General features: G+C 41.5%; 2 long non-coding RNA genes across 2 annotated transcripts; both read right to left on the bottom strand.

Moving 5' to 3' along the window:
* Positions 1 to 47,095: 47,095 nt before the first annotated feature.
* LOC131013946 (uncharacterized) lies at positions 47,096 to 50,077 on the bottom strand. The gene is made up of 3 exons (XR_009097916.1): positions 49,871 to 50,077; positions 47,856 to 47,919; positions 47,096 to 47,339 (listed from the first exon to the last, which is right to left on the bottom strand). It is a non-coding gene; the product is annotated as an uncharacterized LOC131013946 (long non-coding RNA).
* An 8,096-nt stretch (positions 50,078 to 58,173) lies between these two features.
* On the bottom strand, positions 58,174 to 61,156 carry LOC131013945 (uncharacterized). Its single transcript, XR_009097915.1, has 3 exons — positions 60,950 to 61,156; positions 58,934 to 58,997; positions 58,174 to 58,417 (listed from the first exon to the last, which is right to left on the bottom strand). It is a non-coding gene; the product is annotated as an uncharacterized LOC131013945 (long non-coding RNA).
* Positions 61,157 to 72,089: the final 10,933 nt, after the last annotated feature.

Genomic DNA, 72,089 nt, shown 5'->3' with positions numbered 1-72,089 from the left:
GAATTCTCGGTTCCGAGGGAAATCAAACGTCAGAGCAGAGGGATGACTTCTCGGCTGAGTAGAGCAAGACTCAAGACAGACGGTGCAATTATGAACAACTCGAAAATCATCATCTTCCTCATTCTCAAAAATCATCAAAAATTCTCAAACATCAAAAATACATATCATGCATCATCAACTCACTCACGAACTCTTCAACTCTAAAATCATCAAAGTCACGTAAATCACTTCATACGTTCATGCTCAACATCAGAACATCATTCAAGGCATAAACTTACAAATTTCCCCCAAAATCATTCATCAACTCGTTTTGTAAAAACTCTTCCTCCAGACTCAGTTTTGCAAAAACTCATGCTCAAGACTCGGTTTTGCAAAATACACGTTAATCACTTCAAAACATCACATAACACACAGAAATCCACATAATACCCATTTCATCTCGGTTTTAAGAAAGAAACATTTTTCAGAGGGGACGAACCCAAGTTTTTCGAAAACGAAGAAAAGGAGCAGGGGAAGTTTCTCATACTTCAAACATCTTAATACTCACATAAATCACCACATACTTCTCACAACAAGTCTAGACTCCAAAAAGCAGAACACTTACTCAAAGAGTTTCAAGGAAAAGGCGTCTTTTCCCGATTCTTCCGGTTAGAACTCAACAAATCTTCTTGAAACAAGCCTGGAAAGTGTTTAAGGCTAGATTTATCGGAGTATTCTGTCTCAGTTGTGATTGGTGAAGCTTCGAACTTAGTCTCCCATGGAGGAGAGAAGAAATGGCGTAAGGGAGAGAGAGAAGAAGGTGAAGAGCCAAAAATGATGAGAAATGACTGAAAGAGAGAGAGGCTCTTCGGTTTTAGCAAGATTCTTATTCCATCGGATAAGTAGCATTAAATGCTCAAATAGTGAATTGTCTCCCCCTTAGCAGCAAGTCTCATCCGCCAATTATCCACATGTGGGAAAAAAGATTAAAATATTGTTTGAGTGTGTAGGAATGTGCGACGGCAATAAAAATCATAAGTCATGGTTTCGAAAATCATACTGACTCAAATAACATAAGTGCGCACATAACATATAAATCATATAACATCAAACAATGGACTCATAAAATTGTCACGTTAAAACGGACCATCACTCGTCATTACTCAAATCATCATTCTAGCTTAATCCTCTTTATAGTGATTTTCGATCACTACTACAACTCTATCTCTCGTCTTTCATCTCATCTCTAACATCGTTCTCAATCTTATTCATTTTACCATCCATCGATAACTTCCTCTCTTCCTCGACTCTATGTTAAACTCATTATTCCTATTTTCTTAATAGGACAATCAATCTCTTATAACTCGGTCTCTGGAAATTCTATTCCCGATAGTCGGAAATAAAATAAATTCTCAACTCAAATCAGTCAACATCTATAGCTCGACTCGTTTCTCAAATCTCATCACTCTAACTCCATCATTGGTTTGTCCACTTATAACTCTATAATCTCGCCTCTCGACATCTCAGTACTCTTAGTAGTGTTAAAACACTATCTTCTAACATAAGGAAAGGTACGGGGTGTTACACGTCTGGAGGAGGATCGATCAACTTTGGGCTGGCAGAGCAAATGATGGCCTTGCTCAGCTATGCTAACATGCGGCAGGCATTGGGAACTCCCATGATGTTCGTCATCCCTACTGCGGCTACCCCAGTGGGAGCAGCCAACCTGCAGGGCACTGAGGCCCCACCTCCCGCTGCTCAGGAGGCAAATATACTGGCAATCAACAAACAGGCCGTGATGCCTGGAGAAGGACAAGGGGACGCTGTTGACAGAGAGTTAGCTATACCAGAGGGGAGCCGTGTTAGGCTTAATAGTGTTGTCAGGAGAGAGCGGGTTGACGAGTCTGACAGTCAATCCGTCTCCCTGGTGTTTGAGGAGGAGAGACCGAAGGAGAAAGCACGGCTGAAAAAGCAAGTATCACAATTGAAACATCAGCTTGAAAATCTGGAGGAATCGCTGAGGGAGAAATCCCGGAGGGAAGACAAGGAACAGAGATCTGAACGGTCCTACAGAGTAGAGAAGTCTCATTGCCTGGAAAAATCACGGTACACCGAAAGAGGAGAAGAAAGGGAGCTGGAGTTTTCATCTGGCAGGCCAGAGCATCGGGCTCACAAACGTCATGATCGAGACATGCCAAGGGACAGAAGAGAGCAGGGAAGATGATCACTATTTTTTTATAGCAACAAAAATACCGCAACTAACTCGGTGTAATCGTAGTATAAACAGCAATCGGATATCGTATCCACAGGGACTGTAAAACGAAATCACTCTATCTATTTCCTACACAAACTCTCACAGTATGCAAGTAAACAATTATAAAGGTGGATATTGAACTAAACTAACTAAATAAAACTAAAGAGCATAAAAACTATGATAATTAACTCAAATATAAGAAAAGCTCTGACCCTAGGGATGTATTTTCACTAATCAACTATATGCATTCAACCTATTGATTCAATTACCAATTTTAATCCAACCCTGATGAAAGATCACTATGTTAATCACAAGCGTCTCTAACGACCACCTATGAATGTAGATTAATTAATCCCTTTTCGCATTCAAGACTCCAAGGAATAAATTAACTCCCAATAGCACATAAAGAATAGCTTCCTATAGCTTCACCTATCGCATTCAAGACTCAAGGCTAACACTATATCATGCATTCCTGAATCAGCTGAACAATTATCGCATTCAAGACTCAAACTGAACAGCTAGACATGTAAATCATTGATCAGATAATTCACAAGATAAATAAGCACCAGGAATCATGAATCATAAGTTGGAGGGCAAATTGATATCAATAAATCAAAAACACATAATTAATTAGCTATGTACAAACCCTAGGTTCAGATTAAAAGACTAGCCAGACATCACAAAATTAAACATGAACATAATTAAATAGAAAGCAATTATAAAAACTAAATTGTATAAAACCGAATTAAAACGAGAGTAGCGGCTTGAATCTTCAATCTTGATCCAAGCCTTGAAAACTGGAAAGCTAAAAAGTTCTAAAGCTATAAAACTGAGAAAATAAAGTTGGGAACTGAACAACTAAAGCTGGGAACTGAAAAGGGAACTGGGAACCCAAAATAGGTCAAAAGAAGACCTATTTATAGTGTCAGGGTAAAATACAGTGTTTGAGCTCGAAAATAACTTGGAAAAACGTAAAAACGCGGAAGGAAACGGAAACACGCCTAAAAACGGCGACCCGTTCGGCGATCGCCGTCTGGGTCGCCGAAAAATGGCCATTTTGCTCTAAGATTCGGCGATCGCCGAATTTTCCACCGGAGGCCAAAATTGAAACAGGGAATTCGGCGACCTGGCCGGCGGTCGCCGTCTGGGTCGCCGAATTTTTGACTGCTGCGCGCGACGTTTTTGTTTCAACCATAACTTTCTCGTCTGAACTCCGATTTATGATCCGTTTGCGCTCACGAACTCGTATCGAGACGATCTACAACTTCTATTTCAGAACATTGTTCCAAATTCGAACTCAATAAATCTGAAAATTCCTTCAAAGTTCGAGTAAGAATCATGTTTCACAAGATAAAGCAAATTAAGCACAAAACAACTATCCAACACTCAATTCCCTATAAAAATGACATCATATGAACATTAAAAACCATGGAAATATGAGTGTTATCAGAAGATATAAGGAAGACAAGAGGGCTAAGACTTCAAGGTTTCATCCTATCAACAACCGCAGTCCTTTCTCTTACGATATCTTGGCAGACACCTTACCTAGAAGCTACAAGCCCATCTCACTGGATTATGATGGCACTACCGATCCGGAGGTGCACCTCAATCGGTTTGAAGGGTTGGTTACGCTGCACATGTACACTGACGGCATCAAGTGCCGAATTTTCTCAACTACTTTGACTGGACCAGCTCAGTTGTGGTTTGGAACGCTTTCGCCGAATTCTATTTACTCTTTTGAAGATTTACAGACTCGCTTCCTACGACAGTTTGCGAGTTCGCGGAGGGTAGGAAAGTCAGCCCTTTCACTGATGGATATCAAACAGGATCAAGGTGAGACGTTGAGGGAGTATACAGCAAGATTTAACCTCGCTGCTCTGGAAGTGCCAGAGGCAGAATCACAAATAAAAAATTGCGCCTATGTCAGAGGACTCAGGCCGGGGATCTTCTTTGATGAATTGCAAATCCGACCAGCAAGGGATTTTGATGACATTATGGCAAGGTTGCCAGGTTACCTGCAGTTGGAGGATGCCAAGATGGCGAGAAAGGTGGAAAATGATAAGCATAGGGTCAAGAAAGCTGAGGAAGCACCTGAGAGACGGAGACACCAAGATAGGGCCCCATTCAGAGGGTTGCCTCCAAGGGTATTGCCACCCCAGGGAGGAATGCCATCTCAACAACGCACTGTAAATGAGGTTACGCGGTTTACTGAGTACACGCCCTTGAATAAGCCGCAAGATGAAATTTTCCATTTGATAAAAGACCAACCGTTCTCTCGGGCACCGGGAACCTACCGGAATGGGCCGCCACAGGAAGGGTCCAATAACAAGTTATGTGAATACCACAATGCCTTCGGTCACCTTACAAAATATTGCGGACATCTCAAGCACCAACTGGAGTTGTTGGTGCGCCAGGGATATCTCGACCAGTTCATTGACAGAGGAAATGAGGGCCAGAGGCGGACTGATCAGAGGGATCAGCGAGATCAGAGGGATCAGCGAGATCAGAGGGATCAAAGAAATAACCGGGATCAGCGACAAGAGCAGGGGAACAACAGAGATCGCAGGCCTGATGACAACCGGGATAATCGCAGAGAAGGGGCAGAGAGGCAAGCCCCTCCTCCACCATATAGAAGAGAAGTGCACATGATTTGCGGAGAGAACGGGACGCCCACATCAAATCGGGCTAAAAAGCAAGTCATCAGAGTAGTAAAAACAGGGTATTATCCTAAAAGGGTCATGGAAATTACGGGTGCGGCAGAGGAGCCGGCGATTACTTTTGGAGCAGAGGATATACGTACATTAATGTACCCGCATGATGATGCGCTGGTCATCACGGCGGACATAGTGGGCTGCATGGTACACCGTGTCTTCGTCGATTCAGGGAGCGCCGTGAATATTTTATACAAGGAATGCCTCCAAAACATGGGAATAGAAGTGCACATTGAGCCCACAAACGCTCCTTTGTTTGGGTTCGGGGGAGAGATGGTCATGCCGTTAGGTTATGTGGAGCTGCTGTTGATCCTCGGCAGTACAGCCAATAGCAGCAGAGCAAGGATGGTACGATTTTTAGTTGTGGACATGCCCAAACCTGCGTACAATGTCATACTCGGACGACCTGCCTTGACGGCATTCAGGGCCGTGATCTCTATGTTCCATTTGAAAATGAAATTCCCAGTCGAGGGGGGAAGAGTAGGAGAAGTTTGTGGGGACCAAACAGCGTCGAAAGCATGTCACGTCCAAATGCTTGCACACTCATCGGGCCAGAAGAGGGAAAGAGGGACAGAGGGATCCGATACACGAAAGAGGGGAAAGGTGGGCGAGGTGCATGCCTTAGCAGAGGAACGCCAAGAGTTGGCGGATTTATTAAAAGACAGAGACAGCACAGAAAAAACCGCGCTGGTGTCCACCAGTGATGTTTGCAACATGATAGAATTGTTTCCAGGGAGAGAGGGTTTCCAGACAAAGATTGGGTCTGCCATGAGTGATCAGGTCAGAGAGGAACTCATTGGTTGTCTTCGAAGAAATGCAGACGTGTTTGCATTCAGTACCACCGACTTAAAGGGGATTGACAGAAAATTGGCAGAGCATTGCCTCAACATGGACCCTAAGGTGAAGCCGGTAAAGCAGAGAACAAGAAATTTTGGGGCAGAGAAGGACGCGGCAATAAGAGAACAGGTCTACGGATTGTTGGAAGCAGGGCACATTGTGGAAGTGCAATACCCGGAGTGGATTTCAAACGCAGTGATGGTACCCAAGAAAACAAATACCTGGAGGATGTGTGTGGATTTCAGAGATCTAAACGCTGCCTGCCCAAAGGACCATTATCCTCTGCCGAGGATCGATCAGCTGGTGGATACCACTTCAGGGTGTGCTTTATTGTCCATGATGGATGCATACCAGGGATATCATCAGGTCAGAATGAATAAGGGAGACATTACCAAAACAGCATTTGCCGTCTGTTGCGGAGTGTATGGATGGAGAAGTATGCCTTTTGGCTTAAAAAATGCGGGAGCTACATATCAGCGGATGATGGAGAAAATTTTCAAAGAACAATTGGCAAAGAACATTTCGGTATACGTGGATGATATGCTTGTGCGGAGTGTCAGGGCAGAGGATCATGTTTCTGATCTGGAAGAAATGTTCACGGTGGTCAGAGATCATCGGCTTATGCTGAACCCAGCGAAATGCACCTTTGGAGTCACAACAGGGAAGTTTTTGGGATATAAGGTCACGCCCGCAGGGATTGAGGTTAATGCCGAAAAGGTCAAAGCTATTATGGACATGACACCGCCCAGAGGAATCAAAGAAGTGCAGACTCTGAATGGGCGCATCACTGCTCTGAGCAGATTTATATCACGCTCGGCAGAGCGTAGCATGCTGTTTTTCAAAGTATTAAGGAAGGGAACTAAGTTTCTGTGGACAGAGGAATGCAGAGCGGCGTTTGAGGATCTTAAAGTCTATCTAGCCAAGTTGCCGACTCTGACCAAGCCGGTGCCGGGGGAAACATTGTATCTGTATATAGCGGTGGGAGAAGATGCGATCAGCTCTGTGCTTATCAGAGAAGAGGGAAGTCATCAGAAGCCTATCTATTTCGTTAGCAGAATCATACAAGGGCCTGAGCAAAATTACACAGAGATTGAGAAGGCTGCTCTGGCAGTCATGGTCATGGCCAGAAAGTTGAGGCCCTATTTCCTTTCACACCGAGTGATAGTACGCACGTCTCTTCCCTTCAAACAAGTTTTGGGGCGCCCGGATTTGTCGGGAAGAATGGTTAAATGGGCTGTGGAATTAGGGGAGTATGATGTAGAGTATGAACCGAGAACAGCGATCAAAGCGCAAGCATTGGCAGATTTCATACAAGAAACAACTCGTCGTCCTATACCAGAGTTTTGGGTGGCCTTTATGGACGGATCCGTGACGAAAGAGGGATGTGGGATCGGGGTTTATATCACTTCACCGGGTTATGGGACATACCAGTTCGCCATCAAATTCACTTGTCGGTTGTCCAACAATGAAGCGGAATATGAGGCCGTGGTCAGAGGGGCTCACATCTTGTCAGAGCTCAAAGCCGAGTGTGTCATCATAAAGACAGATTCCCAGTTGGTTGCCCAACAGTTTTCAGGGACTTACAGTATCAAGGATCAGAGGATGAGGGCATACCATTCCAAAATCAGTGAAATGAAAGAAAAGTTCATGGAATTCAGGATCGAGCAAATTGCCAGAGAGGAAAATACGAAAGCGGACTTATTGGCGCGCATGGCTAGTGCGGTGGAGCAAACTTGGAATGATGAAATTATTTTACTCTGCGATACCAGAGAGATGGAGACTTCGCAGGTTTTCTCGGTAGAGATCAGGGACGATTGGCGGGCTCCGATTATACACTTTCTGAAGACAGGGGAACGGCTAAGCAGAGAATCCAATCAGAGGGCTCGCTATGAGAATTACTGCTTAATCAACGATCAACTCTTCAAACGATCTTTTACTCAGCCCTTACTAAAATGCTTATCTCCAGAGGAGGCTAATTTTGCTCTGACAGAAATTCATGCAGGTTGCTGTGGTGGGCATACGGGATTTCGGGATCTCGTACGAAAAATTATTCGGGCTGGGTTCTACTGGCCTCACATCAACAAGGAAGCCAGAGAGTTTGTCCGCAAGTGCGAAGCTTGCCAGAGACATGATGGGCGAATCAATATACCAGGGGAGCCTATGGGTGTCATGTACGCGGCATGTCCGTTCGACAAATGGGGCATTGATATAGTCGGGAAGTTACCTACAGCACCAGGAGGGAAGTGCTTTCTTATCGTGGCAGTAGATTATTTTTCTAAATGGGTTGAGGCTGAGGCTGTGGGCAAGATAGATGAAGTGACAGTGGAACGTTTCATTTGGAGGAACATCTGTTGCAGATTCGGTGTACCGAGAATCATTGTGTCTGACAATGGGACTCAGTTTACAGGGCAGAGGATAGCAGATTTCTGTGATCGAATGGACATCACTCAGCGCTTCGTCTCAGTGGCTCATCCACAAGCAAATGGCCAAGTAGAGTTAGCAAACAGAACAATCTATGAACCAGAGTCGAGGGAAATGGGTGGAGGAGTTGGACACCGTTCTCTGGGCCTACCGAACTAGCCCAAAGACGGCCATAGGCGAGGCACCTTTCACGCTGGTCTATGGATCCAATGCAGTGATACCAGCGGAGGCCAGACTGGAATCATACCGTATCATCACTTATGATACAGAGCATAACGCTGACCTTCGAAGAACTAAGCTCGACCTTGTGGAAGCACAGCGGGAAGAAGCGCAAATCAGAGCAGCAAAATATAAAAGTGTCATCAAAGCAGGGTACGACAAAAGGGTCAGAGCAAGGAAGCTGGCCAAGGGTGATCTAGTATTGAAAAGAGCAGACGCATTAAAGGCAGTGGGCAAGTTTGAAGCAAATTGGAAAGGACCATTCATCATTACAGAGGTCTTGGGTGGCGGAGCGTACACATTGTCGAATTCAGACGGCAGAGCTCTCCCCAGGCCATGGAATATAAACACACTCAAAAAGTTCTATGTATAACTGCTACTTAGCAGGAGTAATCACTTGTAGACCGGATACTCTTTTTCCCCACAGGGGTTTTAACGAGGTCCGGGGCCATGATATCAATAAAACAGATATGTGGTTCTAGGGAATTCCCTGGTGTTGTGTTCGTTTATTTCAATTATGGCTTTCTTACATTACATATGCTATTTAACATGTTCATGCAGAGCATTGCACATGTCACCAGAAGGGGGGAGTAGGGTGTATACCCGTAATCCCCAATTTTCAAATTCAAAATACAAACTGCTTCTTAGCAGGATAAGGGAGAAACAAATACAAAAACTGCTTCTTAGCAGGTCAAAGGGAAAGCAAAACATCAGGAGCTGGCGACTTCGCCCCCATGTGCCAACACTTCAAGCTTTTCTCCTCCGTTGGGAGATATTCACGCCAGATCTACCTCAGATCCACTCCGGATCTACCCCACACCTGCAGAATACCAAGAAAAGCAACAAGTCAAAATGCCAGAGGGAAAGAATACGGAGGAAAAGACCAATCAACGTCCAGATCTCGGGAAACCGGTAATAATGCTCTCAAATACGGGAAGTCCCCTCCTCACAATCACAAAGCTAGAGACCTACACTGGAAGCACAGAGGGAAAGGCAAAGCCTTCAAGGATATGAATGTTCTGAGGGGAACTTCCCTTACTTGAGTGCTTTACAACCAAGATGGGAAAAGATACGGGAAATGAGAGACAATGGGTGGCAGATCTAGGGTCTGAGAGGAAGTCGGAAAAGGGCAACGAGGGAGCTTCCTTTAAGAATCTTGGAGATAAAACCCTCAGGCGGGGGGGAGTCCTGTTTTTTCAGTCACCAACGGGCGCCGGCGTACTTTCGCAAAAGGACTCACTCCCCCGACTGAGGGCGTTACAACCAAGACAAGAAGGCATTTTGAGCCAAAAAGACGGGAGATCTAGGGTTTGAGAGGAAAACAGTTTGGGGCGGCGGAAAGGAAGTAAGGGATTCTGAGCTAGGTCATGAAGGATGGAGGGGTATATATAGAGACGGTATTGGGCCTAAGAAATGGGCCAAGGGATAATGGGCCCAAGCGAGTTTATGGGCCGGAGATGGAATAAGAAGTAATTGGGCCAACATGTTCATAACAGAGTATTGCACATGTCACCAGAGGGGGGAGTAGAGTGTATACCCGTAGGTCCTAATTTTTAAATTCTAAAAATTCTTCTCAATGAAAGCAGAGGAATCACGCTCCAGCAGAGCAGAGGAATCACGTTCCAGCAGAGCAGAGGAATCACGCTCCAGCAGCGCAGAGGGAGGATTACTACTTAATCGTAAGCCGCGAAAGTTGGTCGTGCCATCCGGGCCTTCCATGCTCCGCACAGAGGTTGCACATAATCGTAAGCCACGAAAGTTGGTTGCACCCCCCTGGGTCCTCCATGCTCCGTGCAGAGGTTGCACTTAACCGTAAGCCACGAAAGTTGGTCGCACCCCCCGGGTTTTCCATGCTCCGTGCAGGGGGTTACTACTTAATCGTAAGCCGCGAAAGTTGGTTGTGCCATCCGGGCCTTCCATGCTCCGCGCAGAGGTTGCACATAATCGTAAGCCACGAAAGTTGGTTGCACCCCCCTGGGTCCTCCATGCTCCGTGCAGAGGTTGCACTTAACCGTAAGCCACGGAAGTTGGTCGCACCCCCCGGGTTTTCCAGGCTCCGTGCAGGGGGTTACTATTTAATCGTAAGTCGCGAAAGTTGGTTGTGCCATCCGGGCCTTCCATGCTCCGCGCAGAGGTTGCACATAATCGTAAGCCACGAAAGTTGGTTGCACCCCCCCTGGGTCCTCCATGCTCCGTGCAGAGGTTGCACTTAACCGTAAGCCCCGGAAGTTGATCGCACCCCCCGGGTTTTCCAGGCTCCGTGCAGGGGGTTACTATTTAATCGTAAGCCGCGAAAGTTGGTTGTGCCATCCGGGCCTTCCATGCTCCGCGCAGAGGGTTACTATTTAATCGTAAGCCGCGAAAGTTGGTTGTGCCATCCGGGCCTTCCATGCTCCGCGCAGAGGGTTACTATTTAATCGTAAGCCGCGAAAGTTGGTTGTGCCATCCGGGCCTTCCATGCTCCGCGCAGAGGGTTACTATTTAATCGTAAGCCGCGAAAGTTGGTTGTGTCATCCGGGCCTTCCATGCTCCGCGCAGAGGGTTACTATTTAATCGTAAGCCGCGAAAGTTGGTTGTGCCATCCGGGCCTTCCATGCTCCGCGCAGAGGGTTACTATTTAATCGTAAGCCGCGAAAGTTGGTTGTGCTATCCGGGCCTTCCATGCTCCGCGCAGAGGGTTACTATCTAATCGTAAGCCGCGAAAGTTTTTTGTACCCCCCGGGTCCTCCATGCTCCGCGCAGAGGGTTACTATTTAATCGTAAGCCGCGAAAGTTGGTTGCACCCCCCGGGTCTCCCATGCTCTGCGCAGAGTGCTCAAACTTGGATGGGAAGCAGCAAAAGAGTGCTTGGATGGGAAACAGCAAAGGAGCGCTTAAGTGAAAAGTAATCACGAAATCTCTGGCAGAGAAATCAACCAAATCCTTGTAAGAGGAGGCGGCGAAATCTCTGGCAGAGAAATCAACCAAATCCTCGTAAGAGGAGGCGGCGAAATCTTTGGCAGAGAAGTCAACCAAATCCTCGTAGGAGGAGGCGGCGAAATCTCTGGCAGAGGAATCAACCAAATCCTCGTAAGAGGAGGCGACGAAATCTTTGGCAGAGAAGTCAACCAAATCCTCGCCAGAGGAGTCATCAAGATCCTCGCCAGAGGAGTCATCAGAATCCTCGCCAGAGGAGTCATCAGAACCCTCGCTAGAAGAGTCATCAAAATCAAATCAAACCAGCAGAGGAGATGCGGGAAGATAAATCCAACATGAAAGAGCAACAAAACAACACAAAGAACAAAGGGAGAAAAGCAACGCAAGTAGGGAAGAAATTTCATAAAAACATGCCAAGGAGGCACAGCTGTACATCCAAGAACGAGAAGTAAGTACCAAGTTTGTACAAATTTAAGAGTTACAAAAATTTCCTGTAAATCAGGGAAGAGATAGGAGACATCAAGAGGGAGGAGCAGTAGAATCTTCAGCGGGAGTAGAGGAAGCAGGAGCAGAGGCAAAGGAAACCGGAGGAGGAACATCACTGGCAGGGATCTGGCTAGCAGAGGTTCCCTCTGTAAACACGGGCAGCATGCCAGCTTCCTTCACCTCGGGGAGACGGACCCCCAAGTCCAGCAGTTTCACAGCTTCTTGTACAAACGTTTTCTCATCTCGATATAGGACAAGAAGCTTATCCATTGCAGAAGAGGAGGAAGTGGAATCTTCAGAGACGGAGGCCGCCAGATCAGAGGGCAGAGGAGGCACCACACCATACTGAGAAAATCTTCGGGTGCTTTTGTTGGTGGGATCTCGTAGCCGGTTCACAAAGCCCGCCAGGGAAGCAGAGAAAGCAGGCGTATACAATGGAGTGGAAGGCAATGAAGCAGACCCAACCCCAAAGGCGAAATAGGGAATGGCCCTCTCCAGCACTGGATACCACCATTCTGGTTTCTTCGGAGAATTCGCAGGGATCCCCATCAGCTTATTTATTTCCTCATCATTGAGGTTATCCATTAAAGCATGCAAATCCAGGGTAGCGAGCTGTTCCGAGGTCGCCCCCGCCATCTCTAACGCCTTGGAGGCGGACTGCTGTATCACATAGGCAAAGAGGGGTCCGAAGTCCTCCAGGTACTCTTGAGTCCGCTTGAAGGCCGCCAAGGTGCCCTCCAGCATCAACCCCAGAAAGTGTTGACCCTGCGGAGACAAGAAATACTCCAGGCGTTGATCTCGCGCCCCCAAGATATAGGCACGGTTCTGCGCTTCCACGAGCGTCTTCTTCCAATCACGCCGGGTCTCCTTGTAGGCTTCTTCATATCCTGCCTTGAACCTGGCCAGGTTCTCATGGCTTTCCTTGGTCGTCCTTGTTAGTTCAGAAACCAGGGAGGACTTCTCCACCTCTGCTTGGGACAACTGAGCCTTCAGCTCAGCAATCTCCGCTTCAGCCTTACTCAAACGCTCCACCACCCCGGCCACGTCATCATCACGCTTAGCGATATCCGCCTGTTCCTTCTCCCTCTCTTTTTCTGACATATCATAGTCATGGATGCACTTAACAGCCCCCCACATCCGAGCCTCCACCTGCAAGAAAACAAAAAGGATTCCGACAGAACAATAAAGAGGTTAGTAACTTCGTTTTTTCTATGATAAAAAGTATAAAAAGCAGGGTACCTGAAGAGCCAACTGGCACAGCTGAGTAACTAAAACCCCCCGGGTTAGCTTCTCCACTATCTCCTGGTCCTTGGAGTGGACACGAGCTATCAAGGTATCGATTAACTCCTGCCCCAACAAACTCGAAATCGGCCCAGGAACAACATCTTCTGGCTCATCAGCAGGGGGCACCACAGCTTTGCCCTTGCCCTTTCCCCCGGCAGAAGAGGGAACCTTAGAAACACCAGCAGACTTCTTCGCTGGTCCCTTGCCCTTCTCCACTGCAGACGAGAGGACCTTCGAACCACCAGCAGACCTCTTCGATGGTTCTTGAGACTTGCCGGCCTTCTTCAGGCTCTCTTGTTTCTCCTTCTCACCGACAGAAATCAGAGAACCTCTCTTCCTCTTCTTTGAAAGCTCGGAGAGGGTGACACCAGGGATCGAATCAGGCGAGGGAACTTCATCGGTAATGTCCACAATCTGGACATCTCCTTCACCGGCACCAGATGTATCACCAATGCTGGGGCGGCCACGCCTGCGAACAAGACTACCCGCATCAACCTCCTCGGCATCAAAGGGGCGGGAGGCTTCCACATTTCTCTCTGGGACCTCTATCACCGGGGGAATGATGACCAGCTCTGCCCCAGCTGGTTGTTCTGAGGGAGCAGTTCGGGAAGCAGAATCCCCCGAGCCATGCTCCCCGCTGGGAATAGGAGAAGCAATAGTGGGCAGATTGTCCCCGCACTTCTTTCTCCAAGACATGTCTGCAAATCAAAATTCCACATCTTTAAAATCAGGGTAACAAAAGTTAATATATTTTCTAATTCATATTCTTTACCTATTGATTTCTGGGGATATAGGGGAAACAGGCCATTGTATGCCAGAGCCGAATTATTCTCAGCAAGGTATTTACAGTCTAAGGGCTGGACTTTGTTCATAGCATTCAGACGGGCTATGACATCCAAGTCAAAGGCAGAGGGAGCTTCTGGGGAGGCTGGTCTATAACTAGTCCGGGGATTATGCCATTCTAGTTCCCGAACATGATAATCGCGCCAGGTGCCGAACAGGGTGCGCACATAACAATAATAGCTCAAAAAGCCGCCATCAGAAGAATTTAGAGATGAAAGGAAAGAAGTGGGAAATCTTCGAAGACCCGCAAAGCTATACAAAGGATTGCCCTGCATGCGAAGAGATTGGGTTTGACAGAACAGTTTGAAGGTGTCCTTAACACCGTGGGCTCGGCAAAGGATATGGAAGGCGTATATTCTTCGGATGGCAGAGGGAGCGACTTGGAAAAAAGGGATACGAAAATGGTTGCAGACATCAACCAGAAAGGTAGGAGGAGGAAGCCTTAGGCCAGCGTCTATTTGGGCTTGCCAGATGGCTATTTGTTGGATTTGTATACTGAAAGCAATAACGTTTTATGCTTGTATACAATGTTTCCTAAGTTCACTATCTAATCTCCTATCTGATTGTGTTCATGATTGCATATGTATGTTCTTTATCTCTATATAAGTAGATTATATGGTGTGTTGTAGATCACAGAAGACCATATAATTGGAATAACCTTAAGAGATATAATATGATCACAGCCGAAATAACTCTAGGACAAGTTATTGGTTTAGGCTGCAGTATAGATGGAAGTAGTTTGTCTTGGCTACTTGTCTATACTGGTACGTCATTACGTATTGATAAGACCACAGTTTGAGATGTATTCTTCTATCTGACTTAAGTGAAGAATCAAGATCTCGGTGACTTATAAATCTTAATACTAATAAGTATTCAGATATATATATTAATTCGTATATCACTTTGACTTACTATGGGTGAAAGTTATATACTAACTCGAGTACTCTGTATCTTGGGTGATAGCGGTTAATATATGATATTTGATTATCTGTATTAGTACCCGTATCCGGTATAGGATAATGACATCCCCTTAAGGAGCTCAATAAGGTTTATTACGCTAAACCCTGCAGGTTGATTAAGTTCAGGCGTAATAATAAAGTTTGAGTGGTACTGCTTAAGGATTTATAAAGAGATTAATTAATTTAAGATGTCAGAGCTCTAATTAATTAATGGATGTCGGATATTTTAAATACGGAGATTTAATAAGTCTAAATACAAGCCCCGACTCATCACCGGCAATAAAGGGGTAAGTCAGTATCGGTTCTCTAGTGGAATGAACTGATATTTATAAATTAATTATGGTCTGGGCTGACCATAGATAAATTAATTTATTTGAGGCCCATCTTTATTCCTTGTATCTGGTCCCTGGACTGGCCCAAAGACTCCTAGCCCTAGTATAGAGAGAACACGCCTCCTACATTATTTCTGGCGCCTCCTACGTATTTAATTCTATTAAATACAGTTGTCAGCTCTCAGGGAAAATAGACTGATAAAATATTAGGGTTTTGAGAGAGCTGTGGGGCGTAGGAAAAACGTGTGGAGCATTCTCTCTTGGGACTTTCATGGATCGTTGTCCATCCAACGGTGAAAGCTGAACGGGATACAGTCGAGAAGATCAGAGCTGGAGTCAGATTTTCGCAGGAAACCAAGTTCTGGCAGTCTCCGTAAACCGGCCATAACTTCCTCCACAGAACTGCGATTCAGACGAATCAGGCGGCCACGGAAAGCTCTCTCGAAGACGAAGAAGTCGTATTTCTAGGCGAAATACGATTTGAGGACGTTTGAGGCTTCAAACGAAGGCGTGAAGTTGGCTGACCTGTTCAGCAACAGATTGACGAATTCTTAGGAATTCTTCAGGTATTCACTAACTCCAACGTGCAGTTGTTAAATTCATAGGAGCATGTTAGGATTAATCGTTGTATGATAAATTAATAATATTCCAAGAAACGATCATCGGGCAATCGGAGCATTAATTCAGTTTAATATTCCTTCAATTGGTATCAGAGCCCAGGATTATTTTCTTGGCTCTATTATTAATTTATGTACGATTAATAATGTGCGTTGTTTTTACTGCTGTTGTTCTTCGTGGTTTGTTGATTCGTGGGATACGTCGTTTGACGTTGTAATCGTTTTTTCACCACGAGATAAATCCGTGGTTAGATTAGGGTTTCAAATTGTATTTGTTTTCCTTTGTAATCTGTAATTGTTGGAAAACGGAACGATGACGACGACGAATCAACATCGAAGAACGGAGTTGGAGAGTAAAGAGGGCAGCGAGGTGCCGAGGGGCGAGACTGGTCGGGCAAAGGTAGGGCCGAGGAGCATGGCTGGCGAGCAGGGGCTGGGCGCGCCATGGGCTGCGCGTGCGTGCTTTGCGCTGCTGCGTGCCCGGCTGGAGTCGCGCGGCCGCTGCTGCCGTTGCTGCTGTTCTCGTGCTGGATCTGCCGAGGTTGCCGGGACCAGGAGCTGAGGATGCACGCTGGGCTGCTGCTGCTGCACGCCGGGGCTGTGCGCCGGGCTGGCTGCTGTGCGCGCCGGGTTGGTGCTGCTGCACGCCGGGCTGGCTGCTGCTCGCGCCGGGAGGCTGCTGGTGCGCCGGGCAAGCTGCTGCTCACGCCGGGAGGCTGCTGGTGCACCGGGCAGGCTGCTGCTCGCGCCGGGAAGCTGCTGCCACGCCGGGCAGGCTGCTGCCGAGTCCGTCTGGCTGCTGTCAAGGCGTGGTGGCGGCGGCGCCTAGGGTGTCCCAAACCCTAGGTAGGCGCGAGTTTTCAAGAAACCCTAGGGGGCCCAAACCCTAGTTTCAAAGACGGGCTTGTTTTGAAGCTTTTTCGGGCCGAGTTTTACTTTTGTTTACAAAATGTAATAGTTTAGTGTTGGGATTCCACGAATGGGTCACGAAGAACTTTATACTTTTTATTTCTGTTCTTTGCATGCCGTGGTGTTAATCCCTATGCTCTTTACCTGCTGTCCTTGTCTTTGATTGTTAATATGTGTTTATTAACTGCGCTTAGACAAGCATGCTAGGTTTATCGTTTTCTTAAGCATGTTTTAGAATTCTGCGAGCATGTTTTACATGTTGCGTTCTAGATGAGCATGTTTAGGATTATGTGTTGAGCATGATCAAACCTTTTGAAAGTAAAAAGACTAAGCTGTATTAATAATTTTATAGATGATTAAAAATTATTTAAATTTCCACAAACGGTCTCAAGACAAAGTGTTTGAGAATATGAGTAAACGACCACCCTAACGTGGCTTACTTCATATTTGATTTCACAAGTTTGTTAAGTTGAGATTTCTATTAAAAATATTTAAATCCATTTAAGTAGTGGGAGTTATGCGGTAAACGACCACCCTAACGTGGCTTACTCGTATGATTTTCATAAGTACTTTAGAGGATGGATTTTAAATAAGATAACTAAGAAATTAAATTGAATGCGGCATGGTCCTAGTGAGTATGTCAAATTCGAGAATTTAATTTCAAAGTTAGATTGTGGTTATTACTAAATAATTTTTATTCTTAAAATTATGTAGACCTCCACATGCGGTCTCAAGACAAAGTGATTGAGAATATGGGTAAACGACCACCCTAACGTGGCTTACTTCATATTTAATTTCACAAGTTTGTTAAGTTGAGATTTCTATTAAAAATATTTAAATCCATTTAAGTAGTGGGAGTTATGCGGTAAACGACCACCCTAACGTGGCTTACTCGTATGATTTTCATAAGTACTTTAGAGGATGGATTTTAAATAAGATAACTAAGAGGTTAAATTGAAAGCGGTATGGTCCTAGTGAGTATGCCAATTTCAAGAATTTAATACTCAAAGTTAAATTGTGGTCGCTGCTTAGATATCATTTCAAGTACAATGTACAACTCCCCAACGGAGTCCCTTCTTGAATATGATATGGTCTAGTTAAAGTCCAACAATTAATTTCCTTTGTCAAAAGGTCAAGTTGACATGGATGGAAATTAAACGACTAGGTAAATAGTCTGGTTGAGGAATTCATGTGTAAACGACCACCCTAACGTGGCTTACTCGTGAGATTTCTTGGGCAGTTGGAGGTTTCATTAATATTGTTTTTATCAAAAGGTTACAATATTATTGTTACGAATTATGTGCTTTATGTTCGTTACTTTCAGATATGTCTATGTCTCTTACTGTTTTTATTTATTCTTGCACTAAGTTCTTTTTACCGGTCCACATATATAAAATGGAAACGCAGTTTTTTTTTTTTGGATTTCTATCTTTATCACAAACTAACATAATTTTTGTGTTGCTTACTACTCCACGTTCTTATGGTCCGAACAATGAGTCCACTAATGAGAAAAAGGAATTACATAAAAGGTGGCATGAGACGAATAATGTGGCTATATGCTATATTATGAGTACAATGTCACAAACCTTGTAGCTCCAACATCAGGGCATGGACGATGCTATTAGCATCATGATGAATCTCAAGAAACTGTTCGGGGAGTTGGACTGAGCTGCTCATTTAAATTTGATGAGAGTAATCTCGTTATTTTTATGAGTGAGCACAGCTCAGTGCACGAGCATGTCATGCAAATTTTGACGGATTTGACTTGCTCAGTGGGAGTATCGACGGTGAGGCAAAAGTCGATATTATCCTGAACTCTCTTCCCAAGTCTTTTAATTAAGAACTTCCGCCTCAATGCTGTTATGAGCAAGAAAGATAATACTTCTTTTGAGTTGTTGAATGCTCTAGTTACGGCTAAGGAAGTTGTGGGAAAGAGATGTGCAAGCACTTGTTATTACCAAAGGAGAGCCATCTTCTTCGTCGTTTGACGGGAAGAAGAAGGGTCCAAGGGGCAAGAAAGATAAGGGAAATAGTGGGAGTAGTGGTGTGATAAGATTGAGTATTGGAAATTTCTTCTTTCAATACTCAAGACAAAGGGTTAAGGTACTTCACTTGCTATAGTAACTGAGACATGTCAGCTCGTTTTCTACTCAGTTGTGAGTAGTGGATAACGAGAGAAACTGATAATGATTGTTGCACCTTGCATGGCTTTTAGGCTGACAAGGAAGCTGAGAAGTGATGAGATGATTGTCTTCATAGGCAACGTGACTAGAGTCGCAGTTGTTGCAATTGAAGACTTATCTTTAAGTTTTAAAGACATAGTTTAGTTTTTTGAGAGTTCCTTATCATGTTTAAAAATTTTGAATAGATGGATCACATGTCATTTTTGATAGTAGTATTTCTATCATAAGAAATGACAAAGTTGTCTATTCTGGTATTTTTGAACATCTCTCTTCATACTATAACTTATCTTCAAAATACCTTTATATTGCATTTACATCATCGAACAAAAGAAAGAGAAAAGTTAAGGCTAATCTCTCATGAGGATCTTACACATATATTGATACCCTAGATTAGGTCACATCTATCTTAACAGGATCCAAAGACTTGTGTCTAAATAGTATATTGGATTCAATCCAAGTTGTACCATTTGGAACCTGCGAATCCTGTATAGAGGAAAAGATGGAGACCGGGTCATTCATGACAAGGGGATAAAGGGCCAATAATGTGTTAGGAATGATCTTTTCTGATTCATTGTCAGTGTTTGGGATTCCAACCCAGTTTGTAATCCCTATATAAGATGGTGTGGTGGAGAGAAGAAATAGGTCACTCTTGGAAAAATATGTCCGATGATGAGTTATGCATCTTTGCAATTAGTCCTAAAGAATCAGAAGGTGGTTATTAGCAATGACACACGATTCTTAGAAGTGGACTATGGAAATAATTACTAATCCAAGTCAGATAGTGTGCTTCACTAAATTGAAGACATTAGACAGGCGATTCCATCACCCAAGCCAAGTGTGCAAGAGTTTTGTACCACAAGACACTGCACGCACTGTTGACACACATGTGCCACCACAGATCCATTGTAGTGGGAGGGTTGTGGGACAACCCGATCGATTTATGTTCTTGGGAAGATCTTTGGATTCAGTCCCTGGTAGTGAATATAAGATAATCGACCCAGATATCTACTTGGAATTAGTGGAAGACGATAATGTAGATTCCTGGCACGCCTCAATGGAGCAATCCATTAAGAATATGGTTGTATACTAAGAAAATCTTGCTACCAGAATGCCGTAAAGCCATAGGTTGCAAGTGAGTATACAAGAGAATGATAAGTCCGAATGAGCAAGGTCGTAGCTTTTAAAGCTAGACTGGTGGCGAAAGGTTATGCCCAGTGTGAAGGTATAGGTTATGATGATATTTTCGCCAGTGCCATGCTCAGAACATTCGGATCATTTTACCCATAGCAACTCACTTAAACCATCGAGGTCTGGCAAATGGATGTCATATATATTACCTTGAAAATGGTAAGGACAACCATGTGCAACAACCTGAAGGTTACGTGAGGGAGGGAGAGAAACATCTCGTGTCAATCGCTCTCGTGTCATCGGTGATGTGGTTTATCTTGCATTTTATGTAGACAATATCCTCCTAATTGGCGACAATATGGAGCTATTGTCAAGACATAAAGTAATGGTTATCCGAACAGTCTCATATGAAAGACTAAGGAGGTACAGTATACATCTTTGTGATCAAAGTAATAAGGGATCACTAGAAAAGGATGTTGGGCTTATCTCGAGTGTCTTACATTGATACTGAGAATACTCGTTGTAGTATGAATACCGCCAAGAAAGGATTGCTACCTTTTAGATATGGCGTTCCTTTATCTAAAGACTATGTCTTAAGATGCCTATTAAGGTTGAGGAAATGAAGGCGGTATTCTATGTTTCCGCAGTAGATAGCTTCATGTATGGATTGCTATGTACGAGATCTTATATTTGCTATGCAGTTAGCATGGTTGTAAGATATCTGTATAGTCCTAGTTAAGGACACTGAACTGTGGTAAATTATATTTTCAAGTCCCTGACTAGAGAATAATGATAGTTTACCAGTTAGACAGTTTAGTTCCTTTTTGGATTATATGATTTCGGATTTCCAGGCTGACCGGAACAAAGAATAATTACCTCGAGCTATGTGTTTTTTCTTGGGAGGTAAAACCTTTTGGTTTGACCACTACCTCCAGGATCTAAGGGTAATTCCTAGTTTGCGTGGGAGCATCACCTTCGTGATACCTCAAGTGCAGTTACGAACTCTAAGGAATCCAAGAACCACAAGGGGTCAAACACATGGAGAGTAAGTACCAAGTTATACGATTATTCGTAAATCGAGGTTATGTGCTCAAAGAATAAATTCTCACATATTGGAGAAACCTACTGATCTTTTCACAAAAGGCTTATCGCAAATGGTCATTGAAAGATGGGAATGCGATTGATGCCACCCACTTAGGAAACTTTAAGTATAAGTGGGAGAAGTGTTAGGTGATTGGTAAATAGACGCATTGTATACTAAAAGTTTGCTTTAGTATAAGTGGGAGATTGTTGGATTTGTATACTGAAAGCAAGAACGTTTTATGCTTGTATACAATGTTTCCTAAGTTCACTATCTAATCTCCTATCTGATTGTGTTCATGATTGCATATGTATGTTCTTTATCTCTATATAAGTAGATTATATGGTGTGTTGTAGATCACAGAAGACCATATAATTGGAATAACCTTAAGAGATATAAAATGATCACAGCCGAAATAACTCTAGGACAAGTTATTGGTTTAGGCTGCAGTATAGATGGAAGTAGTTTGTCTTGGCTACTTGTCTATACTGGTACGTCATTACGTATTGATAGGACCACAGTTTGAGATGTATTCTTCTATCTGACTTAAGTGAAGAATCAAGATCTCGGTGACTTATAAATCTTAATACTAATAAGTATTCAGATATATATATTAATTCGTATATCACTTTGACTTACTATGGGTGAAAGTTATATACTAACTCGAGTACTCTGTATCTTGGGTGATAGCGGTTAATATATGATATTTGATTATCTGTATTAGTACCCGTATCCGGTATAGGATAATGACATCCCCTTAAGGAACTCAATAAGGTTTATTACGCTAAACCCTGCAGGTTGATTAAGTTCAGGCGTAATAATAAAGTTTGAGTGGTACTGCTTAAGGATTTATAAAGAGATTAATTAATTTAAGTTGTCAGAGCTCTAATTAATTAATGGATGTCGGATATTTTAAATACGGAGATTTAATAAGTCTAAATACAAGCCCCGACTCATCACCGGCAATAAAGGGGTAAGTCAGTATCGGTTCTCTAGTGGAATGAACTGATATTTATAAATTAATTATGGTCTGGGCTGACCATAGATAAATTAATTTATTTGAGGCCCATCTTTATTCCTTGTATCTGGTCCCTGGACTGGCCCAAAGACTCCTAGCCCTAGTATAGAGAGAACACGCCTCCTACATTATTTCTGGCGCCTCCTACGTATTTAATTCTATTAAATACAGCTGTCAGCTCTCAGGGAAAATAGACTGATATAATATTAGGGTTTTGAGAGAGCTGTGGGGCGTAGGAAAAACGTGTGGAGCATTCTCTCTTGGGACTTTCATGGATCGTTGTCCATCCAACGGTGAAAGCTGAGCGGGATACAGTCGAGAAGATCAGAGCTGGAGTCAGATTTTCGCAGGAAACCAAGTTCTGGCAGTCTCCGTAAAACGGCCATAACTTCTTCCACAGAACTGCGATTCAGACGAATCAGGCGGCCACGGAAAGCTCTCTCGAAGACGAAGAAGTCGTATTTCTAGGCGAAATACGATTTGAGGACGTTTGAGGCTTCAAACGAAGGCGTGAAGTTGGCTGACCTGTTCAGCAACAGATTGACGAATTCTTAGGAATTCTTCAGGTATTCACTAACTCCAACGTGCAGTTGTTAAATTCATAGGAGCATGTTAGGATTAATCGTTGTATGATAAATTAATAATATTCCAAGAAACGATCATCGGGCAATCGGAGCATTAATTCAGTTTAATATTCCTTCACTATTACCCTAGGGTGGCGAAGGCTCTCGGGAGGTGTTGAACCTTTAGAGAAGGCCTCGAATTTTAAACCTTCGGGGTGACGACATTTACGTTCCAATCTCTCAACCGCCGCGACGCCAAGGAGGGATTCAGGAACACGCTTTGGGGGTAGGGGAGTCTTCTTACCCCTTTTCTTAGGCTGAGAAGAACTGGGGACAGTTTGGGAGTCATAAGAAGCAGAGGGGGAAGGGAGGTTATCAAGATCCTGGAGTTGGGGAGAGGAAGATGAAGAAGTTCGGGAAGAAGGAGAGGGTGAACGCGAGGGTTGAGGAGCGGAAGTGGAAGCCATTATCAGAAATACCAATCCTAGGGTTTTCTAGCACGCTCAATCAGAGCACCAAATAATTACACCACTACGCTACAACTAATCACAAGAATTGGGAGAGGAGGGTATGCGAATTACCTAGGTCAAATAAAGTTTGATTGTAAATACCGGAGCGGAAGGGTCGCTGAAGGTACGCCGGAACAGGAGGAAGAATCGCCGGAATTTGCAGATAGAGGAATTTGAGAAAACCGGAGAAGAAGAATAGTGAAAAACGGGAGTTCGAATCGACTAAGTAAAAATATACGCGGGCAACTACCAACATGCAGGATGAACGACACGTGGCATACGGAAATAAATCGACGGCTAAAAATCCCTACGGAAAGACGAAAGGACGCAAAGGTTAAAAAGATAACCTCGGGGTACGGGAAAAGCACTGTAGCTCGGACAGGCATTTAATGCGGGTGACGTCACCCATGCGGGCGAGTCCTCTGACTAGTTGCACTAATCCAGAGTGAACTAGCCAGACCAGGGGGTGGGAGTAACAAAAACACTGGAGAATAATTTATAGGGTTTTATCCTTGCTTTCTTATAGTATTAAGATTCTCGTGTTTTCAGGACTTGTAGGGATCAGGGAACACATCATAGCACAAGCTTTAACAATACTTCAATGGTTGAACACGAAGAATACCCGGTTCAACCAGACCAGAGGGGGGAGTGGTTGATGAGGAGTAATATGTGTAGAGTAGAGAAAGGATACAAATCAGAGGAATCATCTTCACCAGAAGAATCATACTGGTCAAAAGGATCATTCTTACCAGAGGGATTTCATCCATCAGAGACAACTCATCCACTAGAGGAATGGCTTTTGTCAGAGAAGTCATCATCGGCAGAGAAGTCTTCCACACCAGAGAAGTCCTCCACACCAGAGAAGTCTTCCACACCAGAGAAGTCCTCCACGTCAGAGAAGTCATCCACGTCAGAGAAGTCAGCCATGCCAGAGAAGTCCTTCACGTCAGAGAAGTCAGCCACGCCAGAGAGATCACCTCCATCAGAGGGATCGCCAGAAACGCGGAAGACTTCCCGCGTAAAGATGAAATTCCGGATATACCCTTCGACCACGCCAAATACATGCGCCTACACCAATTTTACCATTTTACCCTTCCATGTACTCTATAAATAGGTCGCGCACTCGTACTTTGTAATCACGCTATCATTCGCTTTTGAATACAACAGTTATATTTTGCTCTCGTGCTCAATTCTCCGATTGTCACTTTGCTCTTTCCGATCAACTTTACTAGGTATAGTTTACGCTTTTTACCTCGTAGTTTAAATGTTGGTTTCATGAAACACCATATTATATTTGATTATCTGTATTAGTACCCGTATCCGTTATAGGATAATGACATCCCCTTAAGGAGCTCAATAAAGTTTATTGCGCTAAACCCTGCAAGTTGATTAAGTTCAGACGCAATAATAAAGTTTGAGTGGTACTTCTTAAGGATTACAAAGAGATTAATTAATTTAAGCTGTCAGAGCTTTAATTAATTAATGGATGTCAGATATTTTAAATATGGGGATTTAATAAGTCTAAATAGAAGCCCCGACTCATCACCGGCAATAAAGGGGTAAGTCAATATTGGTTCTCTAGTGGAATGAACTAATATTTATAAATTAATTGGGGTCTGGGCTGACCATGGAGAACTAATTTATTTGAGGACCATCTTTATTCCTTGTATCTGGTCCCTGGACTGGCCCAAAGTCTCCTAGCCCTAGAAGGAGCAGAAATCGCCTATCACTAAGAGAAGAGGCGCCCCATACGTATTTATTTATTTAAATACAGCTGTCTGCTCTCAGGAAATACACACACTAATTAATTAGGGTTTGAGAGAGTAGAAGAGGCGCCCCACATGTGAAAAGCATATTTCTGCCTTAGGACTTTCATAGATCGTTGTCCATCCAACGGTGAAAGCTGAGCGGGATACAGTTCAGAAGATCAGAACTGGAGTCAATCAACTCGATCATCGACAATCTTTGCATACGCTTCTCAAGTAAGTAATCCTAACTCCAACGTGCAGCAATTAAATTGATAGGAGCATGTTAGGATTAATCGTTGTATGATAAATTAATAATAATCCAAGAAACGATCATCGGGCAAACGGAGCATTAATTCAATTAATATTCCTTCAATTGGTATCAGAGCCCGGGATTAATTTCTTGGCTCTATTATTAATTTATGTACGATTAATAATGTGCGTTATTTTTACTGTTGTTGTTCTTCGTGGTTTGTTGATTCGTGGGATACGTCGTTTTGACGTTGTAATAGTTTTTCATTGCGAGATAAATCCGTGGTTAGATTAGGATTTCTTTTTGTAATTGTTTTTCCTTTGTAAATCTGTAAAATTGAAAAACGAGAGGAAGACGACGACGATTCAACATCGGATGAACGGAGGTTGGAGAGGGTGCCGGGACTGGAGCGAGCGGAGGCTACGGGCGCCGATGGGCAGCGCGCGCACGAGCGCTTGTGCGCGGCGCGCCCGGTCAGGCACTGCGCAGCCGCTGCTGCTCTCCGTGCTGGGCTGCTGCCGAGGTCCGCGCAGGAGTCGGCAAGGGGCGAGGGCTGGGCGTGCTGGGGCCGTGCGCACGCGTGCCTGCGCGCCCAGCGCTGCACTGCTCGACCGTCTGCCCAGGCTGCTGCTGCGCACGCTGGACTTCTCACGACGTGCTGTGCTGCCGACGTGTTGCTGCTGCTGCACCGGGCTGCTGCGCACGCCGGGCTACTGCCGCGCCGGGCTGCTGCCGCGCTCCGGGAGATTTTGTCAAGGGAAGGTGGCGGCGCCGCCTAGGGGTCCCAAACCCTAGGTGGCGCAATTTTTCCAAACCCTAGGGGGCCCAAACCCTAGTTTCAAATACGGTCCTGTTTCGGGCCGAGTTTACGTTTTTTAGTTTTATTTTTTTTCTTTTCTGTTCTTTGTAATAGATTAGAAATATGGGGTTCTACGAATGGGTCACGAAGAACTTTGTTGTTTTAATTTTGTTCTTTGCATGTCGTGGTGTTTATCCCTTATGCTCTTTACCTGCTTTTCTTTGTCTTTGCTTGTTAATATGTTTTTATTAACTGCGCTTAGACAAGCATGCTAGTAGGTTTATCGTTTTCTTAAGCATGTTATAGAATTATGTGAGCATGTTTTACATGTTGCGTTCTAGAAAAGCATGTTTAGGATTATGTGCTTAAGCGTGAACAAACCTTTTGAATGAAAAAGACTAAGCAGTTTTAATAATTTTTAAACACTTAAAAATTATTATATGACCTCCACATGCAGTCTCAAGACAAAGTGATTGAGAATATGGGTGAACGTCCACACGAACGTGGCTTACCTCGTATTTGACTTCACAAGTTTGTTAAGTTGAGATTTCTATTAAAAATATTTAAATTCATTTAAGTAGTGGGAGTTATGCGGTAAACGTCCACACGAACGTGGCTTACTCGTGTAATTTTCATAAGTACTTTAGAGGATGGATTTTAAATAAGATAACCAAGAGATTAAATTGAAAGCGGTATGGTCCTAGTGAGTATGCTAATTTCAATAATTTAATCATCAAGGTTAAATTGTGGTCATTGCTTAGATATCATTTCAAGTACAATGTACAACTCCCCAACGGAGTCCCTTCTTGAATATGATATGGTCTAGTTAAGATCCAACTATTAATTTCCTTTGTCAAAAGGTTAAGTTGACATGGATGGAAATTAAATGACTAGGTAAATAGTCTGGTTGAGGAGTTCATGTGTAAACGTCCACACGAACGTGGCTTACACATGGAATTCTTTGAACGGTTGGAGGTTTCATTAATATTGTTTTATCAAACGGTTACAATATTATTGTTACGAATTATGTGCTTCATGATCTTACATGCTTATTTTGTTTACATTCAGATATGTCTATGTCTCCAATCATCTCTATTCTTGCAAACAATCCTCTCACCGGTCCAAACTATACTGAATGGAAACGCCACATTATGTACATTCTTGACGCTGAGGAGCACAGTTTTGTGCTTACCACTCCACGTCCCGCGGCCCTAACTGATGAGTCGACTGATGCGGAACGTGAGGCGCATAAAAGGTGGCACAAGTCTAATAATATGGCCAAGTGCTATATTATGATTACTATGTCACAAACTTTGCAACTCCAGCATCAGGTCATGGTTGACGCGGCTAGCATCATGTTGAACCTCTCTGAGGTTTATGGGGAGTCCGAGAGATCTGCTCGCCTTAACATAATGAGAGAAATCTTAAGATGTAAGATGAGCGAGGGCAGTTTTCTACACGAGCATGTCATGAACATGATAAATCTTTTTGACAGGCTCGAGTTACTCGGAGGAGGTATCGAAGGTGAAGCCAAAGTCGCTATCATCCTGAACACTCTTCCCAAATCCTTTGAGAACTTCCATCTCAATGTCGTTATGAGCAAAGTCAACTATACTCTTAATGAGTTGTTGAATGCTCTAGTTACGGCAGAGGGAGTCTTGGGAAATAGGAAAGAAGTACTTGTCACTGCCAATGGATCTGCTTCTTTGTCGAAAGACGGGAAAAAGAAGCGCAAAGGTCCAAAGGGCAAAGGTGGCAAGGAAGCAAGTGGGAGTGGCAAAGCAGTCAGCCCTACTGGTGGCGTGAAGAAGCCAACTGGAAAGGGAAAGTGCTTCAAGTGTGGCAAGACTGGGCACTGGAAGAAAGATTGTCCGGTGCTCAAGGCAAAGGGACAAGGTACGTCACAAGTTCTAGTAACTGAGACATGCTTAGCTTCGTTTTCTACTCATTCTTGGGTAGTGGATACGGGGGCAATTGATCATGTTTGTTACACCTTGCAGGGCTTCAAGCCGACAAGGAGTCTGGAAAGTGACGAGATCACCATCTTCATGGGCAATGCGTCGAAGGTCGCAGCTGTTGCTATTGGAGATTTATCTTTATGTTTTGGTGATAACATTTTAGTTTTGAGAGATATTTTATATGTGCCGAATTTTCGGCAGAACATAATTTCTGTTTCAAAATTGTTTTTGGATGGATATTCTGTTACTTTTGATAGAGGTGTCTCTATCATGAAAAATAACATGACTATTTGCTCCAGAATTTTGAACAACTCTCTCTATACTATTACATGTCCAGCTGATAACTCTGTCCATGTTGCATCTACATCACAAATCTGTCCAAATCCAAATAAAAGGAAACACTTTTCTCATGAACAATATACACATGCATGGCACCTAAGATTAGGTCACATCAATCTAAATAGGATCCAAAGGCTCGTGTCAAATGGAATCTTGAAAGACTTTCAAGCTGTTCCATTTAGAACCTGCGAATCCTGTATAGAAGGAAAGATGACGGCAAGGCCTTTTAAGGCTAAGGGGAATAGGGCCTCGCATGTGTTAGAATTGATTCACTCTGACTTGTGTGGACCGATGTCCACAAAAGCTCGTGGAGGGTATGAGTATTTCGTCACTTTCATTGACGATTACTCAAGATATGGGTACATTTACCTACTTCAACGCAAGTCTGAATGCTTTGAGAAATTCAAATAATTCAAGGCGGAAGTGGAGAAGAGATTGGGTAAATCTATCAAGTCATTGCGGTCTGATCGCGGTGGCGAATACCTCGGAAATGAATTTTTGCAATACTTGTCAGATTCTGGGATTACATCCCAATTGACTGCATCTGGTACTCCCCAACAGAATGGTGTAGCGGAGAGAAGAAATAGAACTCTTTTAGAAATGGTGCGATCGATGATGAGTTATGCATCGTTGCCTATTTCGTTTTAGGGATATGCCTTGGAAACAGCGGCTTACTTGCTAAAGATATGGTCTGGGCGCCAGCCCAGCTTAAGCCATATAAAGATATGGGGTTGTCCTGCATACGTGCTAGACAAGGAAGCGAAGAAACTGGAACCTAGATGTGAAGTAATGTTGTTTGTAGGATATCCTAAAGGAACGAAAGGTGGTTATTTTTATAATCCTAAGGATCAGAAAGTGATTGTTAGCGCCAACGCACGATTCTTGGAACAGGATTATATAGATAAACACAAGTCTAAGTCCGAGATTGTTCTTCAAGAAATCGAAGGCAATGGACAATCGATTCCATCACCCCAGCCAAGTGTGCAAGTGAATGCACCACAGGATACTGCACAAACCATTGTCACAGCTGTACCACCACCGCTTCGTCGTAGTGGGAGGGTTATAGTCCAACCCGATCGATTTATGTTCTTGGGAGAATCTTCGGATCTTCTTCCTGTTGATGAACAAAAGGATATCGACCCTGATAACTTTAGACAAGCGATGGAAGATCTAGATGCAGATTCTTGGTACGACGCCATGATTTCTGAAATAGAATCCATGACTGCTATGGATGTATACGAGAAAACTGAACTACCAGATGGCTTCTTAGCTATAGGTAGTAGGTGGGTATATAAGAGAAAAAGAGATTTGGATGGCGAAGTCGCAGCTTTTAAAGCTAGACTCGTGGCGAAAGGATATACCCAGGAACAGGGTATAGATTATGATGAAACCTTTTCGCCGGTTGCCATGCTGAAGTCTATCTGAATACTCCTTGCCATAGCAACCCACATGAACCTTGAGGTTTGGCAAATGGATGTCAAAACCGCTTTCTTAAACGGTTTCCTTGAAGATGGAAGGGACATCTATATGCAGCAACCCGAAGGGTTTGTGAAGAAGGGCGAAGAGCATCTTGTATGGAAGCTGAAGAAGTCCATTTATGGACTTAAGCAAGCTTTGAGGTCATGGAACAAGCGTTTTGACGAGGTCATTAAATCCTAAGGATTTACTCGTTGTGAAAACGAAAGTTGCGTGTACCGTTTAGATGCCAATGGCGATGTGGTTTTCCTTGCACTTTATGTAGATGATATCCTCCACATTGGCAACAATGTTGAGCTATTATCAGACATAAAGAAGTGGTTATCCGAACAGTTTCAAATGAAGGACTTAGGAGATGCAGCGTACATCCTGGGGATCAAGGTTGTTCGTGATCGCCAGAAAAGGATGTTGAGCTTATCTCAAGCGTCCTACATTGATACTGTGATTGCTCGTTTTAGCATGCAAACTGCCAAGAAAGGCTTTATACCTTTCAGACATGGCATTCCTCTGTCTAAGGACATGTGTCCTAAGACACCTAGTGAGGTTGAGGAAATGAGGAAGGTACCATACGCTTCCGCTGTAGGTAGCCTCATGTATGCAATGCTTTGCACGAGACCTGATATGTGTTTACCTTGGGAGGTGGAGCCGTATCATGGCGGAGTGCAAAGCAGAAATGCATTGCAGACTCCACCATGGAAGCCGAATATGTAGCTGCTTCTGAAGCTGCTAAAGAGGCTGTATGATTCTTGAACTACCTCTTGGATCTAGGAGTGGTACCTAATTTGCCTAAGAGTGTCATAATCTATTGTGATAACTGGGTGCAGTGGCAAATTCTAAGAAACCCAGGACCCACAAGGCGACCAAACACATAGAAAGAAAGTACCACATCATACGAGAAATCGTAAATAGAGGAGATGTGCTGGTTGAGAAGATTAATACCTTGGAGAACTTAGCTGACCCTTTCACGAAGAGCTTGCCGCAAAAGGCCTACGAGAAGCATGCTCGAGGAATGGGATTGCGGTTGATGCCACCCACTTAGAGAAAACTTTCAGTATAAGTGGGAGAAGAAGTGATAGTGTTGTAATAGCTAGTATTTAGACACATTGTATACTAAAAGTTTGCTTTAGTATAAGTGGGAGATTGTTGGATTTGTATACTGAAAGCAAGAACCTTTTATGCTTGTATACAATGTTTCCTATGTTCATTATTTTAATCTCCTATCTTATTGTGTTCATGATTGCATATGTATGTTCTCTATCTCTATATAAGTAGATTATATGGTGTGTTGTAGATCACAGAAGACCATATAATTGGAATAACCTCAAGAGATATAAAATGATCACAGCCGTGATGACTTTAGGACGAGTCATCGGTTTAGGCTGCGGTATAGATGGAAGTAGTTTGTCTTGACTACTTGTCTATACTGGTACGTCATAACGTATTGATAGGACCACAGTGAGATGTATTCTTCTATATGACTTAAGTGAAGAATCAAGATCTCGGTGACTTAATAAAATCTTAATACTAATAAGATTTCAGATATATATGTTAATTCGTGTATCACTTTGACTTACTATGAGTGAGAGTTATATAGTAACTTAAGTACTCTGTATCTTGGGTGATAACGGTTAATATATGATATTTGATTATCTGTATTAGTACCTGTATCCGTTATAGGATTATGACATCCCCTTAAGGAGCTCAATAAAGTTTATTGCGCTAAACCCTGCAGGTTGATTAAGTTCAGGCGCGATAATAAAGTTTGAGTGGTACTTCTTAAGGATTACAAAAAGATTAATTAATTTAAGTTGTCAGAGCTTTAATTAATTAATGGATGTTAGATATTTTAAATATGGGGATTTAATAAGTCTAAATACAAGCCCCGACTCATCACCGGCAATAAAGGGGTAAGTCAATATTGGTTCTCTAGTGGAATGAACTAATATTCATAAATTAATTGTGGTTTGGGCTGACCACGGAGAATTAATTTATTTGAGGCCCATCTTTATTCCTTGTATCTGGTCCCTGGACTGGCCCAAAGTCTCCTAGCCCTAGAAGGAGTAGAAATCACCTATCACTAAGAGAAGAGGCGCCCCATACGTATTTATTTATTTAAATACAGTTGTTTGCTCTCAGGAAATACACACACTAATTAATTAGGGTTTGAGAGAGTAGAAGAGGTGCCGCACACGTGAAAAGCAGATTTCTGCCTTGGGACTTTTATAGATCGTTGTCCATCCAACGGTGAAAGCTGAGCGGGATACAGTTCAGAAGATCAGAACTGGAGTCAATCAACTCGATCATCGACAGTCTTTGCATATGCTTCTCAAGTAAGTAATCCTAACTCCAACGTGCAGCAATTAAATTCATAGGAGCATGTTAGGATTAATCGTTGTATGATAAATTAATAATAATCCGAGAAACGATCATCGGGCAAACGGAGCATTAATTCAATTTAATATTCCTTCATGTCCTTCATGAAAAATATTACCCTTTGTTATCCACTTTTGAGCCTAACTAACCTTTATTCTTTAGACGGATGATAGGGGTGATATAGTTTATAGGGATCTTGTTGTGGTGATTATCGTTAGTGCGTTGTAGAAAAAGAAGGGATGATAATGTGTTGATATTTACACTTATAAGCTCTAAAAAAATTGTGAAAAAGTAGAAAAAAAAAACAAGAGAAAAAAAATTGTAAAGCGGAGTGTATATTGAGAAATTTGTTGAAAATCGACTGTGTTTGTTGGAAATAAGTGGAGAGTATAAAAGAGTATTTAATTCTGCTTTGTGATGATTAAATTCCTTGAGATGTGTTGATTATGGTGACATAGTTGGGAGGAAGATGAAATTTATTCCAAATTTATTTCATGAAGTTATAAGGTGTTAGTGTTCGTGATTTATCTTGAGTCACTTAACCTATATTTCTCTACCTTAACCAATGTCCCTACATTACAACCCAAAGCAAAGACGTATTTGATCTTAGTCCTGACACACATTTAGCGATGGAGATTGTAGACAATTGGGAAGCCTATGGTAAGAGATCTGCATTGTATTGGATTCAATAAGAGCATACACCTTCCATTCCATGAATTGAGAGTCTAGTGATACACATTCTTGAGAGAGTCAATTGTTGGATGTCAAGGTTGATTTTTCTTTAAAATTGTATTTGTTAGTGATTTTAGTGTTAATTGTTGAGAACTTGAGGGAATCTTTTGATCTTTTATTCGGAGGCATCGATAAGATAGATTTCCTACACATTCGTGTTATTGATTGTCTTCTTCTAATTATTCGAGGACGAACAATGTCTTAAGTTTGTGGGAGTTGATAACACTCACTTTTCTATGGTTTTTAATGTTCATATCATGTCAATTTTATAGGGAATTGAGTGTTGGATAATTATTTTGTGCTTATATTTCTTTATCTTGTGAAATATGATACTTGCTTAAACTTTGATGGAATTTATAAAAATAGTGAAGTCGATTTTGGAAGAATGCTCTGAAATAAGAGTTGTAGATCATCTCGATACGAGTTTGTGAATACAAACATATCACAAATCGGAGTTTTGACGAGGTAGATATGGCTGAAACAAGAGAGCCACGTACAACATCGGAATAACTGGCGACCGCCGCGTAAGAAAGTAATACTGCACGGACGACGGCGATCCAACCAGCAACCATCGCAAGACCGCCGAAGAGTCGGCAGAGATGGCGATCTCACCAAAAGAAGACGGGGATGGCCGCCAAGGCTGTCGGGCCTCCGGGAACTTGATTTTTGTGTGTTTTTCTATATTTTATGGGCTTCTAGGCTGTATTTTTACCCTATGCCTATATACAGTTTCTTTTGTTGACCTATTAAACACCTCTCTTCACCTCTTTTCTCTCTCTCTTTTCATTTTTTTTTCAGTTTTAGCTTAGAATTTTATAGTTTTCATTTATTAGATTTATTTTCTACAAGACTTCAAGATTCAAGCTCTCCATTCAGAATTCATTCCGGGTTTTATCAATTTCAATTCTTTCATTGCTTTCTTCTTTATTATGTTTTTTTAATTTTATTTTTTGATGTCTGGCTAGTTCTTTATCTGAACCTATGGTTTGTACATAGTTGACTGAATATGTGTGTTCAATTTATTGATATCCGTTTGCCCTCCAACTTGTGATTCATGATTCTTGGTGCTTGATTTCTTGTGAATTACATAATCAATAATTTGCATGTTTCGTTGTTCAGTTTGAGTCTTGAATGTGATAATTGTTCAGCCGATTCAGGAATGCATGATATATATATATATATATATATATATATATATATATATATATATGCCTTGAGACTTGAATGTGATAGGTGGACTATAGGAAGCTATTCTTTGTGTGCTATTTGAAGTTAATTTATTCTCTTGAGACTTGAATGGTATGAGAATTTATTAATCTACTTTCATAGTTGTTCGTCAGAGAAGATTATGAATAGTCTAGTGATCTTTCATCAGAGCTGGATTAAAATTGGTAGTTGAATCAATAGGTTAAATGCATACGTTTAATTAATGATAGTACATCCCTAGGGTAAGTATCTTTCATATTTGATTTATTTATCTAATCTTTATTTTCTTTATTTTGTATTATTTAGTTTAGTTTTATTTCATCCATCTTATTTATGTTTCCTAAATAATGTTAGAATTTTTATTAGGATTGTTTAGAGTAATTTTGATTATCAGTCTCTATGGATATGATACTCGACTGCTATATATGCTACAATTGCACTGTGTCAGTTGCAGTATTTTATTGCTAAGAAATTAGTGATCACCTAAATATTCTAAATTTGTCAAAGACACAGTCTCGCACAAGAATAAGTTCGGAGAATTTAAGACTGTCAACCTCAATGAAGAGTACAGTGCGATATTGCAAACAAATTTGCTTGTGAAGATTAAGGATCCAGGTAGTTTAACCATGGCTTGCATGATTGGAGGCCAGCACTTTGGGAAGGCACTTCGTGATTTGGGAGTGAGTATCAATCTTATGTCGTTATCCATTTTCCAGTGATTGGCCATTGGGGAGATGAAACCGACCTCGATTACGTTGTAAATGACAAATAGGCCGGTCACTTATCCACGAGGAATTGTGGAGGACGTGCTTGTGAAAGTTAGTGATTTCATCTTCCCAGCTGATTTTGTAGTGCTCGACTTTAAGGAAGACAAGAACATCCCATTGATTCTTGGGAGACTTTCTTGGCCACGGGGCCAGCTCTTATTGATGTGGCTAATGGAGAACTCGCCTTAACCGTGAATGATGAGAGCCACACCTACTCGATTTAACATGCTTTGAAATTTTATGATGAGAATGAAGCCGATAATCTGGAAGAGTGCAAGTTGATGTGTGTGATTAACTCCTACGACGCACTATTTTCTTGGAAGGGTCTTAGGGACCCTCTTGAGGCTTGCATATCTCAATCCCTTTTCTCCACTGATTTTAATTTTTTTCGAGAAGGTATTGTTCTTGGTCATAAAGTATCAGTTGCAGGTTTAGAGGTTAATCGGGCTAAGATTTTGGCCATAGAGAAGCTCTCATCACCTACCAATTGAGAAATTTGTTTGTAGTTTTTGGGGTCATGCCAGATTCTACCGTTGTTTCATCAAAGATTTTTCCACTGTGGTCAAGCCATTGAGTCAGCTGCTTGAGAAAGACAAAAAGTAGTTCTTCTCTAATGATGCCTATTTAGCAGCTTTTTAGATTTTGAAGAAAGCGTTGGTGAGCGCTCATATTCTGATTGTGTCAGACTGGATACAACCCTTTAAGTTGATGTGCGATGCCAGCGATATAGCTGTTGGAGCTACATTGGGGCAAAAAAGATAAAAGATTTTTTGAATAATCTATTATTTGATCGGAACGAAGTCAATTGTGTACACGGATCATGCAGCCATCTGTTATATCTTTAATAAGAATGATGCCAAGCTAAGACTAATTCAATGGATCCTATTGCTCCAAAATTTTGATATTAAGATTCAGGACCGTCGTAGATATGAGAATGTGGTAGCCGATCATTTTTCTCAATTGGAGAATCCGGTAGAAAGCGAAGAACATAGAATTATGTCAATGAGCTCCACTATGTCATGGTATGCAGATTATGTCAATTTTATTGCAGCCAAAGTTCACCCACCCAACGATGTGAGCCGCTATCGAGAGAAAAAGTTTTACCATGACGTAGAATTTTATATGTGGGAGAAGTCGTTTCTCTATAGACGATGCACTGATTTGGTGATTCGTTGTTGTGTGCCCGAGGAGAAATGGGGATCAATCTCACTCAATGTCATTCATCATCTAGTGGAGGCCATTTTGGATCCAATAAAAAAAGCCTTCAAAAGGCATGAGATGCCTTTGACTAGCGTTGGGTGGCATTACCAAAAGGTATGAAATGCCTTTGACTAGCATTGTGGAGGTTGAATTATTTGACGTATGGGGGATCAACTTCATGGGTCCGTTCCATTCATCTTATGGCAACCAATACATCCTTTTGGCCGTTGAGTATGTTTCGAGGTGTGTAGAGGTTGTTCCTGCTTAAACCAATGATTCCAAGGTGATGTTGAAGTTCCTACAAAAGCACATTTTATCTAGATATGGAGCACCTTGAGCTTTAGTTAGCGATGGGGGATCTCACTTTTGCAACAAGTTATTGGAGACCCTCTTGAAAATGAATGGTTTGAAGTATCGTGTCACCATAGCTTACCATTCTCAAGCTAATGAAAAAATCAAGCTGGCTAACCATGAGATCAAGCAAGTGCTGGAAAAGACTATTAAGGGCAGCCGCAAAGATTGGGCAATTCTTTTGGATGATGCCCTTTCGGCGTATCGCACAACATACAAAGCTCATCTAGGTATGTCTCTATATCAATTGGTGTTTGGAAAATCATGTCATTTGCCTATGTAAGTAGTCCACAAAGCTTATTGGGTTGTTAATGACTCAACCTAAACACCTCTAGATTGACTTGCAATAGGACAAGGACACTCTAGCAATGGTAAGTTAACCCAATGTCATCTTTCAAGGAAGATCTTAAAGAGCTCTTAATTGTATCACACAAAAGCAATAAAGGTTGGATTGAAAACTGTAAAATTAACTAACACTTGTAAATTAAACTTAAGAATTAACTAGGCAGAACTCAGAAACGTAAGCAGAAAGAAATTATTAAACCCTAGGCAGAATTAAACGATTAAAGTAAAAACGAGTTGAATTTAAACACTACGAGGCTGAGAATTTAAATAACTTAAATTAAAGGCTCCTAATCTAATTAACATAAACAAACTTGCATGATTGAAAGCGAAACATAATGCATGTAAAATAAAAGAATCAACGTAAATAAAATAAATATCGTAATCGTCTCGAGAAGTAAATCTGTTATTGGATTACAACTCTAAACGGAAAAGTAAAGCAAAACAGAATTAAAACCTAACTTAGAACAAAGCTCGGAAATCTTAAAAACTATGAAAACAAGAAAGCTGTAAAGTACTCGTAAATCTTAAGAACAAGAAAGCTGAAAAGTGTTTGACGCCTAAGGTAAGAAATTGACTTGAATTGAAAGCTGAAGAGTAAATGCCGGAGGCTGGGATGATCATGAGCGTGTGCAGTTATGCCCTTAAATAGATTGCCTTTCATCAACCCTAGCGACACTCAAAAAGGCCTTGCAAAACTGGGCCTAAAAGATAAACATCAAGGCAGCGTGCGCGCGCAGGAGAGTGCAAGGGATGAAGTGCTCGGCAAGTCTCTGCAGCGTTGGCGAAGGAATGCCAGCTCTGGAACAGTGTTGGCGTAGGTAGCTCTGGCGAGTTATGGCAGAGCTGGAAAGTCAGCTCTGGAACGATGCGCGTGATTGCCAGCGCTGGAACTCAGTTCTGTAGACTCTGGAATATTCAGAGCTGAAACAGTGTTGGCTCTGGCGAGTAAAGCCAGCTCTGGAGACATAGTTAGATCTAGATATGGTACGCTCTGGAAATGGTACGCTCTGGATAAGTTCAGCTCTGGAATTTGGTCAGCTCTGGATTAGTCAGAGCTCTGGCGAGTCTTGTGTGCTCTAGAGATAGAAGTTCAGCTCTGCATAAGGTCAGCTCTACAGAATTGACAGCGCTGCACACTTGTCAGTGCTGCTGACTTGTCAGCTCTGCACACCACTTTGAGCCCAAAAATGCACTTTTTGCTTCAAAATCTCCAACTGAGCATTCTTCCTCCTATTTATCTAAAACTCCTACAAAGCATCAAACAGAACCATAAACGCACCAAAATCCAGAATATTTAACTTATACTTAGCACAATCAAACCCCTAAAATACGAACAATTAGGCCTTAATCAACCCCCCCCCCTCTCCACACTTAGCCTTTTGCTTGTCCTCAAGCAAAATCAGTATGAATCTAAGGAATAGAGCGTTCCACGATGATTATTTCCATCCAAACATTCAACACACCAATTCAAAATTTTCCAATCAACACATATCTCTCAGATCATGCAAGTAACTTAAAGTTTACGAAGCAACACAGCAGTAATGCAAGTAATTCGATCAGACCCAATTCTCCGCTAGAAGTGAATTCCTTAATGTGATCGCCTTTATAATCAGTATCTCCATTTCACAACTTTTCCTTTTTCACACTTCGTGTGCTTAATCACTTAGATTTCGACAGTTGAGCCATAATTCATGAAATAAAATCATTTGGATGTAATCCAAAGTCTTCTCACGTGGTTTCCCATGCTCATAGTTAAACTAGCGGAGCAGAGACTCAGAGCTGTCATGTTCAGAGCTGGACCAGATTTTCAAAGCTGGCCAGATGTTCAGAATTCAAACATTTCACATATAAGGATACGATCGTAGGCAATCACAATGATAACACTCCTTCTAGCATCTACCGGAGAAATCACGTTTTACTTACTTACAACCGTGTTGCAACAAAACTCATAATTCTTTGCACAAACAAGAAACATATATCAAAAGCAAAACCAGAATAATCACCATTCAATCACAAACCCGAAATTCACATCAAAAACCATATCTTCCACAAATTCATAAAAATTAGCAATCATCCAAGGACAAGCTAAGAACAGAGAGACCAATCGCCCAATCAAAAGCACGCACAAAAGCACTCATCAAACAAGTCACCCCCCAACACTTAAAGTAAGCCATGTCCTCAAGGCAAAAGATAAAAAGAATTAGAAACACGTCCTTGATAATCGGCAATGAAAATGGAAGCACTGGGAGAGGCGGCGAAGGTTGAGAGTATGCAGCGTGGGATGTGGGGTTTGCGGCCTAAGGGCTTGAAGAACTCTGCGGGGGAAAAATCAGCGCTGGCGGCCCTCGGCGGCACTGGCGACCTTGTCAGCGCTGGCGGAAAAGTCAGCGCTAGCCGCCATAGTCAGCGCTGGCGAGTTTGGTAGCGCTGTCGAATTAACTCTGCGGCATAACAGCAGCACTGTAATTCCCATCATCTGCGACACAAACAACAACTACCAAAAAGATCAACCCAACAGGATAGGCATCAAAACAAGAAACACAAAAGAAAACAAAGAAACAACAGAACAAGAAGAAACGAAAAACAAACTAAGAAGAACAACATGGGTTGCCTCCCATGCAGCGCTAGTTTTAAAGTCGCCAGCTTGACTCAGAGAAACCCTTAACTGAAGTCATATTGAAGCTTCAGCTGCCTTAGTCCCTGTGAACACACATCCTTCTTGATTGCAGCTGCGGGTCCTCCTAATGAGCATACAGCGCTTATCGCATCAAAAGACTTCCTAACCACTCTTTTTTGGAAGCCAGAACGTAAAATCCCTTCATTCTTCTTTTCCTCAGGCAGTACACACTACAACCCTTTCACGACACCATCATTGCGTTGCAGCACGCCCAGAAATTCTTCCTTAACAGCTGCGTCCTCTTTCAAGTGAGTCGGTAATTCTTGCACTGCATTCACTTTGAGTGGCAGCTTGTCCAAAACCTGTTCTTCAAAGGCCACCTCATCTTGCAGGTTATGAAGAAACTCCTGCACTATTTCATCCTCATATGGCAGTTTGTCTTCCAGGCAAGTGCTCGCCAGAGCTGGATATTTCCACTTCTTCCTGCATATAATTATCAACCTCTTGCAGATTATCAGGAAATTCCTGTACAATACATTCCTCTTCCACAGGGTTAAATATCTCCACGTAAGAACATTCATGCAATAAAGAAGTATAAATAGCAGGCTTCTTATCAAAAACAGAGAACGTTACCGATCTACCTGACCTGGCCATACTCAAAGTTCCAGATCTCACATCAATGCGAGTCAGGGTAGTAGCCATAAAAGGCCGGCCAAGCAGAACAAGATGGCCGTTCTCTCCTCTAATGCCTTTCCCTGCATTAAGCACCACAAAATCTGCCAGCACTTTGATTCCTCTTACCGTAACTTCGACATCCTCCAAGAGTCCACGTGGGCTGCTAATAGAACCGTCAGCTAGCTGAAGTCTCATCTCAGTGCACTTCAGCTCATCATCCTTTCTGCCCAACTTCTGAAAAATATGAAACGGCATCAAATTGACTGCCGCACCCAAATCTAGCATGCCCGAGACTTCTCCAGCTCTACCCAAACTAATACAAAAAATGAAGCTGCCTGGATCTCCTTGCTTTGGTAGTGGTTGGGTTGGATCAATAATCACCGGTGGCAGAGGTGGGCTGGGACGTTGGATAGCTTTCGGTGGTCGATATGGCATAGTGGACTTGTGAAGTTTCAGCTCTGGCACCCTTATCAGCTCTGGCGTTCTTCTCAGCTCTGGAAATCTTCTCAGCTCTGGCGACCCTGTCTGCTCTGGTACTATTATCTGCTCTGGTACCCTAGTCTGCTCTAGAATACTTTTCAGCTCTGGCGGTGTTGTCTGCTCTGGTAGAGCAGTAATAGCTAGAGCTGATGAGCTTGCGAAGGCTGGCTGTGAAGTTTCTCGGGCTGCTGCTGCTGAATTTGGTTCCAAGTGCCGAAAAGTTGGCCAACAGTCGTTTCAAAGTGTCGGAAAGCATAGGTTCTTTAGCTGCTCCCGTGGGGTCCGGCAGGGTGATCCTTTATCTCCGGTTTTGTTTAGCTTGGCTGAGTAGGTTTTGAGCCGCCTTCTTTTGGATGCTGCGGATAGGGGTTTTATTGCTCGTATGCGGATGTCCCGATCCTTGCTTTTTCCTTCTCATCTTCTGTATGCCGATTATGTTCTTTTATTTTGTAAGGCTGACAGGCGCAGTTGCAGGATGATCGAGTCTATTCTCCAGATTTATGCTTCCATCTCTGGTCAGTTCTGCAATAAAGCCAAGTCCACAGTTTACTTTGGCAAAGGCGTCCCCCTTCAGTTGCGTCGCCAGCTTCAGAGGGATTTGGGCTTCTCCGCTGGTTCTCTGCCTTTTGTCTATTTGGGGGTCCCCGTCTTCGCTGGCCGTGCCTCCTCTGCCCGACTGGCTTGCATTCGGGATCGCATTATTGTCCACTTTCCTAGATGGCAGGGCATGCAGTTGTCTATGGCGGGCCGTATTTGTCTGGTCACCTCGGTCATTCAGAGCGCGGCAGTTTATAGCATGTTGAGTTACAAGTGGCTGGCTAAGCTGCTGCATGATTTAGACCGTGCCTGTCAGTCCTTTATTTGGACGGGCAGCACCACTTCCAAGCCAAAGTCTTCGGTGGCTTGGAATAGAGTCTGTACTCCTAAGGCCCAGGGTGGCTTGAATGTCAAGTCTTTTTCCCACATCAGTCAGAGCTTCATGCTTAGGTTGGGGTGGTTGTTGATCACTTCAAATTCCCTGGGTTTTCAGTTGTTCCGGCAACGTTATTTGGACTCTTGTTTGTGGCCTCGTTCTCCTTGGTTTTCTTCTACAATTTGGTTGGGCTCGCGGGATTCTATTTGTTCTTTGGTCAGCGACACGCATTGCTCTATTGGCTCTGGTTCTACTATTCTTTTTTGGATGGATAACTGGTTAAGCTACAGGCTGGTTGACAGAATTGGGATTCCGGCCGCGGATCATTAGCTTCTCATGCAGCCGATCTCAGACTATTATTTTGATGACACTTGGCACTTCACTCTGGACTTCTTGCAGGCTTTTCCGGACATTGTTGTTGACATTGTGTCTGTTCCTATCAGTTGTGGGGAGAATTGTCGGGCTTGGACTCATTCTCATTTTGGAGATGTCTCCTCCGCGCTTGCCATGGATCATGTTCGTCCAAGTTACCCATCTGTGGATTGGGGCAAATGGATTTGGGCGCCGTTTATTCCAGTACGCTGGTCTATTGTTACTTGGCGTGTTATTCTGGGTCGGCTCTGTCGCAGCCCGATTCCCAAACGCTAGTGATAGCGGGGTACGAGTATCGATACGACTAATATAAATGAATAACGAACAATAGATCTAAACTGAACATCGGGCGGAAGCTTACATCAAAACATACTAAGGCAAAGCATTATAACTCGGCTCAACGGTATATACGTCGACATCGTTATAACTTCTTGAATATTAGGAATTTCAAGAAGAAAAGCAAAGCAGGTACAACTTATTTTCCATAAGGAAGTATAATATCAAGAGTCTCACAGCAAAGGCGTAACAATTATATGTATGAAGACATATAACCGCGAGTATATTGCTTGATTAGAAAGGAATAAAACATTATCTCACTAAGGTTTTATTAACATCAGAAGGAAAGCAAAGTACATCGTCCTTAAGACTCTAACATCGAAGGAAAGTAGCAAAGAACTTCATCAATGAAACCATCCCCACCAGCACCAGTCCAATCTCGCTCCATTGCTTAGCCTGCACATTTAGAAATATATGCAGGGCGTGAGTAATAATACTCAGTGGGCAAACGCCGGAAAAACATCAAAGGCGCTCTTAGAGCTATATGTTTGAAGCTTGCCATATCATCACCAATACACAGAAATAAGTTATCATCAAAGAATCTGTGCATGCAGTTTTCATAATCATAACATCATAAAGAAACGATAGCGCTATCAAAGTATTCATCATGCATGTACCACATCTACAACTCATCATTATCGGTACTGAGAAGTAGGCCTCCCTCTCAAGTACCGTGACTGGCCGACCCGAAGACGGCTCACAGTCACCTCTGTGCACAAAATCCCGCTTGTGGCAGGACCGAATTCGTCTCATCAGTAGAGGGTAACATACAAGCTCAACATCAAAAATTGGCAAGCCAAACAGTTCTTAAACATCATTTATCTCAAATCATTTGATAAACTCATAAATATCATCATCAATCATTTTAGAAAGCTCATACGATAAATGTATACTCAAAATATTTCCCACATGTAGTCCTTCGCTTAAGCTCGGATAGGAATAGGTGACTTACTTCTTCGTCTCGCTCGGGTCTTCATAATTCATTAACATCATCACGAAGGTTCATGTGATAAAACAACCTTAGCTAGTACTCAATACTGAAATCCAACCTCATCTCAATAATAACTACTCACTCAACGTCTATTTAGCCAGTAAAACTAAATCCCTAGGCATACTCGACTTCTAAGGATTCCCACGTCTTACTCTCGATTTAACTCTCAACTCGGACCATACTCATAGCAGTCAAGCACATAGGTATGCATAATCACATAAGCACACAACTTCACATAACATCACAACAAACAAACATAAGTTTGACTAGGAGACCAGAGCAGAGAAATGCTCGGTGGTCAAGGTGGAAAAACTCAGCAGAGTGGAGCGGAGCAGCTCGGCAGAACAGCGGAAAAATACTCGCCAGGGCAGAGGAATCAACTTGCCAAGGCAGCAAAATCATGAACTCTCTGGCATAGCAGCAGAGAAATGCCAGAGGAATGGCGAACTCTCTGTCGCCAGAGGAATCAAATCATCAGAGGACTCGGACATCAGAGGAATCAGACCTCAGAGGAATCAGACATCAGAGGAATCGAACTCAGAGGAATCGAATTCAGAGGAATCGATCTCAGAGGAATCGAACTCAGAGGAATCGATCGTCAGCAGAGAAATGAACTCGCTGGCAGGGCAGCGGGGAAATGAATTCTCTGGCATGCCAGCGGGGAAACGATTTCTCTGGCATACCTGGGGAAACGATTTCTCGGTTCCAAGAAATCAAACGTCAGAAAATTCAAACATCAGAGGAAACAAAATGCCAGAGCGGAAAAATGACTTCTCGGCTGAGTAGAGCAAGACTCAAGACAGAACGATGCAGTCAAGAGCAACTCGAAAACTCATCAACTTTTCATTCTCAAAAATCAACAAACACTCTCAACATCAAAACTTATCATGCATCATCATAACTCACTCACGAACTCTACAAACTCTAAAATCATCAAAAACACGTAACACTTTTCATACGTTTTTACTGAACCTCAAAACATCATTCAAGACATAACTTACAGGTTTTTCCCAAAATCTTATATCAACTCAATTTAAAAAAAAAAAAACTCATATCTCAAGACTCAATTTTGCAAAACACATCTTATTCACCTCAAATCATCACATATAACACATTTCTCATCCCAATTTTAGAAAAGAACCAGAAAGATTTTTAAAAGGGCATGAACCCCAAATTTTCGAAAATGACGAAAAAGGTGGAGGGGGAGTTTCTCATACTTCAATCATCCTTCTATGCACATATATCACATAATAAAGTCTAGATCCAAAAGATTAAAACACTTACTCAAGCGGTTTCAATAAAAAGGAAAATCTTCTCTCTATTCTTCAAGCATCAAACTCCACTAATTTTCTTGTATCAAAAGCAGAAAGTGTTTAAGGACTAGATTTAGTGGAGGATTTCATCATAGTTATGTCTTTTGAAGCTCGAGCTTGGTCTCCAATGGAGGAGAGAAAGAATGGCGTGAGGGGGAGAGAAGAAGGTGAAGGGCCGAAAATGATGAGAATGACGGAAAGAGAGAGAAACTCTTTGGTTTTAACAAGATTCTTATTCCTTAAGATAAGAAGCATTAAATGCTCAAATAGTACCTTGTCTCCCCCTTAGCAGCAAGTCTCATCCGCCATTTATCCACATGTGGGAAAAGAGATTAAAATATTGGTGGTGAGTGTGGGAATGTGTGCGGTGGTAATTTAAATCATGTACTACCCCAATTACTCAAATACAGTGCACACGTATCAAATAAATCAAATAACGTCAACAAATAGCTCACAAGGCTATCACATTAAAACAGATCATCACTCGTCATTAATCTAATCGTCATTCTAGCTTAATCCTCTTTATAGTGACTCTCAATCACTACCTCGACTCTATCTCTCGTCTTTCATCTCATCTCAAAATTTAATCAACGTCTCCATCTCAACTCTAACATCATTCTCAATTCTATCAACATCTCTATTTTACTCATATCTCAAATCTCATCACTCTAATTCCATCATTGGTTTGTCCACCCATAACTCATAATCTCGCATCTCAGTATTCTCAATAGTGTTAAAACACTATCTCCCAACATAAGGAAAAGTACGGGGTGTTACAGGCTCCCTACGGCCAATTCTATGCATCGCTCTGGTTACATTGGTCCAGGTTGGTGTCCTATTTGTAGGAATGCGGGTGAGGATATCGGTCATCTGTTTTGGGAGTGTGCTATTGCTAGACATGTTTGGAGCTCCCTTTTCACTTGGTTCAGGGTGGATGGTTCGTCGATCTATGAGATTGGAAGTTTGATCATTTGGGCTATGAAAGTGCCTGCGAGCAAGCAGGTGGACAATCTCTGGCGGGTTGGTGTTATGTCTACCATTTGGAGCCTCTGGAATCTCTGAAACATAGCTATTTTCGATGAGGCTCCGGTTTCTGCTGTGGCTCTGGCAATTCAGGTCCAAGCCTTCATTTTAGAAGCCTCTCGTTTCAGTTTGGGTGATATGGCTAATTCTGTTGAGGAGCTGCTTATTCTTCATGGTCTTGGGGTGCCAGGTAGACCCCGTCGTCCTACTTCCTACATCTATGTGTTCTGTCTTCCTCCTCCTCATCTGTGGTGGAAGATTAACATTGATGGCTCGGTTCATGGCTCTCCTCCCCTTATTCATGCTGGAGGGGTTATTTGGGACTCCTCGTCTGTTTTGGGCTGCTTCCATTTCTCTGCTGGTCGTGGCTGGGCGTTTGAGGCGGAGCTTCTTGCCCTCATCATTGATTTGAAGCAGATTGTGGTGCAGGGTTGGGATTATGTGTGGATTGAGATGGACTGCACTTACATGGTCGATCTTTTCCGTTCCCGTTCTAACACGGTTCCTTGGAGGTTCTTCGGCCACTAGCGAAAGGTACTCTCTTCCATTGCTGATCTTCATATTATTATCACTCACATTTACAGGGAAGGGAATCGTGTTGCTGATTTCATGGCCTCTTCGGTGGTGGAGGAAGGTTTCTGGCCTTTTGCGTTTCCAGACAGCCTCCAGTTGGTGCGTGACAACTGGAGGCTCTTGCCATATTTTCGGTTTGTCACTTGAGGGTGTGGTGTTTTCTAGGGGAGTTTCTGTCCTCTTCTTTTTGTTTTCTGTTTGTTGTTTCTCGCTTTGGGGTGTCTCTTGGTTCTACCTGTCTTGGGTGATTGCCCCTTCTTCTCTGGTTTTTCGGGCCTCTTTCGCCCCTTTGGTTTCGTTTTGGTTCTCTTATGGCTCTGAGTTTGTGTCAGTCTTGGTGGTTGGTCTAGTCTCTCTTGTTCTATGGTTCTTGAGTGGTGTAAGGAGTTTAAGGTTTTGGTCGCAACATCTTGATATGCAATTCATGACGTGATTTGTCCGATTAATGTTAGCAGGAGTGTTATCATTGCAATAGGCTAAATATCTTTTCTCTGGTTTGTTTGGTTTGATTGAAATTTGAGCTTCTGGTCTCTGCTCATCTGGTGGTTGTCCTTATGAGCATGGGAAACCTCGCGGGAAGTCATTGGTTACCTCCATTTGCTTCATCCCGTGAAGATGGCCTTACAAAGCAAAGCTTTCGATCTTTTAAAAAAGAATGAGATTTGATTATAAAAGTAATTGCATTAGGAGATTCACTGCTAGCGGAGAATTGGGTCTGATCGGATTGATTTGTCTTATTTTCATGTTGCTTCTCAATGCCTTACTGCCCCGAAAGCGCTGCTTAGAGCAGCCCTGCCCCGGAAGCTGTCGCAGCCCGATTCCCGACACTAGTGATAGTGGGGTACGAGTATCGATACGACTATTTTTAAAAGAATAAATGATAAGAAGAATAGGTCGAACATTAAGCGGAAGCTCGCATCAAAGCATACTAAGGAAAATCATCATAAATGAACCCAAGGGTAATTTCGTCAATGTCGTTATAACTTTTTAATTATCAGGAATTTCAAGATCAAAAACAAAACGGGTATCGCTCATTTTTCGTAAGGAATCATAATATGCAGAGTATCGCAGCAAAAGGCGAATCGATTATATGTATGAAGACATATAACCGTGAGTACATTGCTTAACTTCAAAAGAAAAGTTAAAGTATATCAATTATCAAGACTTTATCGTCAAAATGGAAATACGATAAAGTAAATACATCCTTTAACAATTCCCCGCTAGCACCAGACCAATCTCGCTCCTCGCTTAGCCTGCACATTTAGAAATACATGCAGGGCGTGAGTATATAATACTCAGTGGGCAAACGCCGAAAAACAAGGAAAGTGCTCTTAGAGCTATAAGTTTGAAGCTTGCCACATCTCAGCAATACACAGAAATAAGTTAGTATTAAATGAATCTGTGTATGCAGTTTTCATAATCATGACATCATAAGTAAACGACTGCAGTCAAAGATCTTAACATGTATGTACCACATCTACAACTCATCATCATCAAAGGTACTGAGAAGTAGGCCTCCCTCTCAAGTACCGTGACCGGCCGACCCGAAGACGGCTCGCAGTCACCTCTGTGCACAAAATCCCGCTTGTGGCAGGACCCAATTCGTCTCGTCTCATCAGTAGAGGGTAACACACAAGCTCAACATCAAAAATTGGCAAGTCAAACAGTTCTCAAATATCATTTATCTCGAAACATTTGTTAAACTCATAACATCATTAAACAATTTTAGAAAGCTCGAACGATATACGTATACTCAAAATATTGCCCACCTGAAGACCTTACTCAAAAACTCCCGTCAAAGTGGAGTTACTTACTTCCTTGCTCTGCTCGTGTCTTCAGGGATCATCGTCATCATCGAAGGTTCATGTCATAAAATGAATCCCGATTAGAAACTCAACGACAAAAACTCATGCCTCAACTCATGCTCTATATTATATTCTATCTTCTTAACCAACTCTACATAAACTCTTCACTCATATCAAAACCTTAAGTCCAAGGATAGGTTTCAAGAAAATCATGAGTCTAAGTCTTGATTCATCTCTCATATAAGACTCGTCTAATCTCATTCAAACACTTAGGCAACACAATCACATAAGGCACATAAGAAAATACCATCAAACATCATCAAGACATGTTCTGTTTTTACACAGACTCGACTTCAAACTTTAACACGTTCTGACTCCGACATCCCCTGGACTCCAGACTCATACCAAAAGAAAGGTATTTGAGTCTAGTTTCATTTAAAAAAAGTAGAGTCAGAAACTCCAAGTGGTTTGGGAGATATGGCGTTTTTACCAAGGTCTACCATATTCGGCAGTTTTGAGCAATCGGAAACATTGATTTTTTTAAAATAGTAAACGTTGTCAAACTGAGCTCAAATTTGGTGGATATCTAGCCCATACAGTAAGGTTGATACCATAAAAATTTGGAAAGCTAGATCACACAGGAAGTCACTGAAATGAATGACTTTGTCCCCTGTTCTCTGAAATTCCCGGCAGAAAGGTGCAGATTTGGTTTTGCATTTTATAAAAATAGTAAATCAAGTCCAAATGACTTGAAATTTTACCGGTATGCTCAACACTCATGTAGGAACGTGCTGTAAAATTTTCAAAGCCATTAGACATCGACAACCCGTCGATCACAGTAGGTCAGTAGCCTACGAAAAATCACCAAAAATCATCTCAAACTCTTAAATGCTCAATTCAACATTTAAACAAAGCAAAACACATCAAAGCTCATTTTAAGCTCTTAAAGCACTTAAAAACATTCAAATACATCAAAATACTCGTAATACTCAATCTCGACTCTTTTCTTTCATCATCCACTCAAATCTCATAGAAAACACTTCAACGAACATGTCTAACAAATTCCTTTTCAATTTCATGCTCAAAATTTCTCAAATCTCAAAATGACCTCATACTTCATATAACTCATTTTTCACATATATTTCCCTTTTTATCATGTAAACTAACTCTAGTGAAAAACTCATATATCAACATAAAACTCACATTAAAACATGACAAATTTCACATAATGGTCATAGATCAAAATAGACCACATATTATCAAGCATCAAACTCACATCATATAAAACTCAAAACTCATACAAACTAAATTAAACCAAAATTTTATTTAGCCTACCTTAGACTTAATCAAAAATACCAAAAACACTACTATCATGCTTAAAGACATATATCTCAAGCAAAATCATTTAAATAACACATAGACTAAAAAGTCCTAATTTTTACTAAACTAACTCTTTGAAATTTTTACAACCACATACTAAACTTTAATCCATTCATATATCTTTCATTTTTTTACCAATTAATCTCACATCAAAACCATCAATTCACCAATAAGGGCATATATACACATATCCCTAATTTTTGTAAACTAACTCACATCAAAAACTCCAATTGACATCATATAATCAAATTAATCCATCAACCATCATCATATACATCTCATAGACTCATTTACATCATCAATTCATCAATTAACTCTTTGACTCAAAAGTTCCCCTTTTTGGGTAAACTAACTTCCATCAAAGTTTCACATCTCATGACACATATTTCTCAACATATATCAAACATCAATACACATCACATAACTCTCATTTTTCACCCCAAATCAAGAAAAGAAAAAGAAAAATTTTTGAAGGGGGTGAAGACCCATTTTTCGAAAATTAAGGAAAATAGGGAGGGGTGATTTCTTGCTCCAATCCTTCAAATAAACTCACATATAAACTCATACAAATTATATCTATGAAAATGGAGATCACTTACCCAAGTTTTCACCAATTATCCAAATTTTCTCTCACTATTCTTGAAACCAATCTTCAAGGATTCTCTTGAATTTAAGTTGATAAGATGTGTTTATGGAGGATTTAAGTAGTGATTTATGTGTTTGGCATACTTGGGTGAAGCTTCGAAGGTTTCATCAATGGCTAACAATGGAGGAAAGTAGAGAGATGAAGGGGAGAGAGAGTGATCGAAAATGGGGTGGAGAAGAGAGAGGAAACTTTTGCAAGATTGTATTTGATTTGGATGATCTTGTGTATCTTTAAAGAGATTTGTAAATCTTAGGGAATATTTAGTAATTAATGGATGATCTCTCTCTCACTCTAATCTCTCTCTAATCTCTACACTCTCCATCTCATACTCTCAATTCTCTACTCTCTCAATTCCATACTTAGTCATTTAAGGCATATAACATATGGTATGGGAAATTAAAATAAAGTGTGAGAAAGGTGATCAAATTAAAATCACAAAGATTATGGAAGAGTCACTCATTAATAAAATACCACAGTAAAATTATTCATGTGACCAAAATAATGATCATAGCACTATTATTAGTGCACTCACTCAATTATAATATTCCTCTTCGTAGGAAAAATAATTAAAAAAAAATATTATGCCCGGAAAAATTTTCATAAACCGGCGTCATTCGATTTCTCGATAAAAATAACCCATACTTGCTTTGGAAACTTAATCAAAATTCCAAATGCTAAGGTCTCGAATAAAAATCATAATAACTCGGTCACAGTGACACATATCACGAAAATCACATAATCGATTAGTCACGTAATTTCACATAATGTCACATCAAAGCAGTCGGCAAAGCAAACAGACTAGACATCTCTCGGACCGACTCTTTTCATCAAGGTTCTCACTCTTTCTTCCTCGACTCTAGGTCAGACTCATTATACCTATTCTCTTTAATAGGTCAGTCAAACTCTGATAACTCAGTATCTGTTAAATTTATTCCCGGTAATCGGAAATAAAATCTCAACTCAATTCAATCAGCATCTCTATCTCAGCTCATTTCTCGAATCTCATCATTCTAACTCTATCATCGGTTTAGTCACTCGTATCTCTATTTAAAAGACAATCTGTCTTATCTACTCATAAAAAAAAATAGTCTCGTATTTCGACATCTCAGTACTCTTATTAGTGTTAAGACACTATCTCACAACATGAGGAAAAGTACGGGGTGCTACATCCCACCCCCCTTAAAAAAATTTCGTCCCGAAATTTGAGTTATTCCTCTTTAGGAAAAAGCTCTGGGTACTTCTCTTTCATCTTCTCTTCAGTTCTCATGTTGATTTTTCTTGACTGTGATGTCTCCATTGGATTTCCACCAAAGGAATCGATTCGTCCCTCAATTATTGGATCTTCCAGTCCTGCATAGCATCAGGTTTATCTCTTCGTAGCTCAAAACTGGTTCCAGGGACACTTCTTCTTGATAGATGACGTGTTTTGGATCAAACACGTACTTTCTCAATTGAGAAACATGGAAAACGTCATAGACGTTCGCGAAGCTTAGAGGCAACGCTAGTTCATAGGCTACATGGCCTATTTACTCTAATACATATCATAAGGTCCTATATATATCTCGGTTTGAGTTCTTCGTTAACTCGAAAATGACATGCTCCCCGGGATAGGGAAAAACTCACACAAACATCATTTCTAACGTTGAAAGAATCTATCAGTGATTACTCAACTGTTTGATTTTCTTTTCTCGATTTTGCTAATCGATTGCCATAATTCATGGCTAAGTGGTCTCACTTCTATTGTGGAAGTCTTTAATAGGTATAATTGTATAAGGTTGCCAAAGTGGCGCCTTCATGTGTTAACACGTCAAACATCTTTCTACGGAAGATGCCCTCTCTCGCTTCTTATTCTCCTATCAAAGCGTCGTTTCAGTTTTGGCACATTTTTATACTTTTCGCATGTGCGGTGTAAGGGGTATCATGAGCTTCTCTCGAAATTTCGTTTCTCAGCTCTTCTGTATCAGGCACACACAGTCGCTCTCTTAAAACTAAAATGGCATTATCTGTTGCCTCTTGATAATTCTCTATTTTCTCGATTCGAATCTTCATTCGCAATCTTTCCATCTTCTCATCCTCTCTCTGAGCTGTGACTATTCTCGATCGTAAGTCAGGTGTCATGCTCAGTGCAGAAATTATTATTTCTGTCGTTGGTGGTGGTATCTCTACCTCCTAATTCATCTTCTCGAATTCCTTGATTGGGTTCACTTCTCGTGTAAGGAGAAATCCTAACTCTCCCTGATTCTTTCTGCTCAATGCGTCGGTTACAACGTTAGCTTTTCCAGGGTGATAATTTATTCCACAATCGTAGTCCTTCATCAACTCTAGCCATCTTCTTCGTCGTATGTTCAGATCTTTTTGCTCAAAGAAATATTTGAGACTCTCATGATCGGTGTATATCTCACACCGTACTCCGTAGAGATGGTGTCTCCAGATCTTCAAAGCATGCACTACGGCTGCTAATTCTAAATCATGCGTTGGATAAATCACTTCATGCGGTCTCAGTTGTCGTGAAGCATACGCTATAACTTTTCACTCTTGTATCAGTGCACATCTTGGACCATTTTTCGATGCATCAGTATAAACTGCATACTCTTGATCCGCTTTTGGAATAGCTAACACTGGTGCAATAATAAGCCTTTTCTTCAGTTTTTGAAAACTCCACTCGCCTTCGTCCGTCCAAACGAACTTGACTTCTTTCTTTAGCGGTGCGTCAATGGCTTAGCGATTTTCGAAAAGCCGCTAATAAAACGTCGATAGTATCCTGCTAATCCCAGAAAACTGCGAATCTCGTGCGGTGTGGTTGGCGATCTCCGCTCCTGTACCGCTTGGACTTTCGCTGGGTCCATTTCGATTCCTCTCGCAGAAACAATATGGGCGAGAAAATTGATTTCCTCGAGCCCAAAACTCGCATTTGCTAACTTCGCATAAAGCTTTTCAGCTTGTAATCTTTCCAACATGATCCTCAAACGTTCTTCGTGTTCTCGTTTACTCTTCGAGTAAATCACGATATCGTCTATAAAGACTAACACGAACTTGTCTAAGTATTCGCGGAAACGCGATTTATGAGATCCATGAATATTGCCGGAGCATTCGTCAAATCGAAAGGAATTACTATAAACTCATAGTGTCCGTATCTTGTACGAAATGCCGTCCTCGGAATATCTTCCGATCGTATCTTTAGCTGATGGTATCCCGTTCTCAAGTCAATTTTTGAAAAAGTGCTCGCTCCATGTAGTCGATCAAACAGATCATCGATCCAGGGTAACGGATACTTATTCTTTAACGTCACTTTGTTCAACTCTCAACAGTCGATACACAACCTCAAGCTTCCATTCTTCTTTTAACAAAAAGAACTGGTGCTCTCCACGGAAAAATACTGGGTCGAAAGAAACCCATATCTAGAAGTTCTGGTAGTTGCAGCTTTAACTCTTGCAACTCTGTGGGGGTCATTCTGTACGGCGCTTTCAACGTCGATGCTGCGCCGGGTTTCTAAATCGATCGTAAACTCAAACTATCGATCTGGGGTAATCCCGGTAAAGTTTCAGGAAAAACGTCTGTATACTCTCGCACCTCTGGTACGTCGTCAACGTTTGCCTTGAATTCATCTCTCTGGTTCAAATATATAACGTACGCGGTTGTATCTTTTCTTTGCAAGAGATTTCTTGCTTGCAGTGCCGAGATGGTCGGCGTCTTCTTCCATTTTCTCTCAATCTCAGAGAAGGAAGTAGGTTCTTGGCCAAATGGCTGAAAAGACATCCGTCTCTCCTTACATTGTATCCTTGCATGGTTTTTCTATTACCAATCCGTTCCCACAAATTATATCCAAGTGCCACATAGGCATCAATCTTAGGCTTCTAGCCTCAAGCTTAATCGATTTTAACTCGAATTTTAAATTAGGGCATACGGATGAAACCGTAGTAATTCTGCCTATGATGTGGCTACTCTTTAGAGGTTGTGGAACAAGCTCTATGTTCAGTGTCGAACAAACATACTATGGGCACATCTTTCAACTCGCCTATATCTAACGAATTTCCTCTATTCTTGTCCGGTGCTTCCTACTCAAGCGCGAACAGTTTCTGGCGATGCGGTTGATACGCCCACGACGATGCAGTCGATTCGCCTGCGGGGCTGGTAGTTGCCTTCCTGACTGACGCGGTCGATAGGCTGGCTGTTGTCGCTGTGGTGGAAATAGCGGTAGATTCCCTCCATTGCTTTGAGTTGCGGTCGAAACTGAATCGGTCGTCTTTCGCTTCCACTTTGCTGACGATTCGGACACTGGTTCGAGTAGTGCCCGATCCTTCCGCAGGTATAATTGCTATTCTTTCTCATCTTACATTCTCTCAGATGTAATTTATTTTTCTTCGACAAGGCGATAACCCTCGCGGTCCTTGAAAGTTTACTGCTTCTGGGGCAGTTGGGCCAACATAAGGCTGTTTGTCTCAGTTCTGATATTGTGGTGGCGCATTCTGACTCTGCCACGACTTTTTTGGGATCTTGACTTCGGTCGTCCCAATTTCTCTTTTCTTCTTGCCCGCATCCAGGAAAGGATGGATTGCACGTCTGAGTGCTCTAACTCGTTCGGGTGCTGAAGCTCAAATCACGTTCTCTGGCTGCATTGCCAGTTCTATATCAAATGCTCTATTTAATGCTTCAGTACACATAACCGCATTCTGACTCGTTAAATCGTCTCGTACTTCTTGTCTCAAGCCTGATCGAACATCTTCTCGTTCAACTCTTCTCGACAAGTGGCATACCGAACCAAGTCGCGAAACTGACGTTCGTATTCAGCTACGGTTTTATTGCCTTATCTCATATTGTCAACTCTATTTCTTTCTTCGATCGGTTTTTCTTTCTCGGTAAAAGTCTAAGGGGACATATATCAACCTTAGAACTAATTCTCATAACTCACGAATCATAAGACTCTTACTCAACATCATACTATTTTCTCAATTCTCATAACTCATTGTCAAAGACATATTTCATGTCTATCAATGCAACATCAGCTCAAAACGCTACTCAAGCATAGAGACTCTCTGGTCATCGTCTTATAGACATATATATAAGGAAATTTTCTCTTTCGAGAGCTCTTACTAATTGCGGGGCATAACGTAAATAAAACATCCCCTATTATTACGACGATGCTACTTCTATACTAGTCATCATCCCAGTCTGCTATCGTCGAAAACGTTATCTGCTCTAATCTATAATCTCGATCTCCTTGTATCTGCTGTTGCCTATTCTGGCTTAGCATCACTTCTTCTCATCCTCGAATTGGTTAGCTTTCTACATACTTGGCTAATAGAAGAAAATCCATAATCGAAAAGTTGTGCTCGTCCCGTAATAATATATTCTACGACTGCTGCCATAACTCGTGTTTTCTTCCAAACACTCTTCTTATTATACCATCCTAGTTACCTAGACATTCCTAGCTCTTGTCGGATGTGGTAGGGAATAGGATGTGATGAATAAAATGTCTGATCTTGAACAAGACGAGCTCAAGTAATGGAATAATTCCATAATAGCTAGTGCTATTTCAAGGATAATGAAGAAGTTAAAATCAAGGTAAGATCAAAAGCTAGAACAGAATCTAGAATGAAACTGAGATACGATATGATAGGAATAAATCAATACTGGAGGTAGAAACAATCCACTAAGTGGAAAATGAATATATTGTCCACTGTTAAAGCAAGGGGTAAAAATTTCCAACACAAACGGGTCAGGCTCAAATACAGTGGATCCGAAAAAATTTTCTCAATAGTAAATAGTTCTTCTCATGTGAGAGTTCAAATGGATGCAGAAAAAATTTAAATACGACCAAGCGGGATAGGGACTCAATAAGTCTACCCTCATGACTACTCTAGCGATAATACGCGCGGTCCCGGTGAAAGTACCTCTATTGCGAAGTACAATTGGTCAATAGTATTATGCATCCCATGAGGTCTCCATACTACATTCGTCCTATTAAGGTCGTGTCTATAAATCGTGATGAAAACTCTAACTCTCGTCGTATTATCTCAACGGTTGGTTTCTCTGCTCCTCTTCTTCATCTTCTTCTCGGTTTATGTTCCTTCGGTTCCCTCTTCTTCTCGGAGGTATACTATAAAGGAAAAAGAGTTATATAACTATCGACTTCTAAACTAACCGTTCGTCATTACAAAATACAAATCCTCGTTTTTCTTACTTCACTTCTATATCTCATTTGTGATCTCAAAGTTCTCAAAATTCTCGTCTACTCTATTTCTCGTCTATCATCGTTCGTAATTCTCATCAATCTCTATTTCTCATTTATCATCATTCTCAAAGCTCTGATAAAGATAGTGAAACTCACTAATCATCTACATCTCTGTATATATATATATGGAAAATTGCCTCTCTCTCGAGGTCTTTTACAAAAGTAGGATCCTAAGTACAAAGGTCCTAACACTAAAATGATGCTTTAACTATACAAGCATCATAGGTACTAAGCATCTATAGATCTATGCTATGTACACATACACACTATATTATGCCTCTCTACCTATATATATACATATACGTATATATCAACTATGCATCTATACATATGTACGCGTCTACTAGATACACGTGATCGCTAGTCGTCGTCTCCTGAAATCCTGCTCGTCGCATCGTCAACCTCCATATCCTCACTCGACTCCGTCTCCTCACTCGGCTCCGACTCCTGACCCTCGTACTCGTCGATCAGTCGGTAGACGCTATCGTCGCTCGGCTCATCCTCGACGTCGGTGTCCATCATCGGACCATAAACCGGCACCTCGGGAACAGGTACCCATGTCTCGATTCCGTTGGCAGCGATATGACGCTGTAATGGCTGGGTCCGTCCGTGGCCGACCGTCATCTCTGGAGTTTCCTCATCCGGGTCCTCCTCATCACTGTTCAGGTGTACTGGCCGAGACCTTCCCTCCTGGGCGTCTCGGGACGGTGAAAATAAAATCGAGTGTATATACGTCTGAAAAGCCAAAGTGCCCGGCTCAGGCAACGGGGCAACCCTCGAATAAGGATAAAAGGGCACATACTGTATCTGAGGCTCAACAGAAACAATCGGCTATGCCGACTCAACAGGTGGCAATGGCAAAGGTGCCGTTGCCAGTGTCAAATCCCAAGGCGGTAACTCAGCGCTGGGAAAAGGAATAAGGGATAGAAACGCAAACGGGTCATGCTCTACCACTGGAGAGTACGCCTCGAAGACCATCGGCTCTGAAACATCCAGCTCAAAAGAAACTGGAATCGGATCAGCTGGGGGTAGAGGGCAATCGAAAACGGCTCCTCGGGAAGTGGGGGCACAACAAGTAGCTCCCTTCCCTGGGCTGGTCCCTCTAACTGTCCATACGGCGGTGGAGGTGGCTCGTCAAAAGCAAAATATCGGTGGCTCAACGTCGCGATGAAACCACGAAAATCGGCGCTCACTAACCGCCCAAACTCAGTCCTCCTGATATACTGTGGCACCAGCGAAGCCGCCCAGTCTTGCCATCCGAGTGGCAGCTGTGGAATCAGGTGAGTAATAGCCTCAGCCTCGTCTATCCCATGTGGGCACTAGCCTCCAACCAGCGTCGGTGGTAGTACGCTAGAAACTCCCCAAGAGTATCGCCCTCTCGCAGTCCAGTAGTCCTGAACCATCGGCGCATCGCCTCGCTGTATCGTCTCTGTATCGATGCCTCCTCTCGACTTTATCCTCGTTTGGTACGGTAGGGCATCAGCTATACTAGCCTCAACATCTCTCCTCGTATTCCACATCAACTGCCTCGTACCAGAATTCATCATCTCACACAATTTCGTCATTAAAACAATACATAACTCATTAGTGAATCAAACTCAGCTCTCAACAAGAAAGCAACAAGAAACAACATCAACCTCTTACCTCGTTAAGCTGGAGGAGATGGGGTGCTGGGGTTTCGTTTCAAACTGACTCTCTCAAATTAGCCTAAGAATTTTCTCAAATTAGACTAGTACTCAATTTAAAAAGATATCAGTAGTCAAAGGTTCAACTCAGTCAAGCAATAGACTCAGAGCAGATGACCTGCTCTGATACCACCCTGTCGCAGCCCGATTCCCGACACTAGTGATAGTGGGGTACGAGTATCGATACGACTATTTTTAAAAGAATAAATGATAAGAAGAATAGGTCGAACATTAAGCGGAAGCTCGCATCAAAGCATACTAAGGAAAATCATCATAAATGAACCCAAGGGTAATTTCGTCAATGTCGTTATAACTTTTTAATTATCAGGAATTTCAAGATCAAAAACAAAACGGGTATCGCTCATTTTTCGTAAGGAATCATAATATGCAGAGTATCGCAGCAAAAGGCGAATCGATTATATGTATGAAGACATATAACCGTGAGTACATTGCTTAACTTCAAAAGAAAAGTTAAAGTATATCAATTATCAAGACTTTATCGTCAAAATGGAAATACGATAAAGTAAATACATCCTTTAACAATTCCCCGCTAGCACCAGACCAATCTCGCTCCTCGCTTAGCCTGCACATTTAGAAATACATGCAGGGCGTGAGTATATAATACTCAGTGGGCAAACGCCGAAAAACAAGGAAAGTGCTCTTAGAGCTATAAGTTTGAAGCTTGCCACATCTCAGCAATACACAGAAATAAGTTAGTATTAAATGAATCTGTGTATGCAGTTTTCATAATCATGACATCATAAGTAAACGACTGCAGTCAAAGATCTTAACATGTATGTACCACATCTACAACTCATCATCATCAAAGGTACTGAGAAGTAGGCCTCCCTCTCAAGTACCGTGACCGGCCGACCCGAAGACGGCTCGCAGTCACCTCTGTGCACAAAATCCCGCTTGTGGCAGGACCCAATTCGTCTCGTCTCATCAGTAGAGGGTAACACACAAGCTCAACATCAAAAATTGGCAAGTCAAACAGTTCTCAAATATCATTTATCTCGAAACATTTGTTAAACTCATAACATCATTAAACAATTTTAGAAAGCTCGAACGATATACGTATACTCAAAATATTGCCCACCTGAAGACCTTACTCAAAAACTCCCGTCAAAGTGGAGTTACTTACTTCCTTGCTCTGCTCGTGTCTTCAGGGATCATCGTCATCATCGAAGGTTCATGTCATAAAATGAATCCCGATTAGAAACTCAACGACAAAAACTCATGCCTCAACTCATGCTCTATATTATATTCTATCTTCTTAACCAACTCTACATAAACTCTTCACTCATATCAAAACCTTAAGTCCAAGGATAGGTTTCAAGAAAATCATGAGTCTAAGTCTTGATTCATCTCTCATATAAGACTCGTCTAATCTCATTCAAACACTTAGGCAACACAATCACATAAGGCACATAAGAAAATACCATCAAACATCATCAAGACATGTTCTGTTTTTACACAGACTCGACTTCAAACTTTAACACGTTCTGACTCCGACATCCCCTGGACTCCAGACTCATACCAAAAGAAAGGTATTTGAGTCTAGTTTCATTTAAAAAAAAGTAGAGTCAGAAACTCCAAGTGGTTTGGGAGATATGGCGTTTTTACCAAGGTCTACCATATTCGGCAGTTTTGAGCAATCGGAAACATTGATTTTTTTAAAATAGTAAACGTTGTCAAACTGAGCTCAAATTTGGTGGATATCTAGCCCATACAGTAAGGTTGATACCATAAAAATTTGGAAAGCTAGATCACACAGGAAGTCACTGAAATGAATGACTTTGTCCCCTGTTCTCTGAAATTCCCGGCAGAAAGGTGCAGATTTGGTTTTGCATTTTATAAAAATAGTAAATCAAGTCCAAATGACTTGAAATTTTACCGGTATGCTCAACACTCATGTAGGAACGTGCTGTAAAATTTTCAAAGCCATTAGACATCGACAACCCGTCGATCACAGTAGGTCAGTAGCCTACGAAAAATCACCAAAAATCATCTCAAACTCTTAAATGCTCAATTCAACATTTAAACAAAGCAAAACACATCAAAGCTCATTTTAAGCTCTTAAAGCACTTAAAAACATTCAAATACATCAAAATACTCGTAATACTCAATCTCGACTCTTTTCTTTCATCATCCACTCAAATCTCATAGAAAACACTTCAACGAACATGTCTAACAAATTCCTTTTCAATTTCATGCTCAAAATTTCTCAAATCTCAAAATGACCTCATACTTCATATAACTCATTTTTCACATATATTTCCCTTTTTATCATGTAAACTAACTCTAGTGAAAAACTCATATATCAACATAAAACTCACATTAAAACATGACAAATTTCACATAATGGTCATAGATCAAAATAGACCACATATTATCAAGCATCAAACTCACATCATATAAAACTCAAAACTCATACAAACTAAATTAAACCAAAATTTTATTTAGCCTACCTTAGACTTAATCAAAAATACCAAAAACACTACTATCATGCTTAAAGACATATATCTCAAGCAAAATCATTTAAATAACACATAGACTAAAAAGTCCTAATTTTTACTAAACTAACTCTTTGAAATTTTTACAACCACATACTAAACTTTAATCCATTCATATATCTTTCATTTTTTTACCAATTAATCTCACATCAAAACCATCAATTCACCAATAAGGGCATATATACACATATCCCTAATTTTTGTAAACTAACTCACATCAAAAACTCCAATTGACATCATATAATCAAATTAATCCATCAACCATCATCATATACATCTCATAGACTCATTTACATCATCAATTCATCAATTAACTCTTTGACTCAAAAGTTCCCCTTTTTGGGTAAACTAACTTCCATCAAAGTTTCACATCTCATGACACATATTTCTCAACATATATCAAACATCAATACACATCACATAACTCTCATTTTTCACCCCAAATCAAGAAAAGAAAAAGAAAAATTTTTGAAGGGGGTGAAGACCCATTTTTCGAAAATTAAGGAAAATAGGGAGGGGTGATTTCTTGCTCCAATCCTTCAAATAAACTCACATATAAACTCATACAAATTATATCTATGAAAATGGAGATCACTTACCCAAGTTTTCACCAATTATCCAAATTTTCTCTCACTATTCTTGAAACCAATCTTCAAGGATTCTCTTGAATTTAAGTTGATAAGATGTGTTTATGGAGGATTTAAGTAGTGATTTATGTGTTTGGCATACTTGGGTGAAGCTTCGAAGGTTTCATCAATGGCTAACAATGGAGGAAAGTAGAGAGATGAAGGGGAGAGAGAGTGATCGAAAATGGGGTGGAGAAGAGAGAGGAAACTTTTGCAAGATTGTATTTGATTTGGATGATCTTGTGTATCTTTAAAGAGATTTGTAAATCTTAGGGAATATTTAGTAATTAATGGATGATCTCTCTCTCACTCTAATCTCTCTCTAATCTCTACACTCTCCATCTCATACTCTCAATTCTCTACTCTCTCAATTCCATACTTAGTCATTTAAGGCATATAACATATGGTATGGGAAATTAAAATAAAGTGTGAGAAAGGTGATCAAATTAAAATCACAAAGATTATGGAAGAGTCACTCATTAATAAAATACCACAGTAAAATTATTCATGTGACCAAAATAATGATCATAGCACTATTATTAGTGCACTCACTCAATTATAATATTCCTCTTCGTAGGAAAAATAATTAAAAAAAAATATTATGCCCGGAAAAATTTTCATAAACCGGCGTCATTCGATTTCTCGATAAAAATAACCCATACTTGCTTTGGAAACTTAATCAAAATTCCAAATGCTAAGGTCTCGAATAAAAATCATAATAACTCGGTCACAGTGACACATATCACGAAAATCACATAATCGATTAGTCACGTAATTTCACATAATGTCACATCAAAGCAGTCGGCAAAGCAAACAGACTAGACATCTCTCGGACCGACTCTTTTCATCAAGGTTCTCACTCTTTCTTCCTCGACTCTAGGTCAGACTCATTATACCTATTCTCTTTAATAGGTCAGTCAAACTCTGATAACTCAGTATCTGTTAAATTTATTCCCGGTAATCGGAAATAAAATCTCAACTCAATTCAATCAGCATCTCTATCTCAGCTCATTTCTCGAATCTCATCATTCTAACTCTATCATCGGTTTAGTCACTCGTATCTCTATTTAAAAGACAATCTGTCTTATCTACTCATAAAAAAAAATAGTCTCGTATTTCGACATCTCAGTACTCTTATTAGTGTTAAGACACTATCTCACAACATGAGGAAAAGTACGGGGTGCTACAGAAGCGCTGCTCACCGCAGCCCTGCCCAGCAGCGCTGCTTTGGGCAGTCCTGCCCCAAAGCGCTGCTCAGCGCAGCTCTGCCCCCGAAAGCATTGTTGTTGTTCCCGTGTGGAGGTTGTGCTGTTCGTCTATTGTCGGCTTCCGATTTTTTCTCTTATTTTGGGGGCCAGGCTGCCAGGGACTTTAGTTTCGCCGGAGCTTTAGAGGCCGCCTTTCCGCCCATCCCTGCACTGTTTTGGTTGTTGTTTTCTCTCTTGCGTGTTTTGCTCCCTTTTGAGAGGGTTTTGATGTTTTTTTCCTTTTCTTGAGCTCTCTTTTCTGTGGCTTAACTCCTTGTTTGCGCCTGTGCTTTCAAGGTTTTTTCAGATCTTTTTTCAATAAAATTTCTATTTCAGCAGATCAGAACCAAGCCGAGGAAGAACTAGAACAGCAGAAGAATACCAAATATGAGAGAAATCCTGAGTAAAGATAGCTCTGTCCAGAACCGACTCAATCGGAGAAGGGAACCTCCGCCGATCCGTCCAAGTAAAGTAAGGGCCAGTGGCCTCCGGCTAAATCAGGTCATGATCCTCAATGAAAGCACGGAACTCACCACAAGGGGTGGAAGCCGGAAGCCTACGCCCACGACGCTCATGAGCTCCCAAGACAGAATTGAAATCACCAATCATAAGAAAAGGACCCACAATAAAGGGCTCCACATCTAACCAGAGCTGACGACGCTCAATGTAATCACATGAGGCATGAGTGAAAGCCAACGTACAGACAGTCCCCATAAAAGAGCACTTGATGACCACCACCTAAGCAGAAGAGAAAATCACATGCAGGGCCAAAGAGGGATCAGCAAAAACCCAGATATTAGAACGGCGTCGCCCACGCACATTCTGATAAACCGGGAAAAATGCAAAGGAAGCCAATAAGAACTCGGAATACCAAAAAACCGTGACTTTGGTTCAAGGATACCAAGGAAACACGGTCTATAAGTGCTGCAGTAATGTGAAAGAAGAGGCGTAGAAGAATAAATGCCTCTGATATTCCAACACAGCACATTCATTGAAAGATAATAGGAAAACCATCATTCGGAAGAGGATCATCACCATCATCAGAAACATCATTTGCCCATCTCCGCGAAGAGGCCTTACGAGAGACCTCAGACATCCTCTGAAAAGCACCAGAAGTAGGGGTCTCAATCGTGAAGTTCTGTGTCACAGCACCAGCGATTTGGCAGTAGAAACTTTCTCTAAGAACTCCACCGGCTCTGGGGAAGAACTTCGTCGGGCCGCTATTAAGGACTTGGCCCCCCTTTCTTCCCGGGAGGATCAATATATGTATACATAACGGGGAAGTTTACTTTCATGACGGATTGGAACAGTTATGTATAATTATTTAGATAACAGATTATCAAGCGTTATATATTTATGGAAAACCGTTATGTATAATAAAATAGATAACGCTTAACTCTCCGTTATGTATGAAATCCACATACATTACACCACTATACATTACAGTAGTTTTTGCACATAGATAACGGATAAAATCCGTTATGTATGAGCGAATCTGACGTAGTGATATAAACTCCGCCTATCGAGGAAGAACTCCTAAAAGAGACGTAACTAAACCTGCCTAGGTCTGACGCCGACAAAGACCGACCACCTCGTCCACCCCGACCCCGGGGGAGAGGGGGCCGAGCAACCAAAACCTTCTTCGGATGGGGAGAATACGGACCCAAACTACGCTGAGAGTCAAACGAAAGAGTACCAGAGACCGGCTGCTGCACAGAAATCAAGTTCTTCTGAGGAGGAGAACAGACCAAAGAATCCGAACCAGACGAAGGCACGGCCACCATCTCAGCATCTAAACTCATGCTCAAATGACACATATCAACCGAAGAACCATCAATAGGGACTTGAGTAGTATCTCTGATAATGCTCATATCATCCGGGCCCTTCCTCAAAGCTGTTTCTAGCCTGCCATCATCTAGAGCCGCAAAAAAATTGAACGTCGAAATGCCCGAGGAGACAGCCACCAGAGTATGAAGAGTCTCATCAGAGTGAACCCCAGAAGACGAAGGAGGTCCCATAATCACATCCCGCAGAGCCTCAACCGGCACATCCAGAGCCCCATCTCTACTATCAGGACATCCTTGCACAAATCTAAGGCGCCAGACTGAACGACTCCTGGCGCGCCTGCGTCGGGACCTGTTCCTGCGCCTCCTACCACGCCGACCATTAGCCTGTTCAGTCTGTAGAGCCGAAGAAGAAGTCTCATTTTCAGAAGGATCCTTCTCCAAACTAAGTTTCCTGCAATCCTCAGTAGAATGGCCAAGCGTAGAACAAAGACAGCAAAAATATGGCAAATCCTCATATCCAAATTCAATTTCAAAAATATCATCATCACATTTCACATCAAAAAACTCAGGGATATCAAGAGCCACATTCATCTCAACCAAGACTCTAGCAAAATAACCAACAGAAGCCCTAACAGACATGCGATCAATCAAGATAGGAGTGCCAACATGCCTAACTATACCAGTAATCACTTCAGGATGCCAAAACTCATGCGGGAGATTAAAAATTCGAACCCATACCTGAGCAGTGGATGAGACCAGCTTGTTAGGATTGAAATTAGGAGTCCATGCCTGAAGAAAAAGAATCCTGACCCGAAGACGCCATGCAGACCTGGCGAAAGCAGCTGCAAAATCATCGGCGGAAGAGAACTTCAAAGTGAAGTATCCCTTACCAAGAGGAATGACTTCCCACACAGAAGAAGGTTTTTAGAGACTAGAAAGCTCAGCATAAAGATCAGCCGAAAATCTCGGCGAGTCACCCTTGCGCAGAAAAACTCTACCATGAATGGCATGTTGAAAAGATTTTAATTGTCGTTGACGAAAAACTGAGGAAAGCGCAAGGCACGACTTGCCGTCCACCAAAGAGGGCTTGAGCACCGCAAAATCGTGAGCTGGGATGTTGGCCGGACATCCCGAAGAGCGGCTAAGGGTCTCGGCAAACATCTTCACATGAGGATGGCCGAATGTCGGGCTTAAACCCCAACCGAAGCCAGACGAAACAGGAGGAGGGATCTGTTGCTGCCCCGTCTGAGGAACCGACTGGTCGACATCGCAATAACTGTTCCCGTAAACTTGAGGTAATGACGGAATCCGCGGTCGGCGATAGGAAATTGCCCACTGAAGTAGAAAGACCCGAATCATTAGGCGTAGCCGCCGTATTCCAAGGAGAGCAGCCGACCGAAGGGAAAGAAAACGAAGCTGGCGGGCGAGGAATAAGATCACTGACGTAAGGAGACGACCCATGAGGTAAAGAACCAGCGTTAGCCCTACCTTCTGTGCTGGTTTGTTGTTGTTGGGAAGACGAAGGCTGCAGGGATTTGCCGAAAACCCTAGAATCCGTGCAGGCTATATCAGTCGAGTAAAACCTTCGCGGCGAGATCTGATTTTCCGCAAAAACCCTAGAAACCACGCCAGAAACCAAAACCCTAGACGAAGACGAAACCCCGATCTCAGAGCAAAGCTTCCGACTGTCAGCCAAGGAAACCGGAGATACAAGCAAACGTTGGGGAACCATTTGAAGAATATCAGAGCCCGAAGCTTCGGGGAACATGAGACTATCCCGAGCAAAACTTGCTTCCAAATACTTTGAATCTTTGACAGACGACGAGAAGAGAGGGGCCGTAACATCCATGACGGTAGACGGTGAAAAGAAAGGAGCTGTAACTTGACTAGCCATAGCCTGGTTATTCGAAGCAGTAGAGACAGTGGCCGGAGAACTCAAAGATTGGTCGAGAATAGGAAATTCGGAAGAGAGGAACGTAACTATGAGACCGATCGGCGAAAGCCAAGAGCCACCGATCAGAAAATGGAGGAGGGGCTGCCGCCTAGGCGGCGGCCGTGAGACTTCCGCAGGAGAGAGAAGAGAGCACGCTCATGCTAGGGTTTTTCAATGCTTTCTTAAAATCCAAAGGACAACGGATGAAGAGAAGTACGCGTGTCGGGATGACACGCGGCCGCGTGCCAGCCCCGCATCATCAATCTAGGGAGTTCAAGGAGACCACGCGAGCAAGGCAGGCGGCCACGCGCTTGGGCCGTGTCTTTCTGCACCTCGTGAAGTTCGACCGTGCGTCTGCGTGGTTTGGCTGCGTGTTCGCGACATTTTCCATCCAGTTTCTTTTTTTACTTAAAAAACCCTAATTTTCGAGAGAGAAAAATAGTTTTGGAGACCTAGGGCACATAAATATCCCCAAGAAACATTGTGAACACACCTTTTCTTTATTTTTTTTCTATTTTCTGAGAGTTAGAGAAGACGAAACGATTGGAATTCAAGAACAAGATCTGAAGATTCTTCAATTACTCTACGATTTATTTGTTGAATGTTATTTTATTTTATGTGTCTATATATGTGTGGCTAGAACACTTTTATCCTAGGATTTGGGAAGTAATCAGAATTTAGATTTTCTGACACTATTTCGATTCATCAATTCAATATTTGTTTATCCTTTTTGTGTTCTTGTGCTCGTTGTTTGCTTAGATTATTGATCACCAATTTTTCATATTTGTTGGCTTTAATTTAATATCGGGAAGATAATAATTATTCCCTGAACTAAAAACACAAAAAATGCTTGTCAATATTAGTCGAGAGAACTTGAGACTTGTGTGAGCACATTAATCCTAGAGACTTTTGGGAGTTCTAAATTTAAGTGTGATCCTGTGACGGTAGTCTTGCATGTAATCCATGGTTTGTAAGCCACGGGAGTGGGTATATACTAGAATTTTGATTGTCTGAAGAAGACTTGTTTTGGGTTATTGAATTGACACTGTCTGATTATCTGAATCTGTGGAAACCTTTACATTGGGATAATTTATTTCCATCAGTTTCATTTCTTCGAGTTTGATTTATTTTATTTCTGCTTCCTTTATTTTATTTGTCAAAAATCAAACCTTATTTCTTCATCCAGATAGAGAAAGATAATTTAGGATAATAATAAATTTTAATCAATCTCTATGGAATACTGTCGCAGCCCGATTCCCGACACTAGTGATAGTGGGGTACGAGTATCGATACGACTATTTTTAGAAGAATAAAAGATAAGAAGAATAGGTCGAACATCAAGCGGAAGCTCGCATTAAAGCATGCTAAGGAAAATCATCATAAATGAACCCAAGGGTAAAATCGTCAACGTCGTTATAACTTTTTAATTATCAGGAATTTCAAGATCAAAAACAAAACGGGTATCGCTCATTTTTCGTAAGGAATCATAATATGCAGAGTATCGCAGCAAAAGGCGAATCGATTATATGTATGAAGACATATAACCGTGAGTACATTGCTTAACTTCAAAAGAAAATCAAAGTATATCAATTATCAAGACTTTATCGTCAAAATGGAAATACGATAAAGTAAATACATCCTTCAACAATTTCCCCACCAGCACCAGACCAATCTCGCTCCTCGCTTAGCCTGCACATTTAGAAATACATGCAGGGCGTGAGTACATAATACTCAGTGGGCAAACGCCGAAAAACAAGAAAGGTTCTCTTAGAGCTATAGGTTTGAAACTTGCCACATCTCAGCAATACACAGAAATAAAGTTAGCGTAAATGAATCTGTGCATGCAGTTTTCATAATCATGATATCATAAAGAAACGATAGCGCTATCAAAGTACTCATCATGCATGTACCACATCTACAACTCATCATCATCAAAGGTACTGAGAAGTAGGCCTCCCTCTCAAGTACCGTGACCGGCCGACCCGAAGACGGCTCGCAGTCACCTCTGTGCACAAAATCCCGCTTGTGGTAGGACCCAATTCGTCTCATCTCATCAGTAGAGGGTAACATACAAGCTCAACCTCAAAAATTGGCAAGTCAAACAGTTCTCAAATATCATTTATCTCGAAACATTTGTTAAACTCATAACATCATTAAACAATTTTAGAAAGCTCGAATGATATACGTATACTCAAAATATTGCCCACCTGAAGTCCTTTGCTAATCCTGGAAAGAAATCAGGCAACTTACTTCTTCGTCTCGCTCGGCCTTCATATGTCATCATCACATCGTCATCGTCATCGAAAGTTCATGTGATAAAACAAACCTTAGTCAGAAACTCAATCTCTAAATCCAAACTCATCTTAACTATAACTTCTTACTCAACGTCTATTTACCCATTAAAACTCGATCCCTAGGTATACTCGGCTTCTAAGGATTCACACGTCCTATTATCGACTTAACTCTCAACTCGGCTCAAATTCATAGCAATCAAGCATATAAACAAGTATAAACACTTAAGCATATTAAAAACACACATAAACAAGTCAAAAACAAACTTTACTCTGCACTGACTCAACTTTAAAACCTCACCAGACTCTGTACAGAACTCTCCTGAGGTCTTAACTTATACCAAAAGAAACCTCTTCGAGTCTAGTTTCATTTAAAAAAAAGTAGGATCAAAAACTCCAAGTATTTTAGAAGATATGACTGGTTTACTACAGTCTACCATATTCGGCAGTTTTTAGCAACCGAAACGTTTGATTTTTGGTGGGTACTTAGCTGAGACACTCAGGTCTCAACCATAAAAATTTGGGTTCCAGAATGCTAAGGAAAGATACTGGAAACGATGACTCTATTGGCTACTCACTGAACAATTCGGCAGAACGTAGCAGTTTTAGTTTTACATTTTATAAAAATAGCAAACGAAGTCCAAATGACTTGAAATTTTACCGGTGTTCTCAAGACTCTCAACTATACTTACCATAAAATTTTTAGAGTGTTTGGGTATCAAGAACCCCTCGAAAACAGTAAGTTAGTGCATCGTGAAAAACGACTCCGAAACATACACACAAGCAAACATGCTCAACTCAACATTTATACAAAGCAAACTCATCAAAGCTCATTTTAAGCACTTATAGCACTTAAAAACATTCAAAAACAACAAAATACTCATAATACTCAATCTCAACTCTTTTCTTTCATCATCAACTCAAATCTCATAGAAAACACTTCAACGAATGCATCAAACAAATTCTCTTTTCAATCTCATGCTCGAAATTACTCAAATATGATCATTTACATCATATAACTCCTTATTCACATATTCATTCTCTTTTTATCATAAAAACTATATTTTAATAAAAATCCATGTATCAACATAAAACTCTTAGCAAAACATGGATAAATTTCTCATAAGGATCATAGAGCAAATTGACCTCATTTTATCAAGCATCAAACTCACATCATACAAAACTCAAAACTCATACAAACTAAACTAATCCAAAATTTTATTTAGCCTACAATAGACTTAATCAAACATGCAAAGACACTACTATCATGCTTAAAAACATATATTTTAAGCAAAATCACTTAAATAACACATAGATCAAAAAGTCCTAATTTTTACTAAACTAACTCTTTGAAATTTATAAACACATATGAATCTTTAATCTATTCATATATCTTTCATTTTTAACCAATTAATCTCACATAAAAACCATCAATTTACATATAAGGGCATATATACACATATCCCTAATTTTAGTAAACTAACTCACATCAAAAACTCCAATGGACATCATATACTCAAATTACTCCATCAATCATCATCATATACATCTCATAGACTCATATACATCATCAATTCATCATTTAAAGCATCCACTCAAAAATTCCCAATTTTGGGTAAACTAAACTCATTCAAAAATTTGAATCTCAAAGCATAGCTTTTCAAAACACACATCAATCATCACCAAACATATCATAGATCATTTTTCTCACCCCAATTCAAGGAAAGAAAAAGAAAAATTTTTGAAGGGTATGAGACCCATATTTTCGAAAATTGTGAAGAATAAGAGAGGGGGTGATTTCTTGCTTCAATCCTTCAAATATACTCATATATATCATCATACAAGTTATATCTATGAATTTAAAGCTCACTTACCCAAACTTACACCCAAAACCAAACTTTCTCTTTCTAACTTTGAAGATCAAACTCCAAAGATCTTCTTGGATTCAAGGAGGTGGAAGTGTTTAGTGTAAGATTTAGAGGGTGATTTGAGTTTTGGTATGATTTTGTGAAGCTCCCAAGGTCTCGTTAATGGTTGTCAATGGTGGAAATGTGAGAGAGAGGAGAGAGAGGTGGTGGTCGAAAGTTTGGAGTGAAGGAGAGAGAGAATTTCTCTAGCAAGATATGAATTGATCTTGGAAATCTTAGGATAGATTTGTGATCTTTAAAGAGGATTTGATAATCTTGAGAATATTTGGAAAGATTTGAAAATCTTTAAAGAATATTGGCAATTAATGCCTTGCTCTCTCTCTCTCTAATCTCTACACTCTCAATCTCTACTCTCTCAATCTCTACACTTGGCAATATATGGTATTTAGTCATATGGTAGGGAAATTAAAATAAAGTGTGAGAAGGGTGAACAATTAATAATCACAATAATTATGAAAAAATTACTCATTAATAAAATGCCATATCATAATTATTCATGTGATCAAATAAAATAATTATAGCACTAATATTAGTGCACTCACTCAATTATAATATTCCTCATCATAGGAAAAATAATTTAAAAAAATATATTATGCTTGGAAAAATTTTCCATAAACCGGCATCATTCGATTTCCCGGTAAAAATAAACTGCACTTGCTTTGCAAACTTAATAAAAATTCCAAGTGCTAAAGTCTCAAATAAAAAACATAATAACTTGGTTAAAATGACTCACGTAACAAAATCACATAATCAATCAGTCACGTAAATTCACGTAACGTCACATCAAAGCAGTCGGCAAACACAAACAGACTAAACGTCTCTCAGACCGACTCTATTTATCAAGGTCTCTCACTCTTTCTTCCTCGACTCTATTTCCAACTCATTATTCTCATTTTCTTAATAGGACAGTAAATCTCTGATAACTCGGTATCCGGTAACTCTATTCCCGGTAGTTGGAAATAAAATAAAATCTCAGCTCAATTCAATCAGCATCTCTATCTCAACTCATTTCTCAAATCTCATCACTCTAATTCCATCATCGGTTTATTCACTCGTATTTCTATTTAAAAGACAATCTGTCTTATCTGCTCATAAAAAAAATAGTCTCGTATTTCGACATCTCAGTACTCTCAATAGTGTTAAGACACTATCTCACAACATGAGGAAAAGTACGGGGTGTTACAAATACGACCTTACTTGCTACTATAAACAATTGTACACGTACACTTGCGTTGTATTAAGAAATTAGCGAACAAAACAACAACGCACACTCCAAGAAGCCACAACTTTTTCAGTGATGAACAACTTCAAAAGCTTACCTTTATCTCAAGTGCACAGGAGACAACTATCCTAAGTAAGGTTGATTCCATTGCTCATGAAGCTACAATGCTGGAATCACAACATAAGTTGTGTGAGGTAAGGAAATATCATAACAAATACATGATAAAGACAAATAAAGAGCTTAAAGTTGTAAACACAACAATGTTTGGTATGCTTGAAAGGATGGATAAGGTGGATGAAGATCGAGCAAATCTTCACGGAGTACAAACTGCTCTCCAAGAGCTCATCAATGATAATCATGCTGCCAAAAATGGGGAAAAAAGCATCCTTAGAAAAAAAGGGTACGAAAGCTGCAGCTGAAGCCAATAAGATAAAGAAGGCATGTCTTGCTGGTGCTGCATCCACTCAACAGAATAAGCCAGTTGCCTTCAAACTCTTTGGCACTGATCTTTTGGACAGTATTCTGCAAAAGCCGAACTTGAAGCTGGAGGCTCGTCTAACCAAGCTGACCCGTCTTAGCAAACTACTACCCCTTAGATTTAAGCTCCTTCTCAATAGGCAAGGACGACAAGGACAACCCAGCAAACAAGCACAACCTTACTAAAAATTAGAATTCCCTTCGGGGCTGTCATTAGAAAGATGACTC

Source organism: Salvia miltiorrhiza, chromosome 3, assembly GCF_028751815.1.
Source record: "Salvia miltiorrhiza cultivar Shanhuang (shh) chromosome 3, IMPLAD_Smil_shh, whole genome shotgun sequence".
NCBI classification, from domain to species: Eukaryota; Viridiplantae; Streptophyta; class Magnoliopsida; order Lamiales; family Lamiaceae; genus Salvia; species Salvia miltiorrhiza.
This window is presented reverse-complemented; position numbering and strand designations above follow the sequence as displayed.